This window comes from Catharus ustulatus (genome assembly GCF_009819885.2).
Source record: "Catharus ustulatus isolate bCatUst1 chromosome Z unlocalized genomic scaffold, bCatUst1.pri.v2 scaffold_26_arrow_ctg1, whole genome shotgun sequence".
NCBI classification, from domain to species: Eukaryota; Metazoa; Chordata; class Aves; order Passeriformes; family Turdidae; genus Catharus; species Catharus ustulatus.
This window is the reverse complement of record NW_024879445.1, coordinates 3,378,603-3,450,351: the sequence shown is the minus strand read 5'-3', so window position 1 is coordinate 3,450,351 and position 71,749 is coordinate 3,378,603. Positions and strand designations below refer to the sequence as shown.

The window sequence follows — 71,749 nt, the reverse complement described above, 5'->3', positions numbered from 1 at the left end:
GTAGGAGAATCCAAACACAGGCATAAGCTGCCAGTTTGTGAAGAGGCAGAAATTGGCTGCTTTGAAGCATTCAGCTGGTTTCCTAGTTCATTTCCATGCTGCAATAACCAGTTCCATGACTGAACTGCAGAATGTTTTTAACAAACCAAAGCCCTGGCTTTGTGAACACTTTCAAGTAGGTGCAGCCAGAAGCTTCTTTTCAGAAATCATGAACAAGCTGAAGTAATAATGGAGACAGTTCCACCAGCTCACAGCAAGTGCACCAGTGATCTAGAGACAGACTCCTCATCTGGAGCGTGGATTGCGTGACAGACTGTCCAGCATGAAAAACAAAGCATCCTTGCAGAAGCTAATACTTGAATTGACAGGGAGGCTTCATGCAGCACAGATGGAACACCACTCACTGCACCTACAACTTGCAGAATTCACATGGAATTTCAGTAAGGTGAGAAAAAGAAGCTGACAAAGCCCAGAGCCTGTGAGAACAATTAAACATGCTTCAGCAAAAATTCATCACCCAGGAGAGGTTTGACAGTGTAGGAGGATTAAATAATGCAGACGTTGGAAGCGTCAGGCACAATCACTTTTGAATGAACAGGAGCAACAGCTACAGGAGTGAAAGAAAAAACTGGAGTTGCATCCCAGTGAAGCAGCAGATCAAAGCCAAGTCTTCCATGAAACTCTAAAAGAAGACACACAGAGAACATCTGGCCATGGACTAGACCTGACAACTTCTCCTGACAGAAGGAAAGAGAAGGCAACTGTGGGAAGGGCTTCATTTTATAACTCAATCTTTATTTCACAAACCGAAACTTAAACCTCGCTTTGCTGTGATTTATCCATGGAGTTAGTTTGCTGTGTTACCCTCTACTTTATTATTTTATTTGTTCTAAAGTCACAACTTTGTGCATTAAAATCGCTCAGAAATAATAATGAACAAATAAAACAACACACACACCCCCTCCATCCCCCTTTATTTCTTTTGGCACAATAGATTTTAAATAACTACAAGACACAGAATTAGGAAAAACCACAGCTGAAAGCCATTTACAGAGATCAAGTCACAAATGAGAAATGAAGTTTTGAGACATGTCCCAGACAGTGTGAAATGTTATGGAGTTTTTATCTCTTGCAATTCAAACCTTCAGTCTTAAGGATATATCCCAGGTATCCTGATGGATGTGTGCTCTAAGACAAAACCTGAAAGAAGCTCAGGATACCGTGGCTGGTGCCAGCGAAGAGTTAAATCATCTGCATGCTAAGTGTGCAGACAGCAAGAATTTAACAGGAACTTTAAAAGGAGAGCTACAGAAAGTACAGCAGTGCTCAGAGAAGAAGAAAGTGCTTTTCCAGGATCCTGTAGGGTGGGGTTTATTCAGTTGTTGTTGGACATCCACGCTCCCATCGGGGGCTCGAAATCTCTCGGTCCAAGAGGTTTCAGGAGAACCTTTCCCTAAGCCTGACTCCCTCCTTATGGAGGGAAATGTGCTCCTTTGGTGCAGAGAGCGCCCTGCTTTGAATTCTGTCCGCAGACATTCCAAACTTTCTGGCTGTTTGTTCCTCTCTCTGGCCGAAGAGTGCGCTGTGCTGAGGATTCGCACATCCCGGTCTGGCTGTCAGGGGCTCCTTTCAGTGTCCTGCACTTTTATTTGACTGTCGGGAGCCCTCCAGCCTTAGGAGATGTCTGGGAGGCCGGAGAGAGCAGCGGGAGCCCCGGCAGAGCCCCGCGCTGGGTTCGGGCCATTGTGGCATCACCGTGCGCGTCCGTGGCAACCGTGGAATCGCCGCCTCCGGCTCCGCGTTTGTCCCGGCTGGTCCCGGCACTCCAGGTCCTGCCCCGCCGGGAGCCGCTGCCCTCCGACCGTCCCATCCGGTCCTGCTGGAGGAGGAGCAGCCTCACAACAGCTCCAGCCATGGGCGGCAGACAATCCAGTGAGTTCTGTGCTTTTACTGTACATTTGTTACTCGCTCTATCACCTTCCAATGTCGTGGGACCTTGCAATGTCTTATTGCAGCCCCTGCCATGGGCAGGGGCACCTTCTGCTATCCCCGGTTGCTGCTCCAAGCCCTGTCCAGCCTGATCTTGGGCACTTCCAGGGATGGGACAGCCAGAGCTGCTCTGAACAACCTGTGCCAGGGCCTCAGCACCCCCAATGAGGAGAATTTCTTCCTCATATCTAGTCTAAATCAGTGACCTGTTCTGAAGTATTCAGCATATATTCAGAAGTTTGCAAGAAGAAACTGTCACAAGTTTTTAATGACACATCAAATGTAATTCCCCAAGCAAAACCTTCCTCTGCTGTTTTATTTAATTATGGAACTCCCACAAGCTGCTCCATGGCACTGGAATATTTTTTCCTTGTGAAATACCATGCTTTTTTAATTTATCCCTTTGTGTCCTAGAAGGGTATTGATACCTGTTTTCACAGAGGAATATTGCCTATTCAAAATCTTTAGTATTCTTAGGTGACACTATTCAGATTTAGTTTTTTTCTTTTCCTCTATGTGACTTCAGAGTAATTTAAAGTAGTTTTAAAACTTCAGAATGATGTGGATGTGACAGAAAAACATTTTCATCATTTTGATTCTGTTATGAAACTACAGTTTTGTTGGGTTTTTTTTTGGTTTTTTTTTTTTGTGGTTTTTTTTTTTTGTTGTTCATTAGGAGCATTAGGAGACTTTGGTGTAAGCTGCAATATTAAGGAGACTAGTATTACAAAAAAACCCTAATTTCTTAGTTATCAGGGTTATAATGTAATGCAAAATTCTGTGCAATTTTTGCAAGACTTAGCAGCCCTTAACATAGCAAGTGTTCTATTAGACAGGCAACCTTGTGTATTTGATCTAATTTTAAAAATCATAGTACTACCATTTATCTCCCATAGAATTGTTTTGAAGAGAAGCAGAGTTTGCAATCTGCTAAGGCGAATGTAGCTCAATCTACACAAACATTTTTTTATTAGTGTTCTGAAAACTCTGAGAGTGGATATTCTGCTACATATATATTTATTTCTCCACAATATTCAGGCTGGGAGGACTAGCAGTACAATTCTATTTTCTAAAGCCAATGTCAAGTTGCAGTTGTGATAATCACTCAAGTGACATGGTGGTAACACTGTGTAACTGTTCATGAGTGGTTAAAAAAACCAAATATTTTAGTGAGTTGACAAATAAAGAGGCTCTTTGTTAGAGGCCTTAATGGTTTTATGATATAGAACAGACTAATATTTGATGCTCATCATGTAAAACCATATATGGTTAACTATGTTCTTAATTCCCCACAATTTATAGACTTAAAAAGTGGCGCTACCACCACGGATTCAGTCAAGAACTCTTCTGGAGAAGCTAAACGGTGAGGTCCAGTTTTGGGTTTTTAAGTCTAGCAGTTGATTTCCTGCTTTTGGGGCTTATTTAATTTCTAGATGCCTGAAATGATGCAATTCAGGCTGAGGAAGAGCCCAAATCTGGTGTGATACATGCAAGCTGTCACAGAGTCATCAGGAGGTGGAGAGAGTTTCTGGCAGTACGTAGGAATACTGCCCAGGAGGCACAGCAGGGTTTTTCACGTTAATTGAGGTGGCAGAGGTTGGCTTTAAGTCTTACCATGAGCCCTGTGTTTTATAACTCAATAAGAGTTTGATCTTTGGCACAAACTCCTTGTCTGTCTTTAGTCTATACAAAACTGCCAGTTACATAGGAACAGCAAAATTCCACAAATGCAGCTTTGGTTAGAAAATCAGACTGCAGTCTGCTCCTTCAGCTGCAGAAGTTTAGCAAAATTACAGCACTAGGGAGTAAGGGAAAGAACATTTCTCTCTGTTGCAAAATGACTCTGCATTTCCTGCCAGCTGTGGGATTGAAGCTAGTGAGAAGCTGTTTTCTGCCATGGTCCATGTTGACTGCAACCAGCAGACTTGTGAACACTGAGAATTGAGGTTTTGGACTACAAAATACCTTCTGCAGTGTAGGACTCAAGAGCTGTTTCACCTGCTCATGTGCTTTCTTGAAGATTCTTAATGTACTGCTATAAATGGTGTTTTAGATAAAAACAGTAGTTGGTAAACAACATGTTTTAGTTCAAAACCAAGTGTTGATGAACTAGTAATATATGAACACGGAAGTAGAAGACATTCTCTGAATTCTCTTAGACTGCAAATTGTGCATGCTTTGAAACTTTCCACACTTTTGTGTGGTTTTTTCTTTGACTCTTCTGAGAGCTTTATGGTTGTAGCGCTTCTAGTTGTTACATGAAGATGAAAGGAAAAATCTCCAAGTGATAGTGTCAAGCTTTCATAAAGTACTGCATTTCCTGGCTTAAGGCTAGTTTGGTCACTGATGGGCTGGGTGTTTTTTGGGGTTTTTTTGGGTTTTTTTTATTCTAGTTTGTTTTTGGCTTTTTTGTTTGTTTGTTTGTTTGAGCTTTTTTTTGTTGGTTTTTTTTTTTTTTTTGTTTCTTTTTTTTGGTAGGTTTATTTTTGTGAGTTTGGGGTTTTTTGGTTCTGTACTAAGAAAAAAAATTAGGGTTTTCTGAAATATTTTTCATTCCTCCAATTGCATTGTGAGTTCAGAAGCTGTTCATAAAATGCTATTTCAAAAAGGTGTCTAATGCTTTTTTTCCCAGTATGTAATATCATGTTCTCTGTTTTAATGCTCTAATACACATTTTTGATTTCCATAGCATCCTTAATTTGCTAATTCTTGTGGTCTCATATAATTTTTATATTTAAATATTTATAGTCTATAGCTAAAAACCTGAAATTTTATCCTTTAATAGTAATCATGTCTTTAAAGGCAAGATTTAATCTAAGTTACCAATCCCCTCCTTGATGGCATTTGTATCTTTTTTACCAGTCAAAAAAGCCAAAACAAAGTGAGAAAACATATGTCATTAGGTAAATTTTTGGTCATGAAAAATGTTTATTGTGTCTATACACAAATGTAGAGTAAAGTGGTCACTTTTTATTTAGGAAGATCTATTAATTCAATGTCAGTACAATTTCATTTCTGTAAAAAATACTTCATGTAGACAAAGGTATGGTACTTTAGTATTTCCATTTCTGTATTATATGATACCAATTTAGTGCTTAATTTAATCCTATTTCTTATACTGGTGTAATTCACATTTATCGCCCATAAACTCTTGCAGTTCTGTGTGGAGAAAACTGTTATTACAGTCTTTCCTATGTACTTAAAATAATGTGAAAACCAACATATATCAAATAATGTGAACACTGATTTTCAAGTACAGAAATAACTTCAAAGTTGTCCAGTTTGAAGTTATAATAATTTCACTTGAAGTTATTTAACTAGTTAATCAATTTGTTTTTATTATAAATACTTATATGTATATGTATATATGTGTATGTGTACATATTTATTTGTGTGTGTGTATATATAAATTTGTATATTCTATGTTTAAATTTTCCACTTACTAAACACAAACTTGGTTTTGATTCTTTTCTTACTGGTGTGATTGAGGCCCAATTCTGCTAATTTCCAAGTAGATTTTGTTAATAGCTGGAATAGAAGTGGAAATTAAGATAAAACAGGGTAGTTTGGAGGACTACACCTTTAATTTGCATAGTGTTTGTGATCAGTTGCATGTCTGTAGTTTGAGTGGGTGGGTCTCTGAAGATAAAGATGTAAAATGGAGGGTTTTTTTACATCTGTGCATTTCTTTCATGACAGAGATGGTTTTGAGAAGGTAACTCGTGTTAAAAAATGAGACTTACTGTGGAGACAAAAAGCTGGCCAGTTATTTTAACTTACATGGTTGGAATGATGTTTTCAAGCCTCCTGCAAGTTAATTATCAAAAATTATGGAAGTTCATTATTGAAAATAAAGATACTCAAAAATAATAATGAACACGTTATGCTTGAATCAACTTTGGTAATTCAAAGTTCATCTCTCTTTAAAGTTCCTGCTGCCACATCTCTCATATCTTGCAAAATAAGCAATTCTATAAAATCCTTTCTTTAAAGAGCAATAGTGCACGAAAACTAACAAGGTAATTTTACTTATGTGAATGTTTAACACTCTGGGCCCATGCTTGGGTAATTGAAGTAAAGAAACATTGGAACTTTTAAAGGAATGCTCATGTGTTTTGAAAACACATTTTTTAGATCAGGCAATGATGCAGAAGGAGCGCCTCAGGAAAAAAATCAATCAGAAATGGACACCATTGAAGATTTGAGAAGTAAACTCAATAAGCTTGAAGAAAAAAATTTGGAATTAACCAATCAACACCATCAAGATGTAAGGAGTTTGTTTGGTTTTTTGCTTGCTTGCTTTATTTTACCCTTAGAATAAATGTAGTTTGTTTCCTTAAATGCAATTTGTTTTCTTGAAATGATCCTCTCATTGGGTGAATCCAGATCACAGTCACTAGTTGGAAAATAACAAAGCAGCAGCACTGTACAGACCTCTCATGCCTGCCTGTAGGAACTGGGTTTATTTGCTGTATTTAATCTAAAAAGATGAATAAGCATTCACGCCCTAATAAACTGCTAAGAGCAGAATTGTTACCTGCAGAGTAACAATAATTCAAACTAAAGGAAATTTTAAGGAAGTATTTTCTCACTGCTGCTTCATTTAGGTACTAGTTTGCCGCAAGAGCATCAGGGAAAACCTTTGTCATGGCGAAAAATTATTTCCCATTCATAGAGCTCCTGTTAATAAGGATGCTGCTGCTTTGTAGATGTTCTGAAGAAATGAATGTTTTACTCTCCAATTTCTTGCATTCAGGTGGCTTGAATGTGGTAATTTCTGGCAGCAGTGACTAGATTATCTTTCTTATAGCAGATAAGAACCTTTTTTGAAGTGTTTGTTTTGTTTGTTGTGATGAATAGCATTCTGCTTGACTGCTGAGCATCACTGCACTGAAGTTTGTGTTTACATAATGAGTTACTAGGTGTCTGATAATCTAGTATCCCAACATGACTGTTTTCCCAGTTATCAGAAAATTGCTTGTGGAGTATAATTATAACTTTTATTGTCTTAAGGCAGAAATATCTTTGGAAATACAAAGGGGTACGTTTAAGGTACACGAAAATGATACAAGAACATGATCAGTTTGCATTTTTAAATAAGTATCTAAAATGTGAAGTTTCAAGACTTCATTGCAAATTCAGAAGTGATAAGTTGCCAGCTGTGAATCCAGTTTCCAAAATATTGATTTTCTAGATGTCTCGTTATGAAAAAGAAATAATGAAATTAAGGTTGGAACTTGAGAGAGGAGAGGCTCTTCTTCGAATTCTGGAGAGTGAGATGTCCTTTGCTCAAAAAGAGGCTGAGAAGCAGATGGATTCTGCAGAGGATGAGCTACATGATGCGAAAACCAAGCTTTTGGAACTGCATGGTAAGTTAAAAAAAAAAAAATTATGGACCAGAGGCTACATCAGTCCCAAGTTGCTAAAACAAGCAGAGATTGCACAAAGTTTTACAGCTACATTTGTTTGAATTCTCTTATTTTCCCATGTCTTACTCATCTGCTTTTATAACCTCATAAGAGTTTACAAAAGCCTTGCTCTCTCATATGAATGTAATATAACCTGCTAAACCTATCTTATGTTACTCCTTCCTTCAGTGTGCACAGAATTGTAATTAAGGTCTCCCTCTCTCCATCCTGCTTATCAGCATTTCCTGCTTTTTCATTTCAGGGGGGTAAAAAAATAAAATCTAGTCATACTTATTTATTTACACTCTTTCAAAAAAATTCCCCCCACCCCCCACCAGGAATTCTCATTGTACTGCTTTTTTCTTTTCTCCTTCACATATTTCTAGCTTTTCATTGTTGTTACCTGGCCTCTTCGTGTCATCTTTGGTTTTCTTTTCTTACAAATATTGTGTATTATGACAGTAGTACGTGGAAAGAAAGGAGTTTACTTAGACATTTTTCCCCGTACTAGTTCTGCATTCAGAAACTCAGATTTTCTTAATCCTTCTCAAACAGAGAGAGATTTCTTGCACTTAAATGCTGGGGAGATGCAATTTTTATTACCTATGTAAATATAATATTCTTTAAATGTAGTATAGGAGATGTATTTGTGAACCTTTGGTGTTCACTGAATAGGCTGCAGCACTCCTGGAGTTTGTAACCTTACAAGGATGGAAGGAGACTCTGAAACTTGCAAGTGCTCTTATACTGCCAGATTTCTTTTAAGATAATAAGAAATCTGTGCTTTCACTCATTTTGAGAACACACAAATTGTAGAAGTATTATTACCTGATTTTAATCGACTGGGCATCACTTGCCAACATTACTGCAGAGCCAAGGAATGCAGGTATCCTGGTACAAATGCTCTCCTGATCATGTGGCTTTGCTTACACAAGTAGTACTTGTAACCAAATAGTATAAATCACACAGTTTGAAGTAATAACAATATGAAACTTATAAATCACATGATGTGACTTAGGACAAGGTGTCCAGAAACACAGAAGTTCAAGCCCAAACTTGCTATTGAGTAAAGAAAGTGCTTCTCTATGCAAAAATTGTTTGGTACTCAGTATTCTAGGTATGCAAACCTTTAACTTGTCTGACTATTGTAACATATTTGAATATTACAGTAATTTAAGTGTTGCCTGTAACAATATGCCTGACTAGTATTTGAAGAGTATGAAGTATTGATTTCAATTGATGGTGAAATACATCCAAACGTAAAGGACTCCTTCTGTGGCTTACAGGGCATGTGTTCCCTAATAACAGTGAAAGGAAGACTGTAGAATAAATTTCTTAACTTGATTTTAAAAAACAGCCTTAGAATTAAAAATTATGAGGGGTAAAATACGTTGGTAAGTATTTGTAGCACCTCATAAAAAGCGCTGTTGTTTTCCAAGACTTCCTAGGGCAGGATACTTGTGCTAATGTCCTTCGTCCAGTAAAGATTAGTATCTATAATCAGGTGCCCTGTATTTCCAATAAGCACTTAAGACAAGAATCATACAGTCATGAGTACAGTAATTTCACAACTATAAGGCACACCAGATTATAAGGTGCACCTCCAGGAGTCAGCAATTTTCGCAACTTTGCACATTATATAAAGTGCACCAGAGTATAAGGCGCACTTTTTTTTGCTGCGAGGATTCGTGCCGCTTGCAACAAAGTAATGAATTAGTAACAGAATTGCCATCGCGGCGTTTACTGGCAGGTGCTCAATTTGCAAACATTTTTCACAGATTGGTGTAGCCTTTAAACGCAGCCCCAAGCGCCCTCCCCATACGCGGGCTCCGGCACTCCCGCCCGCCCCCAGCACCGGCTGGCATGGTGCGGCTCAGGGTGGCCGTGGCTTGCGGCTGCCGTGGTTTGGGATGGCTTGGGGCTCTAGACGGCTCGGGGCTGCCGTGGCACGGCTGTGGCTCGCATTTCCAGGCTGGCTCGGGGTGACCGCAGCTCGCGGCTTCTGCGGCCGCCCGGTCCCTCCCTCCCCACGCAGCCCCTGCACTCCGGGAGCCCCGTGCCACTCTGGGAGCCCTGTGCCGCCCTGGTGCTGTGGGAGCCTCGGCCACCCCGAGCCAATCTGGAAGTAGGAGCTGCGGCCACCCCGAGCTAACCCAGAAGTGGGAGCTGCGGCCGCCCCAGCGCTCCAGGAGTCCCGTGCCCCTCCAGGAGCCCCACGCGGCCCCCCCGCTCTGGTAGTCCGGTGCCACTCTGGGAACCCCGCGCTGCCCCCATGCTCCAGGAGCCCCGTGCCGCTCTGGGAGCCCCATGCCGCCCCCGCACTCCAGGAGCCTGGTGCTGCTCCGGGAGCCCTGCGCCGCCCCCATGCTCCGGGAACGCGGCACCACCCCGGCACTGTGGGAGCCCTGGCCACTCCAAGCCAACCGGGAAGCAGGAGCCGCGGCCGCCCCGAGCTGCGGCACTCCCGGTGCCGCAGGAGCCCTGGGCATGGGGCTCCCACGATGCCAGGGCTGCCGCAGCTCGGGGTGGTCACGGCTCCTACTTCCAGGTTGGCAAATTTCTGAACTTTGTCCATCTATAAGGCGCATCCAGACTATAAGGCCCACTTCCGGGTTCAGGCCAAAATTTTAGTCAAAAGGATGTGCCTTATAGTCGTGAAATTACTATACTTCAAATACATACCTTTTGTAGACGTATTTAACAGCAGATGTAGATTCTCTCTTGATTTGTTTTCTTATTCTTCTTTTTTATTCCAGTACAGAGAGGACCTAGACATCAACCTTTTAGCTACAGGTCAGAAAATCCGCTTGACCAGAGTTACAGTCAAGATGTCCAGCAACCGCTGGCTGGAACTGACCGACCCATCAAGGCAATATGCCACGGAACCAACACCGGGTCTGCAACCAGCTTAACCTCTGGTGTGTCATGCTAAAAAACCTATATTGTGTCTGGAACCAACATAGCCTTCCCTTCCAACCATAACTATTTCAGTTCTGTGCACTTCCATAGTTTTGAAAATTTACTTCATTTCAAGTAAATTTACTTTCTCTGGCAGAATCTTTTTGCCTTTCATTTGTGTCCGAAGGAACCACTACACCTCGTGGTCCTTCTCCTGATGGTAAGTCTACCTTGCAAGCAATTCTAGTCACTTGGGTGTGGGTTCCTAGCCAGGATATCACAGAATCACAAGGTTGGAAGTTTCCTTCAAGATCATAAAGTCCAACCCGTGCCCTAACACCTCATCTAAACCATGGCACTGAGTGCCATATCCATTCTTTTTTTAAACACATCCAGGGATGGTTACTGCACCATCTCCCTGGGCAGACCATTCCGGTACTTTATCACTCTTTCCATAAAATACTTCTTCCTAATATGCATTCTGTGTTTCTATTGGTGCAACTGTGTCCTCTTGTTCTGTCAATTGCAAAGCAAAGCAACCCCACCTGACCACAGCCACCTTTCAGGGAGCTGTAGAGAGTGATAAGGTCACCCCTGAGTCTCCTTTTCTCCAGGCTGAACAAGCCCAGCTCCCTCAGCCATTCCTCACAGGGTTTGTGTTCCCAGCCCCTCCCCAGCCTCATTGCCTCCTCTGGACGCGCTCAAGCATCTCCACGTCCTCCCTGAACTGAGGGGCCAGAACTGGACACAGCACTCAAGGTGTGGCCTCACCAGTGCTGAGTAGAGGGGAAGAATGACCTCCCTGCTCCTGCTGGCCACACCATTCCTGACACAGGCCAGGATGCCACTGGCCTTCTTGGCCACCAGGGCACACTGCTGGCTCATGTTCAGTAGGCTGTTGACCAGTATGCCAATTTCTTTCTTTTCTTTTATTTTCTTTTTTATTCATGAAGGTTTTTACTTTTCTTTCTGTCATAAATCATTAACATTTCTGTAATAGCCTTTACTTGGAATCATAATCACTTCAGTTCTGTGCATTTCCTTGCTTTTTAAAATTTACTTTCTCTGAACAGAATCTTTGTGCGTTCACTTTGGACCTCAAGCAGCTGGTTCACTTCCCCTACCTGCTCCTGCTTGTTCATGTGATGGTAAGTTTACTTTTCAAGCAATTCTAGTCATTTGGATGTGACTCAGAGCCAGTATCTTCCTTCATGCTGTACAGATTCTGTAGGCAAATATAGTCATACTTAATTAATGTCTTTGGGTTTTTTAAATTTGCTTTATCCAAAGTAAATTAACTTTCCTCTGAACAGAATCTTTTTGGCATCTCTTTGAACCCCAGCCAGCTGGTACCATGTACTATGTACTAGTTTGAAAACAAACCATTAGGAGTTTCCAAGTCAGAGCTACAGTTTAGTGGGAAAATTAGAATAAAGGCAGAAAACACTGGCTTAAACTGACAGAGTCAGGATAGCACTTCACACCCTGTTGGTCAGGGTGGTGGCAGCAGTCCAGTTAAATGGTGGCTGCAGTCCTGCTGAAGTGACAGCTGTGGTTCTGTTGAAGCAGCAATCCCATAGAAGGGTCTGGTCTTCCTCTGAAGTTCCAGGGTGGTTATGCAGCTCTTACCCTCTGGGAATCCAGTGAGTATAGCTGCTCTGGTGCTCCAAAACCTCAGATTGTATCCAGGTAGGAATGCCTGGTTGTCCCCCTTGGGCAGAGCATCTCACAACAGGATGATGTAATTTCATGAGGGATGCAGTGAAGCCATGATGGCCCATTAGCCAAGATCCTGGAGGGAGATACCAGGGATGAGTCATGGAGAGAATAAAGAGCACTGCCCCATTTATCTTAACAACTGACACAGAGGGTAATAGAATACATACTTTTTGGTTCTATCTTACATTATAACCTAAGACAATGAAGTAAATTCACTTTGTCTGAACAGACTCCTTTTGGGGTCACATTAAACCCCAAGCAGCTGGTACACATCCTGCTTCTGTTCCTCCTGATGTCTGATAAGTCTGCTTTTCAAGGAATTATAGTCACTTGGATGTGGTTCCTTGCCAGCATCTCCCTTCATGCTGGACAAATTCTGTACACAAACACAACAATATGTAATTACAAACATTATAAAGCTGTAAAGGTGGTGCTAACAGAAACATTTTGAGACTTTTTGGAAGAGGATGGTCAAAGCTAACACAGGGCTTTTTTTTCTATGGATTCTTAATTGCTTGGATATTTTAGGTTGGTTGAAGGGGCTGGTGGTGGTGGTGGGTGGGTGTGTGTTTGGTTCTTGGATTTTTTTTGTTTGTTTCTCTCTACTATTTAAATGTCTTTCTTTCTTTAATTTTTTTCCCCAAAGACTTTTCCCTTCCTTTCTGCTATAAACCAATAATATTTTGTAATGACCTCTCCTTGCAAACACAACTATTTCAGTGCTGCACATTTCCTTGTTTTATTTTATTTCCTTTCTAATTAAATTTTTTTAAATTTTTAAAATTATTTTCTGTGCATTGGACAACAACTAGCCAGAACACCACCTGCTCATGCTCGTGGCAGTAATGGTAAGTCTGCTCTTCAAGCAATTTTAATCAATTAGTTGTAGGTTCAGAGCCAGAATCTCCCTTTATGCTGCACAGTTTCTGCAGGCAAACACAACAGTATTTAATTGTAAGCTACTGATAAACTACTGCAAATGGAAACATTGAGACACTTTTTTCAAAAGAGAAAGGAAATGCTGAAATCTAACACAGGGATTCAAATTATTACCGATTTGCTTTTTCTTTCTATTGGTCCCAATCTGGTTGCATATTTTAGGTTTTAATTTGGGTTTAGTTGCTTGGTAGGTTGTGTTTTGCTGGTTTTGGACAGTGTTGATGGGTGGGTGAGTGGGTGGGTGTTTGGTTTTTGATTTTTTTATTACCATTTTTAATTCCCTCCCTCCCTCTCTCCCTCCCTCCCTTTTTCCTTTTCTTTCTTTTATAAATCATTAAGATTTTCATACTAGCCTATCCTTGCAAACACAGCCCTTTAAGTTCTGTGTAAATCTTTGGTTTTTATAATTTACTTTTTCGGAATTTTACTCTGAATTTTTTCTGAAGTAATTTTACTTTCCCTGAATAGAATGTTTTCAGCCTCAACTTGCGTGCAAAGGAGCTGCTGCACCTGTTGGTCCTGAAACTGATGGTAAGTCTGATTTTCAAGCAATTTTACCTCACTTGGATATGGGTTCCTAACCAGCATGTCCCCTCATGCTGCACAGATTCTATAGGCAAATACAAAAATACATAATTGTAAATATAATGCAGCATTAAAACTAGTTCTAACCAAAATGTACTGAGACATTTTTCAGAAGAGAAAGGGGATGCTGAAAGATAAGACAGAGATTCAAATTACCACTGTAAATTTTTTTACTGTTGGTCCTTTTTTTTCTTGGGTATTTTTGGTTTTAGTTTGGGTTGGGTTGTTTGGTTTGTAGGATTTTTTTGGTTTTGCAGAGTAGCAGTAGTGGGTGGGTGGGTGTTTGGGTTTTAGCTTTTCTATTACTTCCTTTAATTTCCTTTTTTTAAACCAAAGGCTTCTTTCTTTCTTTCTTTCTGTTATAAACAGCTAACATTTTGTAGCAGCCTTTTCTTGCAACCATAACCATTCTGGCTGTGTGCATTTCCTTGCTTTTTCACATTTCCCTCCTCTGAAGTGAATTTACTTTCTCTGAACAGATCGTGTTCGGGTTAACGTTGTACAACGAACAGTCCATACACCTCCTCCTGCTCCTGCTCCTTGTGGTAAGTCTGCTCTTCAAGTAAATTTAGTCACTTGAATGTGAGTTCTCAGACCCATCTCCATTCATACTGCAGAGATTATGTAGGCAAGTGCAACATAATCGTAAATACAATGCAGCGTTAAAATAGTGCAAACAGAAATGTTCTGAGACTTTTTTAGAAGAGAAAGAGGCTGGTGAAAGATAACACAAGGATTAAAATTACTACTGCAATGTTTTTTTCCCACTGGTCCCTATTTCCTTTTTTAGTTGCTTTTTTTTTTAGTTGGAGTTTGAATGTTTGGTTTCTTGCATTTGTTTGGTTTTGGGGAGTGGTTGTGGTGGGTGGGTGGATGTTTGATTTTTGTTATTTTTTCTTTTATTACTTCTTTTAATGTCTTTCTTTTTTTTTCTTTAACCCAAGGCTTTTTCCTTACTTTCTCTTATAAACCATTAACAATTTTGTAATAGGCTTTCCTCGCAACCATAATCACTTATGTTCAGTGCATTTCCTTGCTTTTTAAAACTTTCTTTTACTGAACAGATGTTTCTCAGCCTTGTGTTTCGCCCCCAGCAGCCATTGCACCTGCTGCTCCTTCTCCTGCTCCTGATGGTAAGTCTGATTTCAAGCAAATATGGTCCCTTGGATGTGGATGCAGAAGCAGCATCTCCTTTCATGCTGCACAGCTTCTCTAGGCAAATGGAATGATATTTAAATGTTAACCTAATGGAGCTATAGGACTAATGGTAATAGAAATGTTTTGAGATACTTTTCAGAAGAGAAAGGGGTGGTGAAAGCTAACACAGAGATTAAATTTTTTTGTAATTTAAAAAAAAATTTGTAATGAATTTTTTGTAGTTTCTATTTTCTAGTGATCCCCATTTCTTTGGATATTATTTTTGTTTATGCTTGGTTGCAAGGTTGGTTGGATTTTTTGGTGTGAGTGAGCTTTGGTGGCAGGTGGGTGGGTGTTTGGATTTTAATTTTTTTCTTTTATTACTGTTTTTAAATAATTTCCTTTTTTTTCTTTTTTTTTTTTTTTTTTTTTTTTTTTCCAAGGGCTTTTTCCTTTCTTTCTGTTTTAAACCATTAACAATTTTGTAGTAGTCATTCCTTGCAACCATAACCATATCAGTTATTTGGATTTCCTTGCTTTTTAACCTTTACTTTCTCTGATGATGTTGAAATTTGCCAGACTGGCTTTTTTCCCTTGGAAATAGTGTGGGACAGAATTAAGTAACTGTGGACCTCAAATAATTTTAATTTTTCTTAGTACTGTTAGTGCTGGATGCTTTATTTGCTTTGAAACATGTGAATATTCTTTCAGTGACAATAAGTCAAGTAAAATCCAATAGTGTTATGGATTTGACACAGGCTAAATACCAGTGCATCTATGAAAAAATAATTTACTTCTTCTCCTCTGCCATAGCTGAGCAGAAGAGGGGAAAGAACAATTTAACAGCTAATGGGGTGAGATAAGGATTAGGAGAAAATTACATCAGGGGCAAAACAGGAGCAAAATGTAAAAATTTATAAAATGTATAAAGAAAAAAACTATTAACAGAATTTTAAAAGGATAACAAGGACTAAAAACACCTCTCCCTTCTCCCAGTCCTTCTTTCCTTTCCACCGACAATGCAGGGAGACAGAAACATGGGGGTTTTAGTCAGTTTGTCACTTCTAAAATTATTTCTTCACTTAGGGGAAGTAGTCTTTGTGCCATGGCGTCTTTCCCACAAGAATCAGCTCTCTGTGAACTTTTTAAACATGGTTTTAACTTTTAGGTGCAGCAGTCCTGTCCAAATCTGCTGCAGTGTGAGTCCCTTGCACAAAACAAAGCAATCTTCCCACAACTGCTTTTTTTTTTTTTTTTTGCAAGCCATTTAGTTCATGGGGTTTTATTTTAAGGATCAGTTGTTCTAGTGTAAAAGCAAGGGTCTTTTTCTTGTATTTCTGGAAGCAAGGGTTCTCCCTATCTCTGTTCAAGTCTTTCACCGGATCACAGCTTCTCAGCATCCACGCATTCTAGCGTGAGCACCTTTTTCTCACAGGCTGTGGGTGAATTCTGCATTCCCCCATACACTTCATGAATTACATGGAAATAGATTGTTGTATTATAGTCCTCACCATGGCTTGCAGGAGAATTTCAGCTCCAAGGCCCAGAGCACCTCTTCCTCCCCCTCCCTCTTTTCTACCGACCTTGGTGTCACCATGTTGTTCTCCTCACGGGCCTTCACCTTTTTTTTGTGCTGACTTGAGAGAGGACTGGTGTCCATAGGTTCACTTGTTCTCAAGTTCTGTCAGTTGAAAAGCTTTTCTAGAGTTCTGCAGCATTAAAAGGTTGATTCTGTCTGGGCTCTGCACTGGGGAATTGCTCCTCATGCCTCTCACGTTGGTTCCCACCAGCACCATGCGGGCTGTGCCGGCTGCCGGCTGCACTCAGCACCTTTCTTCAAGCTGAATGCAGAAAAGGAACAGCAGAGCAGCTGCCACCACTTGGCCCTTCTGTTGGCAGCATGTCCGGCTAAAGGCGGCTGAACAAATCCAGTTCCTTGTGAGCCATCCCAGGATGGCCGCGGCCACCTGGCGCCGCCCTGGCCGTGCCAATCTTGGCCGTGTGGTCCTGGCCTCGTGGCCCGACCCAGACAGGAGGGTTCTGCTGCCTGCCAACCCCCCCAGGAAGAAAAAGAGAGTTCCCAAGGTTTTGTCTTTTGTAGATAAGATATCCTAGAAGCATGACCAGCTTTTCTAATGGGCTTAGCAGTGTGCCTGTTCTCAAAGGCAGAGACAGATTGGTTTTGCCAGGCACAAAGGAAGCTTTTAACTCCTCATAGAAATATCACTTCCATGGCTGGCTTCTTCCCTCCTCACCAAAATTAACCCATGCAAAACCAACACAGATAGGCCACAGAAGAGAATTTCCCAACTATTGAGATGATCACAGGCACAAAAGAATGTATCAGTTATTTGCCTGTAGCAGTAAAGGCAAAACCAGAAATGAGTATTAACAATGTTTACAAAGCTGGAAGTGTCTGTAATACCAGGCAGTGATGTCTCCCAGAAACTCCTTTTTTGCTGGAGAATTTGTAATTCTTACCCATTTTTGATCAACTGGGTGTCACTTGCCAACATTACTGCAGAGCCAAGGAAAGCAGGTATCCTGGTACAAATGCTCTCCTGATCATGTGGCTTTGCTTACACAAGTAGTACTTGTAACCAAATAGTATAAATCACACAGTTTGAAATATTAAGAATATGAAAGTTATAAATCACATGATGTGACTTAGGACAAGGTGTTCAGAAACACAGTAGTTCAACTACACACTTGCTATTTGGTAAAGAAAGTGCCTTTTCTATGCAAAAATTGTTTGGCACTCAGTATTCTAGGTATGTGAACTTTTAACTTGTCAGACTATTGTAACATATTTGAATATTACAGTAATTTAATTTAAATGTTGCCTGTAACAATATGCCAGACTAATATTTGAAGAGTATTCATTTCAATTGATGGTGAAATATATCCAAACGTAAAGGACTCCCTTCTGTGGCTAACAGGGCATGTGTTCCCTAATAAGAGTGAAAGGGAGACTGTAGAATAAATTTCTTTATGTGATTTAAAAACACAGCCTTGAAATTACAATGATGAGGGGTAAAAGATGTTGGTAAGTATTTGTAGTACTTCAAAAAACGTACTGTTGTTTTCCAAGACTTCCTAAGGTAGGACATTTTTTCTATTATCTTTTGTCAATTGTGTTTGTGTGTCCTTTGTGTGTTTCAAATAAACACTTAAGACACGAAGCAGCACTTTTAAGTTCTTTAAATGTAGATTTTGTCTTTGTTTGCTTTTATTCTTTTTTTTTTTATTTCAGCACGCTGGGGAGAGACTAGATACAGGTCTTGCACTTTCTCAGGAACTGACATGCCCTCTGGTGGGACATTCTCCACATCCTGCCCTATGTCTGGAACCAACACAACCTCTGGTATGTCACCTACAGAACCCTACACTGTTTTTGGAAACAACACAGCCTTTCCTTGCAACCATAACTATTTCAGTTCTGTGCATTTCCTTGGTTTCAGTATTTACATTCTCTAAAGCTACTTTACTTTCTCTGGCAGAATCTCTTTCAAGTGCCTTTAGACCCCGAGGAGTCAGTACACCTGTTGGTCCTGCTCCTCCTGGTAAGTCTGCTTTTCAAGCAGTTTTAGTCACTTAGATGTGGCTTCAGAGCCAGCATCTCCCTTCATGCTGCACAGCTTCTCTAGGCAAATAACAACAATGTTTATTTGTAAAGATAATGGAGTGATAAATTTCATGCTAACAGAAATGTTCTGAGACATTTTTCAGAAAAGAAAGAGGGTGGTGACAGCTAACACAGGGATGAAAATTTCTGTCAGGGAGACTACAAAATTAGTTTGTTTACTGGATTAAAAATACCCACGCTAGCAATTATAATGATGAGGACTAAAAGATGTCAGTATATATTTGCAGCACTTCAAATAAAGTGCTGTTATTTTCCCCAACTTCCTAGGGCAGGATAAATGTGCTAATATCCTCTGCCCAATAAAGATTAGTGTCTATAATCAGGTGCTGCGTATTTCAAATATCACTTAAGACAGGAAGCAAACAGTTATAAGTAGTTCACATACATACCTCTGTGAGAGGTATTTAATAGCAAATGTAGACACTCTCTTGATTAGTTTGTTTTTTAATTCCAGCAAGTTGGAGAGAGCCTAGAGATCTACATTTTAGCTCTGGGTCAGAAACTGATCTTAACCAGAGTTACAGCCAACATTTTGGGCCGCTGCGAGCTGCAGATCACCCAACCAACGATGTGATGCGCTACGCAAGCAACACAGACTCCTACGGCTACTGGAGACCCTGCCCTCCTCCTTTGCCTGCATTCCTCTTCCCTGGTTGTGGGAGAGGCATGAGTTACAATTCCCCAGGACCATCAGGCTCATACATCATCGTTATGCCACCCGTAATGAATACTAGCTCAGAGCTGGATTCTTCCTGTATTGGGCCATTAAGTACTTTTCCCTTTTCCATTCCCTCCTGTTGGAGTAGGACAGGAACTGATACCGGGTCTTCATTCAACTCATCCTCCAGTTTCGGATCACGCAGATCCTATTCTTTGCCTTCACTCACGTCTCTTCTGAACCAGAATATCTCAGCCAGAACAGGAAGAAATCCATCTTGGCTGTGACAGTTCTCTGATGGAATATCCTAGCCTCTCCTCACAAGCAAAAAGCTCTAGAAATCTAAAAAGAGCTAATTAAAGTACAGCTATACCAACCTATATACTACAGTCCAATGTATCTTTTTGTCTGTAATTTCATATTTTTATGAAAATGTGCATTCGTATCTTCACATTTCTTTGTTTCTAATTATTCATATGCCAAAACACTTTTTAAACTCTTATTTATTGCAGTTGTTAATTGTTAAAAAGTATATTTTAAAATGTTTAGAACAACACCTTTTGGGTGGTTTTCCTCGTTCTCAAAAAGCAAATCCACAAGTCATTTTAGTCTGTCTCTCTCTCAAAGTTGTTTCATGCCTGTCTATTTTAAACCAGGACTACAATACTTTAATAGGGTTGAGAGGTATCCATGAAATGTACACCAATGATTCCTCTTGGGGAATGTCACAGCCCTGACATGAGTCTCTTTTTTGTATTTTTTTTTCTCTCATCAGCTCAGCTGCAGACACACATTTAATTGCAAACCTAAGACAGATGAGCAAAATAAAAAGTATGTGGTGGGCCTTTGGGAGCACCCTTGCTAATCTTTCTGCTTTTCCAGTTACGGAAGACTCTCATCCAGGCAAACAAATTGCACTTAGGAATACATAAATGATTTGGCAGGAACTCTATTGATTTCTAGGAACAGCTGGAGGCCTTTATCTCCACAGGACGTTTTAGCTTTCACACACTTTCTTGGGTTTTGGCTGCAAATACCATTGTCCCAGCTTTCTTACCTAGAAGTCAGATGGCTGGGCAAAAACTGCCCAGTGGGCCATATTCCAAAGGCAGTTTGGTCTGGAGTTTGTCAATGAAGGAGACCCTTATCCCATTCCAAACCGGAGTAAAAAAAATCATAAAGGAGAACTTCTCATACCTAACAAACATCTGACAATTCAGAGGTGAATGTAGATCTTATTCACACAGTGAAAAGGAATAGAATCATCCAATGGAGTTGTGGTTAACAGAGTTTTTCTTCTGACTCCCACTCGTAGCTGGCACTGGAGAAAGCCACGTCCCTGGCAGTGTCAGTGTCTTCTGTTTGCCATAAATTGTTTTGCTGCAACAAGCAGAGGCATCAGGCTAGAGAGAGGCTCATCTGATGGTAGGAACAGGAGCTGCTCGAAGGAGAAAAGAAGAAATGAACTTTTACTTGCCAAACCCATCTCCCCACAGACTCAAGCAGGATTCCTCCGGTTCCCAGAAATATGCAGAAATAGGGCTGAGAAGACCAGCTGAACCTATGTGTTCATGCCCAGGACCTTGCTGATGCCATTTAGGTTTTTCCTTTATTTCTTTTCTATGCCCTCTGTATTGTTCACACATGTACAGTAATTTCACGATTACAAGCCACACCTGATTATAAGCCACATGCCCGGGTGTCGGCAACTTTTTGTTCTTTTCCCATATATAAACTGCACTGGATCACTAGCCGCACTTTCGTTTGCAGCGAGGATCCGCATGAACCTTCCACAAAGTTGCCAATTAGTAACAGAATCGCAGGATCACGGTGTTTACTGGCTCGGTCCTGCTCGGGGCAGCCGCCAGGGAGCGGCACAGGCCCCGCTCACTGCTGCCGCTGGGAAGTGGGAGAGCCGTGTGCCCAGCCGCCACCGCGCTTCCCTGGGCTGGCAGCTCCACTGTGCTTGCCGGGGGCGGGCGGCTCCGCTGCGCTTGCTGGTGCTGGGCAGCGCCGCTGCATTTGCTGGGGGGTACGCTGTGTGCCGCTGCACCGCCACTGCCCTGCCACCCGGGGCCGGGCAGGCTCTGGCTCGGCTTGGGGCTGCTGCGGGCTCCAACTTCCTGGCTGGGAAATTTCCGAAATTTATTCATATATAAGCCACTCCTATATGTAAGCCACACTTCGGGGTTGGGAGCTAAATTTTAGTCAAAATGGTGCAGCTTATAATCGTGAAATTACTGTATTTGTAGCTCTGTGGCTTACTGTATTAGTGCCTAGTTTTCCCAGTACTTTTCCAAGGCATTTCCCTAAGCAGAAAGACAAATTCCAGGGCTCCAAGCCCCAGTGCTATCTTGGTTCTTCCTGGGAGCCAAGGTTGAGAGCAATTCTTGAAAATACCTTTTCATGGACAAAGCCAGTGCCCAGGAAGGACTCCAGAGAAGGAACTCGACCTGGTAGGGAATTACATAACCACTTCTCCTCCTAACTGGTGCTTTTAATCAATTATGCTAATTTCCTAAAACCTAGAAATACGTACTCATCCCTGGAGGGAGTGGGGCTTTTGTGGACATCTTTAGGTAACTGCTTCTGAAAACCTTCAAATGAAGATCCACTTTTATATCACCTCCTTACTAGAAGTATCTCAACTTTCATTTTCAGATTGGGAAAATGGTGACATAGCCATTGTTATGAACAAGTTCGTAAGTTTTAGTTTTTCATGTATAATTATCAATGTTAAGCTTTGCTCTGTTCTGGTTGCTAATTGATGTTAGTTGTTAATGTTAAATTAGTGGCCCCATTCTGTCTCACCTGTGTACCTCCTTTTCCCTCCGCTGGGTGTTGCTGCTGCTGCTTCCCTGACAATGGCACCTGGGAGGAGGATGACATCAAGGACTCGCATGCAAATGAAGGGACTGCAAGGGACACTGGGACTTAAAACCCCTTAGGACAACAAGCCCAAATGATATCTGGAGCTGAGACCAGTGTCCCCAGGCTGGGAAAACAATGTAGAATATGAGCTAACACCCCGAGCTGCTTGGATTCCACCACCATGATGTAGACAGCGCCCCACCAACATGACGCCCCTAGACCACGAGCAAAAGTTGTCTTCCCAGGGATTCCCGTCAAGGAAAGAAGACCCAGCTCTGCCTGCGAGGACATAGCTGCACTCCTCCTCCTCCTGCGGGTCGTCATCGGGAGCAGTGGCAGCATGCGCAGTCCCTCATGTTCCCTAGCCAAGCTGATTTTCCAATAAAGGCCTTTCAAGATGAGCAAGTCTCCTGGCCCTTTTATTTCAGTTGTGGGCTCCTCTGGGATAGCCACACCCGAACAGAACCAGGGATGGACTGGCCACTTGCCCATTGGACTTTGAGGGACAGCTGGCTACGAGGACCAGGAGATCAGCGCGGGCCAACAGACCAGAGGAGCGCCGGGGTAAGTATAGTGGGTGGTAGGAATAGCAGGTGAGCAAGTGGCGTGTGAGTGAGACGGGGGCTGGCAGCTCGGACCCCCAAACTGATGGAGAACCCCTCAGCACCGCAGTTCCGGATCTTCCATGAGGGGGCCGGCTGGGAACAGGGGGAAGCGAGTGAGGCCTACCAAGGCCTAGTGAGTGTGTGAGGTGTCTCCTTGGGGATAGGTTCCCCGCTCCGGGCGTACGGAGGAAAGCCCCAAAGGTGTGTGTGGCACGCATTAAGTCCCTCCCTCCCAAGAAAGGCAGCCTAGGTGACTCCGGGCGTGCGGAGGCCTAAGTATTTGTGTGAGTGGTGCGCAGTTTTGGCAGGGTACCCCCAGGTACTGCTGGCGCCGAGCATCCCCATTCCCCAGGACCAGACCAGACGCGCCGTAGGTGTTGTGCTGTCGCGGCTCCAGGGGAGGGTGGAGTCTGTAAACCCACTGCCCAGAGCACAGGGGTGTGGAGTCAAGAGAATCGGGTGAGGACTGGCAAGGCAGACATCACACACACCCACACGCATCCCTCTTGCCGAGGCCATTTTTCTGGGGGAGGGTGGTCAAGCCGGGCCGGCGGACGGCAAAGGGTTCAGACCCTGCTTGGGTGACTCTCCGGTAACGGAGAGCTTGCCCCCAGGTAACCCCTGGGAGTATTTTGAGCTTTCCCAACTCTGACTAAAAGCTCAGGAAAGCGATGGCACGGGGTAGAGGATTATTTGTAGTCTGGGGTTGGACACTCCAGCCCAACGGGAGGCTAGGCAGAGGAGGTCCTCAGGGAGATCTCCTGATAGGCACCAGCGTCGAACAAGGGTGCTCAGAGTCCCGCTGGGGTGAGGCACAGGGGTATGTAGGGGGCTGATCACTAGGACCAGCCCCATAGGCTCAACAGGGAGGTGTGGGCCTTAAGCCTAGGTAGTCTTCTGGTTTTAGTTCTGCAGATTTAAGGTTTGCGTTAAGTTTACGGTAACTTGAAGGATTGCTGTTTTGGTTCTGCGGATTTAAGGTTTGCGTTAGAGTTCACGGTAGCTCAAGGTTTGCGGTAATTTAAGTGAGTTAAAAAGTGTTGTGTTTAATTGTTAGAGTTTAAGTTACAAAAAACTTTGGACAAGAGTTAATTTGAGAGGCCAGCATGAACAGTTTAAGTTGTTTAAGTGTTAGGTTGCCCGTCGTCTGTTTCGTTTTGGGTAGGGGCACAGTTAAAGTTTTCTTTCTGGCCTGAAAATTAACCCCAATGAATAGTCTTTTTAGTTGTGTTGCCCATTGATGAATTAAGTTTAGGTAAGACACTCCTCTGCCATACGAGACGGTCTTGTTCACCGATGGGTCCTCAAGAATAATAGAGGGGAAAAGGGTGTCAGGATGCGCAATTATAGAAGGGACAGATATGAAGGTTGCGGAAAGGGGGAAGTCACCATCGAACTGGTCTGCTCAGTGCTGTGAGATCTATGCACTGAAAAGAGGATTAGATTTGTTGGAATAGAATCAGGGAACTATTTACACTGATACACAATAAGCATTTGGGATTGCTCATACATTTGGTAAGATCTGGGAGGAACGGGGATACCTGAATTCAAAAGGAAAGAGCTTGGTACATAAGGAGTTAATAAAATTAATACTTGAATCCCTATATAAACCAGTAGAAATAGCGGTAGTGCACATTAAAGGACATCAGAAGGCAGACACTCATTTGAGATGAGGGGAAATCAATTAGCAGACCACACGGCTAAAGAAGCAGCTTTAGACCCAGAAGGGCCGATAAAAATCCTAAGACTGGAAGAAACATCAGGTCAAGGAGAGGGAGAAAGAAGACCAACATTTAGTGAAAAAGAAAAGAGAGAAATAAGAGAGTTAGGATTACATCAAGGGGAACACAGGGAACGGCTAACATCTGATGGGCGAAAATTTGTGAATAAAGCTTTGGCCCGGAGAGTACTAACAGAAATACATGAATTTACCCATTGGGGAATTCAAGGGCTTTGTGATCACTTCTTGAGAGAAAAAACTATGTATTGGGGTATATAATCTAGCAAAGGCAGTTACAAAAGGATGTGTCATCTGCCAGAAGGTAGACCAGAGGGTTATGAGAAGGGCAACACCAGGAGGAAGAGAGTTAGCTGTGAGACCATTTCAAAATATACAAGTGGACTTTACAGAAATGCCCCCTATACAAGGATATACAGTAATTTCACGACCATAAGGTGCACCTGGACTATAAGGCGCACCCCCCAGGAGGTGGCACATTTCGCAACTTCGTAGATCAGATAAGGTGCACCGGACTATAAGGCGCACTTTTTTTTTGCAACAAGGAGCCGTGCGACGCGCAACAAAGTAACAAATTAGTAACAGAATCGCACCATCGTAGGTTTACTGGCATGTGCTCAATTTGCAAACATTTTAACAGATTGGTGTAGCCTTTAAATGCAGCCCCAGGCTCCCTCCCCATGCGCGGGCGGGCCCAGGCACTCCTGCACGCCGCTGTCCCCAGCTGGTGCGGCTCGGGGCTGCCCGCGGTTCGGGGCAGCTGGGGACTGCCCACGGCCACCAGGCAGGAGCTGGGAGAGAGCTGGGACAGAGTGAGGACACAGCTGGGACAGAGCGAGGACACAACACCTGCAGAAAGCCTGCAGAGAGCGTGGACACAGCGCCGGCAGAGAGCCGGCAGAGAGCGTGGACACAGCGCTGGCAGAGAGCTGGCAGAGAGCGTGAACCCAGCGCCGGCAGAGAGCCGGCAGAGAGCATGGACACAGCACCGGCAGAAAACTGGCAGAGAGCGTGGACACAGCGCTGGCAGAGAACCGGCAGAGAGCATGGACACAGCGCCGGCAGAGAGTGTGGATACAGCGGGACCAACCGGGAGCTTGCAGCCACGGGGAGTGACTGCTCGCCAATGGCTGGGATCTGGTTCGGGCCATGTCGAAACTCACTCTCGCCGTTAACAACCACCCTCAGTAACGCCTTCACCCACGGGTAGGCAAGAAACTTTTCTCTGATTGGTTTATTGTGGTCAGAAACACGGGTCTTGGCTTCCCCCTGGGGTTGTTTGGGCGTGCAGATTTAGACAAATCCCGCGTTTCTGACCATGATAAACCAATCAGAGAAAAGCTTCTTGCCTACGCAGCGAAGGCGTTACTGAGGGTGCACGTGAACGGCGAGCGTGAGTTCGGCATGGCTCCACAGAGGAGACTAGCTTACGAGGCAGATTTTAAATTAAAAGCAATCAACCATGCAAAACAGCATGGAAATAGAGATGCAGCTAGGGAATTCAACATCAATGAATCCAGGGTGCACAAGTGGAGACAGCAAAAGGATGACTTGCAAAGAAGACGAAGAAAAGTTTTTGCGGGCATAAAGCAAGATGGCCGCGACTAGAAGACAGACTGGAGCGATGGATTTCCGAACAAAGAGCAGCTGGCAGAAGCTTCTCCACTGTTGCCGTTCAGATACAAGTAAAAGCGATTGTGAATGAAATGGGTATGCAGGACTTTAAACCAGGGCCATCTTGGTGCTTTCGTTTCATGAAGAGACAGCAGCTTTCCATCCGTACCAGAACGACGGTTTGTCAGAGGCTGCCGGCGGATTACGAGGAAAAGGTAGCGACGTTCAGGAGTTATTGCAAAAGCAAGATTGCTGAAAACAATATACAAGCCAAACACACCATCAATATGGATGAAGTCCCCCTCACTTTTGATATGCCACTGACCCAAACTGTCGAGAGAACCAGAACATGCACGGCACTGATTCGCACCACAGGGAATGAAAAGTCATCGTTTACTGTAGTTCTCGGTGTTTCGTCGGATGGGCAGAAATTATCCCTAATGGTAATTTTTAAAAGAAAAACGTTCCCTAAAGAAAAATTTCCAGATGGAATAGTTGTTGCCGTGAACCCAAAAAGAGTGGATGGATGAAGAGGTGACGAAGACTTGGCTAACAACAGTTTATGCTCATACACCGCAGAGGTTCTTTAATCTTAAAGTACCAGGATTGCTGATTTTCGATTCCATGTGTGCCCACAAAATCGATAGTGTGAAAGCCCTAGTAAAAAAGATGAACTAGGAGCTGGCTGTAATACCGGGTGGTTTAACTAAAGAAGTGCAACCACTGGACGTAAGCGTTATTCATTCTTTTAAGGCTAAACTGCGACTTCTGTGGGAAAACTGGATGGTAGAAGGCGCGCATTCCTACACGACCACCGGGAGGCTGCGCTGGGCAAGTTATGCCACTGTGTGCCAGTGGATACTGGATGCCTGGAGTAAAGTAACACCCGCTACTATCATCCGAGGGTTTGCGAGGGCTGACATCATTCCAGGATTTAATACCAGCGACGGTATCGAGGGTACCGAAGCTGACAATTCTGAGAATGAAGGTATGGGCAATACGGGTTCTGGTTTGCTGGATGCCACCATCGCCCAAATGATGATTTCCGATGCGGAGGACGAAGACTTTGAAGGTTTCGAAGATTTGGCTGAAGATGAATAGAGGCGACTAAAAAGTGACTCTGTTTAAAGATGACCCTGTTTAAAGATTAATTTGTTTAAAAATAAAGCTGTTTGAAAGTTTCATAGAAGTTAGTGGTTTTTCTCTGTATTTTGTTAGTGTTTTGATTCTTTTAGGCTGCATTTAAAGGCTACTCCGATATGTTGCAAAGGTTCACAAATTCAGCACCTTTCCTGTAAACCCGCGTGTTGGGGGTTGGGGGCATTTATTTACTCTTTCCCTTGGTGTAGAAATTTTTTCATATTACCCAGGACGGACTACTCCATCACCCTTTTAATTGCTCAAGACAAAAGGAAGGGGTGGAGGGTGGATGGTTGTGGGTTGTTTTGTCATTCCGGGGGATTCTTTCACTGACTCCAACGCGGAGGAGAGAGGTTTCTTCTCCGCGGAGGGATCTGGCCTCGCACTATGACACTGGTGAAGCTTCCTAGTTCTGAGATCAGCGCTGACACCTGGGATACAAGCGCTGAGGGCAGTTTTTTGGGGAGATTTTTTTCCCTTCGCACTTCTCAAACCTGGGATAACAGCCCTGGCAGTACCATCTCGCTTCACTGCTCCAGTGGCTGCAACGCCTGAGGGGACAACCGGGTCCCTTCGTCCTTTGTTATGTAATCCTGGTAATTAGGTGCTTACAGATGCTGAGTGCAATACTCGTTAGCATGTCCTCCTGTTGAGTAAATGAAGAGCAGTTCCCAGGAGACTACAGAGACAGAACAATACCAGAGGACATGCTGAGAAGAGCAACCACACCAGATCCCAGCCGTGGGCGAGCAGCCCCGAACCACGGCAATCCCAAACCACGGGCAGTCCAGGTCCCTCCCCGTGGCTGCAGCTCCCGGCTTTGTCCCGGCTGTGTCCCGGCTCTCTGCTGGCTGTGTCTCCCGGTTCCCTCCATACACGTCCCAGCTCTCTTCCCGTGTGGTGGCCGTGGTTCCTGCGGCTCATGGCACGGCTTGCAGCTCGCACTTCCGGGGTGGCAAATGTCACAGCTTTGTACATCATATTAAGGTGCACTGGACTATGAGGCGCAGTTCCGGGTTTGGGGGAAAATTTTAGTCAAAAGTGTGCGCCTTATAGTCGTGAAATTACTGTAATGGTAATTTTATCCATATGCAGCACTTTAGGAACTGAAGAGGATGCTTGTACTAAATGCTATCATCCCCTTTATGACGGAGAAAATCTCAAGTTCCTCTTACGGTGCATACCAACCTGAATCCCAAGTGCTTCAATAACTCCCAGTTAAACACCTGTCGAGAAGATGGAAAGGTACATTGGCTAGTAAGAAATACAGCCTCTTAAAAGCAATGCCTGTTTGGGGAATGTCCTGTAGGAGATCCCTGGCTTTGCTTCGAGTATGAAGCAAACCAAAATGGATTGGAAGACCTGGTAAAGGAAAAACCAATAAAAACACAGGAAAGGGACGACTTAAGACACTCCTTTAAGAAAGAACTTATTCATAGACCTGGTAAAGAGGATCAGAAAAGAGCTAAATTTGACAGATTGTTGGGCTTGTGGGAACACCAAAATGACTGAGATCTGGCCTTGGGAGGGAATAAGTCTAAGCCCATTGGAAATACTAATGTGGAAACAAATCAGACAGGAGCCACAGACTGGGATAGAGAAAGGAAAAGAACAATGGTGTGACCGGCAGCGACCTCTTCTATGGTCAGAGATCACTCACTGGCACATAAAAGGTGGTCTCAGAGTTCTTGTGTCGCAGCCAGGGCACAGCAAGGCATGAAAGAAGACTCAAAATCTGGTGTTCTGAGGTTTCCAAGGTTGTTTATTCTTTCTTATCTAAGGAATTTTCTCCCTAGTTTACAGTGATCCACTCTGTAACTCATTCAAGGCTCTTTTCTTCCACCCTCCAGGGCTGGAGTTATCTTTTATACTCTAAATTACGCATACTTTATTTACAATTAATTCCCAATACATGACACCTACATTATACTGTCCAGTTTTCCCTTAACCAATCCTGGATTGGCATCCTAACCCAGAAGATGGATGCCATGAAGAAGATGAAAGAAATTCATACTAAGCCACAAATCCTCCATCTTGTGTTCAGACCCCTAATATAAACAATCTTTAAAACTTTTCCACCTATTAATACACCAATTTACACTCTTACTTATTTTTGTGACTCTGTAATTCTGTATATAAAGACGATAATTTCTCTTAAGGACTTAGATCGAACTCACAGGGGTTTTGGGCACCTTGCCAAGGCTTCTGAGCCCCCTGTCCAGACTCCAAGGAAGCCAGGAAGATATCCTGGGTTCCCACACAATGGGGCTTGTAGTCCAAGGTAATTGGAGAGGAATGTATTATGAGAACAGGAAAAAGATATAACACTCCCATGGGAAAAATGCCTGCAAAAAACATCTAGTAACAAAAAATCTCAGCACCAGGTGGTTCCCCAGAGAGCCCAACAGATATTGGTCAACTGGGAAAAAGGAAAGAGGGTGTAATCTACCACGCAGGTTATGAATTACATGAATGTGCAGAAAAATGAATAAATCCCTTTTGGGGCGTGAGAGAGCTATCAAAATTTTGGGAATCCTCGACTGAAATCAAAGACACATTCTGGGAAGCTCTGCCTCCTTTATTTCAGATCTGTGGAAGGCATTATCAAACCAGCCTTCTTCTTACTACCTAAAGAGTCAGGAGCACATCTAGGAGTCCCCAGTCTATGATGGGAGGCAGCCAAAAGTGGAAAGGGACAGTCTCGACACCAGAGAAAATTATTAAAACCTATGGACCAGCCACCTGGGCACAGGATGGGTCATGGGGATACTGTACCCCAATTTATATGCTGAACCGGATCATCAGGCTCCAGGCAGTGCTCGAGGTAGTTTCTAATTGGACAGCCCTTGCACTCGATCACATCAGTGACCAGCTGACCCAAACAAGATCAGTGATATACCAGATAAGATTAGCCATGGACTATCTATTGGCCGATGAAGGGGGAATACGTGGGAAGTTTAATTCGTCTGAGTGCTGCCTGGAGATTGATGATAAGAGTTCAGTTATCAAAAATATTTCCAAAGAAATCCGGAAATTGGCATATGTAGGCAACCAAGAATGGACTCCTCTAATCAATTCCAACTGGTGGGACAACTTCTGGTCATTTAAAATGACACGGTGGAAGAAGGTTGCGTTTGTTATAGTATGTGCAATCACAGTAATGTTATCCTTGCCATGCCTACTTCCCTGCCTAATCCGAATGGTAACTTCTTCTATCCAAGACAGCATACAACTCCCGGAGCTAACTAACCAAAGACATACCAAAATCATGTTAATGGAAAGCCAGGAACAAGAAAGTCAAAAAAAAGTGCAAAAGGGGGCCAGAGAAATATATGAACAATATCAAAAACTAAGAAAATTTTATATCCAGGAATCAGAAGTCAGTGGTTCTTGCAGGCTAAGGCCTGATCAAAGAAATAGAGGGGGGAATTGTTATGAACAAGTTCATAAGCTTTAGTTTTTTATGTGTGTAATTATTAATGTTAAGCTTTGCTCTGTTCTGGTTGCTAATTGATGTTTGTTGTTAATATTAAATTAGTGGCCCCATTCTGTCTCACCTGTGTACCTCCTTTTCCCTCCGCTGGGTGTTGCTGCTGCTGCTTCCCTGACAATGGCGCCTGGGAGGAGGATGACATCAAGGACTCGCATACAAATGAAAGGACTGCAAGGGACACTGGGGCATTATTTGGACTTAAAAAACCTTAGGACAATGAGCCCAAATGACATCTGGAGCTGAGGAGAGTATCCCCAGGCTGGGAAAACAATGTAGAATATGAGCTACCACCCCAAGCTGCTTTGATTCCACCACCATGGTGTAGACAGCGCCCCACCAACGGGATGCCCCTAGACCATGAGCAAAAGTTGTCTTCCCAGGGATTCCCGTTGAGGAAAGAAGACCCAGCTCTGCCTGCGAGGACACAGCTGCACTCCTCCTCCTCCTGCAGGTCGTCATCAGGAGCAGCAGTCGTGTGCGCAGCCCCTTGGGTTCCCCACCCAAGCCGATTTCACTAAAAAAGGCCTTCCAAGGGAACAAGTCTCCGGGCCCCTTTATTTCAGCCATCAGAGGAAAACGTGGCCCATAATGCCACTAATCCATTCATCAAGGTGTCTTCAGTTTGCTGGGAGTTTTATCCTGCTGCTTCTGTGGGAATGCTGCTTGCTGTCCAGGAGATTTGTTCTTTTCAGGAAACTCATGATACTTGTTTGGGTTCCTCCTTCCTACAGACACGGCCTATTGTAGCTGTTGAAAAAGATGAGGGGCACAAACGATTCCACAGGAAACTTCAAATCAGAGAAATGTTGATTCCAGTGGGCCTTAGCCCCTTGTTCTGCCAATTGACAGGGGCGTTTAAAGGACACAGACATCAATAGAAAGAAAGGTTGTATTTTACTAAGAATATCAAGGTAACTGAAACGTAAAATGATCTTACATGCTTGGCTTTAGCAGCAATAATTTTTGGTGCCCAACAGTAAATGTCACGGTCAGACAAGCTATTCAGAGTACAGTAATTTCACGAATACAAGCCGCACCAATTTGACCAAAATTTTGGTGGAAACCCGGAAGTGCGGCCAATATTCCGGGGCGGCTAATACATTAACAAAATTCTAAAAGCTGCCAACACGGAAGTGAGAGCCCGCGGCAGCCCCAAGCCAAGCTGGAGCCCGGCCGGCCCCGGCAGAGGTGGGAAAGCCTGGCAGAGGCGGGGCCAGCAGTGCGGGGGGCGGGCGGCAGAGCCTGAGCCAGCAGGGCGGGGCAGGGGGGGCGGCAGAGCCCGGGTCAGCAGGGCGGGGGACTCGGCAGAAGCGGGGCTGGCAGTGCAGGGGAGCCCGACTGCATAGGGGAAGATAGCAGACGCAGGAAGCCCGGCGGCGGAGAAAAGCCCCGTAGAAGCAGGGCTGGCAGTGCACGGGAGCCACATTGCATAGGATAGGATAGTAGAAGCAGGAAGCCCAGCGGCGCGGGGCTGCCCGGCGGCGGGGAAAAGCCCCGTAGAAGCAGGGCTGGCAGTGCACGGGAGCCACACTGCATAGGAGAGGACAGTTGAAGCAGGAAGCCCGGTGGCGCGGGGCTGCCCGGCGGCGGAGAAAAGCCCCGTAGAAGCAGGGCTGGCAGTGCACGGGAGCCACATTGCATAGGGGAAGATAGCAGAAGCAGGAAGCCCGGCGGCGCGGGGCTGCCCGGCGGCGGAGAAAAGCCCCGTAGAAGCAGGGCTGGCAGTGCACGGGAGCCACATCGCATAGGGGAAGATAGCAGAAGCAGGAAGCCCGGCGGCGCGGGGCTGCCCGGCGGCGGGGAAAAGCCCCGTAGAAGCAGGGCTGGCAGTGCACGGGAGCCCAGGGGAACCGGGGCTAGCAGCGTGGGGGAGCCCGGCGGTGCGGCGGCCAGCAGTGCCGGCCAGGGCGAGCCAACATGGCAGCCGCGGTGCAGACGGGAGCGGGGAGCCAGGGAGTCTGGCAGTGGCGGCGGCAGCAGCACCGCCCGCAGGGCAAGCAAACGCAGCAGTGGCAGTGCAGACGGGAGCAGGGAGCCTGGCGGCGGCGGCGGCAGCAACACCGCCCGGCCGGCCCAGCCAAGCCGTAGCGCCGAGCCGGGCCATCCACCCCTATCGGCAACCATGAGCGGGCCGAGCCTGCCTGGCCCCGCCCCGAGCCAGTAAACCCCGCTATGCCGCGATCCTGTTACTAATTGGCCAATTTGTGAAAGCTGCGCACGGATTCTCGCTACGAACGAAAGTGCGGCTAATATTCGGGGTGCGGCTTATCTATTGACAAAGACAGCAACATTGTCGAGGCACCGGGGGTGCGGCTTATAATCCGTGCGGCTTGTATTCGTGAAACTACTGTAATGTGACACAGAGCATTCTGTGAAGCTTCTACCATTTCTGCCGGTGTTTATCTCCAAAGGGACTAGATGCCTGTTAGAAATGCTGCCACCAGTAGATTCCCTTCAGAAAGATGCTGGAAAGCAAGAAAAAGTAAACAAAAGAAGAGAGTTCCTTCCTTCTTCTCTCATGCTTCACTTCCTTAGTCACCATTTTTACTTGAGCTTGAATTTATCTCAACAAAATATCCACTGTAACCCTCCAATGTATTTTCTCTCTCTACTGGATAGCTTTATTTATTATCAGATGGTTCTCTGCAATAAATCCAGATTTTCTGCTGGCTCTTTGTTGCCTCAGGTGCATCCTCATTGTCTCTCAAACCCTTAATTTTTTTTTGCTCTATTTTGTTCTTCTCTAGTGGGAATCAGAGCAGTGATTTTTCTTGCCAAGTTATTGGTGTTGAATGGAAAGTGTGGAAATCCTGTAAGTAGCTTGGTATAAGTTAAAGCCTTTTTTGGAAGGTGGGGTGTGGTTAGCCAGAAAAGACCAATCGGAAGACATCGCATTGTACGAGGAGATAGGGCTCCACCCTCTCCATGACGTCAGCCAATCATATAGCTTAAGGAAGTTACGTCAGTATTCCGCAGTTACTTACGCCGGTGCTCACCAGCAAATAAATGCATTTCACCATCCACCCCATGGGTGTGTCAGTGAGTGATTTGGCCCGTCAGGCCTGTAAGGTTTTAGCCGACGTGTCCTGTCCTAGGAACTGGGTCGCTACACCTCCATCCGTGAGGCAACAAAGTGGTGCCGAAACCCAGGATTGCCCCCGCCGTGTGCGGGTGAGGGAAGGTCGCTTCTTGACGTTCGGGTGAGGGAGGGTCACCTCCCGATCCTCGGGTGAGGGAAGGTCGTCCCCCGTTCCACGGGCATAGACAGCCCCCCGATACACGGGCGGGGGCGATAGGGTGGCAGGAGTCATGCTGGTTCAGGAGGGACGGTCAAAGCGGCAGGACCGACTTCAGTGGGGAGGACACTCCCAGAGCTGTCGAGATGGAGGCGCTCGGCGAGGTAATAGGGGAACTATATAATCAATGGGGGATAAATATTAAAAGAAAAGATTTTGAGTGCACGATTACAAGGTTAATGGAGTTGAGTGGAATAGATCGTCCTGTGGACGTGCTGCACTTGGGATGCTGAGATAGATGCCTGAAAGCACTCGCGAAAGACGTAATACTTTCAGGATCAGGCAAATGTTTGAAGAGCTGGGGAAAGGCTATGCAGGCTCTTGAAAGGGCTTTATTAGAACAGGAGATTTGGAAAGCAGCTCGAAACTGTTTAAAGATTACACCAAAAGTGGGGGCGGCCGCTTCCACCCAGACCGCGTTTGGTGATCGCGTGGGGTCGAACACTAACAACCGCTCACGGCCCCAGTCCCCTATCTCAACCCCTAATCTAACCACTAATCGGTCGCCAGACAGCGAGAAAGTTTGAGAGTCTCAGGGCATTCTTAACGAGGCGAGCCCTGAAGAAGCTTTAAAAAAGCCACTGCCCTATGCGTCACAAGATCGCAGGCATGCGCAGCCGCGAACACCAGGGGGAGGGCATGGCCGGCAAGAGGGAGAAGACCCCAAGGCCCAATCAGGGAGCTCGCCCCAAAACATTCCCCTTGAAGGAGGAGAACTCCCCCAAAGAAGGGCAGAGAAGGGGACAGGGAGAGAGAGGGCGGAGTCCGAGCAAAAGCCGCTGTTGGCCGGAAGCTCCTTACCATTCAACTTCCTCCGACTCGGACAGCGAGTACGGATGGGCCGGGCGGATACCGCGGAATCAGTGGTGGGGAAAACAAAAGGATAGGGAGCGATACTTATCCAATACAGAGTTCAATTCCGATTTGGATAAGAATTACTGCACTCGCCTTACAGTCACCGTTTTACAGCCCCAACACCCGAGCTGGACCTTAGGCAGAACATGGTGTTTGAATATCCAGACTCGTCCTATACCGACCCAGCCACAGTCATACAAATTATCAGAGCCCCTCTGCCAGTAAAGCACACAATCATAGGACCCAATAAGGCCACAGCTCTAAGAACAAAAGTGGCAGCTACCACAGTAACATCTAGCCCCATAGCAACCATTCCCACACCTAACTATAACTTACCACCATTTAACGTGACACCTGAAGCGCCTCCTCACAATGTATTTACCCGAATGCTACAAGCCGCATCTGTGTCTCTAAACACCTCATGTCCAAACCTTACCAAGTCCTGTTGGCTCTGCTACGACACCAAACCGCCCTTTTACGAAGGTGTAGGTCTTTCCACCCAGTTCACCTATTCAAAAGAAAGTAGTCCCAAACAATGCAAATGGGACACGCGTCATAAAGGGATCACCTTGGAAATGGTGTCCGGTCAAGGGACTTGCATATGTAACCCACAATTAATAAGCCAAGGCAAACAACTCTGTAACACCATGGTCACCGTCAACAGACAGTATTTATGGGCTATTCCAACAGTCCCGGGCATATGGGCTTGTCATACCACAGGCATCACTCCGTGTGTTTCTATCAGCCATTTTGACACAACTAACGACTTTTGTGTCGAAGTTATTATCATTCCCAGAATTCTGTACCACTCCAATGACGAGGTGCTCCTCAGCTTCAGAGAACAACCCTACCAGCAGAAGCGAGAAGTAATAACCTCCATCAGCCTCGCAGTGCTCCTAAGCCTAGGAGCAACGGGAACAGCGACAGGTGTTTTGGCGCTAGCGTCACAAAAGCAAAACCTGATGCAGTTGCAAAGGGCTATAGATGAAGATCTGCTCAAAATCACAGAGAATATTCAGAGGTTTGAAGAGTCCTTGTTTTCCCTATCAGAAATGGTGATGCAGAAGAGGCGAGGTCTAGATCTTTTGCTAATGCAGCAAGGACGCCTGTGCGTTGCTTTAAATGAGGAATGCTGCACTTATGTGAACCACTCAGGGGTAATCAGAAAATCTATGGCGGAACTTAAAGACAGGCTCCGGTGTCGCAGCCAAGAGCTCCAACAACAAAATTGGTTTGATTCCCTTTATAGCCAACATCCCTGGATTTCCACCCTTATATCCACCCTAATGGGACCAGTTGTAGTTGTTATACTTGTGTTCGTGCTTGGTCCCTGCCTCCTAAATAAAATAGCCCAGTTCGTTAAATCCCGTTTAAGCAGAATTGACGTTATAATTTTAGAACAAAAACAGTTAGCCTGAAAGAATTCCGGGTGTTCGCTTATCTTAACTTAGTAAGTTGCATAGCCGAGTTGTAACCGCATTTAAACGTTTAAAACGTTCAGTGCGTTATTACTAACATGTTTTACAAGTTGCCACTAACAAGAATTTAGCACAGCCACGAAGGCTTGACCGTTCATGGAGAGGGGGGAAATGTGGTTAGCCAGAAAAGACCGATCAGAACACATCGTGTTGTACGAGGAGGTAGGGCCCCACCCTCTCCATGATGTCAGCCAATCATGTCCAGTATTGTGGGCGTAAGAAAGTCATGTGAGATTCCGCAGTTACTTAAGCTGGTGCTCACCGGCAAATAAACGCATTTCACCATCCACCCCACGGGTGTCAGTGAGTGATCTGGCCCGTTAGGCCTGTAAGGTTTTAGCCGACGTGTCCCGTCCTAGGAACTGGGCCGCTACGCCTCCATCCATGAGGCAACACCCTCATCTTTCATCTATTCAGATGTGTAGCATCCCACCAAACATCTCACTAAAGTGGGACTCATGGAGAGACAGAACACCGGGGAACATCCCATCGAAGTCGGAGTCACGGCACACACAGGACACCGGGGAACATCCCACCAAGGCAGGGTTCAGGGACAGTCAGGACCGCAGCAATCTCCACCCCAGCGCAGCCACGAGGGCCTTGGGGAAGCTGCACCAGCAGCCCCGAGGCCGGGGGTTCAAACCCTGCCTCCGCCTCAGTGCCCACATGCACAGCACGGCTACGGTAGCTCCCCCGTGTGCAGCATCGCTTTGGGGACCGCTTCGCCTCGGCAGAGTCAGCGGAAGATCCGTGTGGATCAGGGAATTCCCTCTGGCGCACTCAGGGCAGGCAAAACCCTCAGGGTTCAAACTTTGGGGTTCAGTGCTCTAGCACAAGTATGAGTGTATCAAAGGACAAGGTTTTCTCTACAGTAATTGATGAACGTACACTCATTTGTTTTCAGTAATTTCAAACACTATATATACAATCTTTCATAGAAAGCATTTTTGTCAGAACTAGCTCTGTGTCCTTCAGTCTGGACTTTAGAGCTTCGGTGCAGGATTTACTATTTGGACACAAATAATGGATGAAAAACCGTTGTGTACTTGGAAATCCAATCTATTTAGAGTAACATGTTCTTTACTTCTAATTTTACCCTAAATTCACTTCAATATGAACTTGCAGATTGTCAAAGTGGGAGTGCAATGAAACCTTCCTTCCAGGAATCTGCATATGCATCTCCAATTCAAGTTAATGGAAGTTCTCTCGTGGATCAAGATGACAAATTTGATGTGCAACAGCATGTTGTGATTAAAATCTTTGATATAGTAGGAAAGCCATGACGTTTGTTATGCTTCTGAGTGGCCTCAAATAACCAGCCTAAAGCTGACTACTTTGAAGTCATTAAAATGGTGACACATTGCTAGGGGAGAGCTGCCCAGCACGGCTGAGGCCACATCTCGAGGGCTGTGTCACTTCTGGGCCCCTCATGACAGGAACTGAGGGGCTGGAGCGTGTCCAGAAAAGGGAACAGAGCTGGGCAAGACTCTCAAGCACCAGGGGTAGCTGAGGGAGCTGGGCACAGGCTGGACTCCATAGGCTGAGAGGCCTTTCCCAACCTGATTCACCCTGTGAACAGAAATCACTTCAACCGAGACGTGCTTCAGATCGCCACAAATAGAGATCTACACAGCGTGCCCGAAGGCTCCTTAAGGCTGTCATCCAAAGGCTGAGATTTAAAGGCACAACGTAATTCAGCCCCTCAAACCAGACATTCTCCCGCCCTCCGCCAACGTGGCACTGCAGGAATCCCGCCCGCGCCGCCGCCTTTATAGAAATGCGGAGCGAACCAAGCTGAGGGCACAGGACGGGGGTGCGACCCCCCCGCGAGGGGCCGTTGGACTCGGCTGCGAGAGACGTGGCATGGAACAGCGGCGGCTCCGCCGAGGATGCTGGGAGTTGTAGTCCGGGGCAGCCTGACCACCGCCTGCTTTCGTGTATCCCTGGGACGGCAAAGGCCGGGAAGAGACAGCACGGGACGGGGGGATCGGGCTCGGTGAGGGCGCTTTTGGCGGCGGAAGGAGGCGCCGCGTTGTGACCCGTGGTGCCCGGCGGCGGGGAGGAGCGGCCGGAGGGCTGGGCCGGGTGGTGCCGGGCCCGGGCGGCTGCGGGACGTGCACGGCTCGCTCCTCGCGTTCGGACCCGGCGCGGCCTCGCGGGGCTGCGGCGGCTCCTGCGCTCCGAGCGCTGCCAGCGCCGGGCTCCGAGGCTCGCTGTGAGGTGAGGGTCAGGGAGCAGCACTGCGCGGAATTCCCGCTGCGATTTATCCCGGTGCTTCGCTTGGTGCCGTCCTGCCCCTGCCTCCGGCCGGGTTTCCTCCTGCGGGGAGAGCCCGGGTTGTTCGGAGCCTCGGGCACCGAATTCCAGCCCTACCGCGACGAATTCGAGTGCTGGTCCTGGTAAAATGCCTGAGGTTTCGTCCTCACCCTCGGGAATCTGTTAATGCCGGATGGAAATGGTGCTTCAGGAGTTTGATTGCTTTATTGTAGTGTTTGGGGAGGCGTAATTTGGGTTTTGTGCGATTTATTTGGTTTTATTATCACATGAAAAAAAGCACATTACTTCTTTTGGGAGAAAACCTCTGAAAGCGCTGGAGCTGCTGCATCACATCCTGTGCTATCCATACCCTGGAAAAACGATGGGAGCAGATTGTTGGGATGGGCCGGGTCTGGCTGTTTCCTTGGTGGGGTTATTTCATGGCATTGCTGGATGGTGTTCCGCAGTTCAGGATCAGCAGTTCTCCCCCTGCGGCATCACCGGTGTGTGGGGTTTCGGGAGGGTTTTGTGACACTGAAATATTTGATAGCAATGAGGTGGGGGGGTGGCCTGCTGCAGATCCTGAGCGTTGGCATCAGTATGAAAATGTGTGGAATGAAATAATTGGAATTCTAATGGTTCTGATAAGGTCAGGCAACCTTTGGAAAAATGGAGCTTGCAGGGTTGATGGTGTCCATGGGCTCTGTCTGCCCTGGTGACAAGGGAAGGCCACCAGCCCTTGCTGTCATGCCTGGAGTTTCAGCTGTCCTGATCTGTGTTAGTTCTTCTGCACAGTGGTGAAAAGGCTTGTTTTGTTTTGTTTTGTTTTGTTTTGTTTTAAGGTAGAAAGGTTATGCAGGTGTTGTGCAATGGATCACAGAACGGTTTGGGTCGGAAGGGGCCTTAAAGATTATTTTGTTCTTCCTCGTGCCATGGACAGAGATACTTCACACTGTCCCAGGCTGCTCCAAGCCCCAGTGTCCAACCTGGCTTGGGACACTTCAGGGATCCAGGGGCAGCCACAGCTTCTTTGTGCCAGGGCCTCACAGTCAGGGACTTCTTCCTAATACCTGCCCTGAATCTATTCTGTTTTAGTTTGAATATTTTTCACTATCTGCTTATAGGTCAGTACATCAGATTTTGCATTAAGCTATACCACAAAAACTAGGCACATTGCAGTTACTTCATTTGTGGATTTTCCAGCTCATGTCTGAAGTGCCCACGTTACCTTGGAGGAAGCACAACTTAAATGGAGCCACAAAATAATGGGTGCACAGTACTGTTTACCTGTGCAATCAGCTTCATTACAAGTGGGAGGAAAGTTGACTTAGCTTCAGTTTCCTACTCTAAAGCCTTAATCATGGAAAGTTGCCTGCCAGCTCAGCTTCTAGTCAAAGGATGGCCTCACACACAGGTGCATTGTCGGAGGTAATGACATCACTAAAGAGCCCAAAGTCTTAGAAAATGGTATAGGAGAGTTCTGGGGGGTTGGTTTGTTGGGGTTTTTTGTGGTTTTTTCCCCCTCCTGTTGTTTTTTACCTCTCTTTAAGACTTTGGACTTTGGAACAAGTCGTTCAACACCAGGAGATAAAACTGAAGATCTCTCTGTGCACTTTATTTGGCCTCATTGAGACTTTGTGTGTCCTTTGGGACCTGCCTGCGTTTTCCAGACCAGAGGCTGAAGACAGTTTTATCCCTTAGTGCTCTCCCTTTCTAAAATGGAAACGAAAAAACAGCATGAGGGACTTTTCAGATCGAAGTTCTAAATCACCTCAGTGTCCAGTTCTGGTTTGGTTTAATTTTTTGAAGAGTGTTGACATTTGCTTGGTGTTAACAGCCCCTTATTCTGGACAGTTGTCAGCGTGTGCTTAGCCACGAGCAGTGTCTGCAGCATGTCAAAACTTAATTAAAAGTTATGCCTACTGTGATTAAAGTCAAAAAGTTTACTGGCATTTCAACTTAGTGTTCCAGCTTAGTGGTTATGTTTCATTTTAGGCTCTAAATACAGATCAGTTTCCCTTCTTGGTGTGCTTAAATATATTGTGGTTTCTTTTTGTGGGTTTCTGGGGTTTTGTTTTGTTTTTTGGGGGTTTTTGTTTGTTTGTTTGTTTGGGGTTTTTGTTTTTTTTTTTATCAGCAGGAGCACCTACTGAAATAGAAGAAGGGATCAATTAAAGATGACTGAAAATACACCTCATTATGAACTCTGAAGTATAGCTGATTATAGTTAATGTTTTTTTATCCGCATGAAATTTGCTAATCTCCATTTGTAGGTAATCTTATCATTAGCTGTGAATTTCTGCATTTTAGAGTAATAACCTGAGGAATGCTTTTGAAGTGTGGCTAAGTCCTTAAGATTATTGCAAAATACTAGCACAAATGTAATTACTTTCTATTAAAATGAAGTGAAAAGATGAATAATTTGCCAGGTAAGCCTTCTAGTCTCTAAATCAAATTATTTACTTCCTACTTTTAGTTTGTGCTTTTAAGCACAAGCCCTTTAAAAATTTCAGTCAAGAGTTTTAGACTGGTTTTCTGTTTAGTGTACACAGCCTAATTCCCTAGTTTGGGAATAATGTTAATGGCTGAGATATGGTGGTAGGTTGATGGATGAGGTTCAGCTGCTGAGAATCAATATAAATAGTTCTAGAGTCAGATTCTGTGGGTGTCCTGTGTTTCTTCGTGTTATATGAGGGTTTAGCATTATCTCTTTATTGTCTTCACGGAACTGAAAATCAGTTTTTGTTAACAAAGTAATTGATCAAACAACATTCATGCTTCTTCTTTCTAAAGGGTTTGTTTTAAGTGTGACTGATTACTGGAAATACGTTTGTTCTGAGTTTCTCTTTTCCATATCCCTTCTTTTTTATTTCCATGTAAAAACCAACCAGGGTTTTCTTCCAGCAAGACGTGGCACTATCAAATTTATCCATTTCTGGTCACAAATCACTAGATGGCAGTACTGAAACTGTTTTCACCTAATTCCACGTGCTTCACTTTCCCTGTCTCTGGGTTTCTCCTTTCAGTTTGGTAAACCAAAATGTTCCAGTTTGCAAGAAGGCACAGAAGTCACTTCCTCAAGAAGTTAGGCTGAGCTTCCAGGTGTTCACTTTTGCAAATTATGATTTTGTGGCTTGGATTATGAAGAGTCTTTACTGTAACTTTCAGTTTGTTTCTCAAATCACTGAAAAGCCAGCCCAGTTCTGCACCCAGCAGTCATGATCCTACTGGAAAACTTTTTCCCTGCATCTCCTCTCAGGAAAGCTGGGAACCCCCACTGGAGTCTTTGTTGAGGACTGAACACTGCTAATGGGTTTCTTGGGTCCTTTTTTCCATGGATTTCTGCTTCCACCCATTCCTCACACACAGCTGGTTTTGGGTAGGCAACTTATGCTCATAAATACCCTGTAGGATCGTTTGGATAATCTGGATTATTTCGACACTCTGAGCTATTAGCTTCAAGTTACCCATTGTACTTTGTGCTTTCCTTTTGCCTATTCCCATCCCTGATCTTTAAATTTTTTTTCTTTAAATTATTTACTTCTTTCATAATGCAGTACCCTGCAAAGCACAACTGGATCATGTTGAAAAATCAGTGTGCAGAAAGCTGTTGTTTGTGGAGGCTCCATGTTAGTCAAGACATCATTTAAGTCAGTTCTGTATGGGATTTTTGTTGTATTTCAGCAACTGACATGATTTTTTTCACATTTGGGATTACTCTTTCTGGTTTTAATATTTTTTATTACCAAGTTAACAGTAAAAAGTAGCTACAGAGTTATTTCCATTTCTACTAATTCCTGACTTTTCATATATCAGGTGGTTTTCTGGGGGGTTGCCCCTTCTTCCTCCCCCCAGTGCCACCACTGTAACATGTTTCTGAAACTTTGAAAAATCCTTGCACAGAATTTTGGAAAAGCTGCTCTGTGGAACTTTACCACTCATTCTGCGTGGCCACAGAATTTATTTTAAGTAGTAAGCACCTCTCAGCAGCTTTTAATTATGGCATTAAGGTGAAATCAAGCAGCAGATTGGAAGAACCTTGAAAAAATGTTTCTGGGTTTTGGTCAGTGATCACTTTAATTGCACAATGGAAAATTCTTCCATGCTTTGCAGTGTGTAAGTGGAAGAAGAATAACTTGAGAAATATCTCTGTGCAGAGGAATGTAAACTCCTGTAGATTGATTATAAGGCAAAAATCCTAAATTGCAAATTCCTGTCCTCAGCGAAGTCTAATGGAAGTGTCTGCATTACTTTTTTATGGGATGATGAGATGTTCTTTGCAAGGACAGTTTGTTCCCCACCAGGCAGTTAGTGACCCTTTCATCCCATCTGAACAGAAGCCTTTAAGTAAATTAGTGATAGTCAGAACCCAAAATCCACCTGTCATAAGAATTTTTGAAGAGTGCTGAACATAAGCCACATTTGCTTGCTTTCCATGGCTGGGCTGAAGCATTTAATCTTGAATCACTGTAATGCAAATCATACTAATTTGTCAGAGGGTCTGTGGCTTGTCCTGTGTGATTTTGATGCTTTCATTTGTTTTTGAAACTCTTAGTGCATTTGTTCAAGACTGACACTGATGTCCTGCTGTCTGGATTTTTCAGTTTGGTACTAATAGTAATTTTTCTTTCACATTAAACTGAGAGTTTAATATATATGTATATACTTTCGAAACAATGATGAGAGAATGAGGAATTTTTAGTTGTTTTTTTTAAGCAGGGAAAAGCCCCCATATTTTTGTAAGTGGGGCTGTTTTTTATATGTATGTTTGTATTTTTATTCAACATACTGACTAAGTCTTTTCCTTTGTGAATTCTGAAAGGGGATAAGCTGGCAGTCCTTAGTACCCACTGATGTAATGGATATGGTGGAAAATGTTTTGAGCCTATCTGTTTTATACATATATATATATATATATAAAATTATTTTCTACAAGAATTTTATTTAAATAAGAGTTCCTTAAGGATTGCTACCTCAGAGAGTGGTACAGGTAGTTTACCAGACTTGTGAGGTAGCAGGACTTTTTAAGCTGCTGCTGCACTGAAGCATGAAAATCTGGTGTTCATGAAAATCATCATTTTTCCACTTTTCTTTTTCTCAGACCTTTTACATTAATTCAACATTGTTAAATAAGGATAAAGGTTAATTTTTTGGAAGTAGTAAATTTTAAAAGTTTATTCAAATATGTTGAAGTAATTTTCTGGCCTTCAAAATAAAAACCAAAGCCTTCAATTACTTCCACTTCCAGTAGCAAGACCAGAGAAATGTTGTGTATGGATTTTACAGGAATTGGCTATACTGGAAAACTTGGTGTAAATTAATTACGGTATAATTTTGATCATGCTGAAAGTAACAGATCCTGGTTTGCATTACTACAACTCAACAATACAGCAGAATTGTACCCTATATTTATGTTTTTCTTGCAATGGGATGTGGGCTTTGTGATGTGTAATTCCTTCTCTATTATTACTTTTCTAAGTACCACCAGTATGTTTTGTAAGCAGTAACTGGGCAAGCACAGTAAGGTTTTTAGAAAGGGTCTTGGAGTTTGAGGTGTTACCACAGTACTGAAAATAAAAGGAAGGTACAGGAAAAGGGGGACACACTGGATAATTTTGTACTTGAGATAAGTCAGTGGTTTTCTTTTTTTTTTTTTTTTTTATCCCTAGAGTTGGCATTTGAATTATCTGCTCTGTTCAGGAATGTAAATTACTGTGTTGTGGCCTTTGCATTCTAATTTAAAAATCTTTTCCCTTGTTTCTCAAGATGCACTTTACATATATATATTTTTTTTTTTCTTCACAGTTTTCTGTGTCTGAAGGAAGATGATGGAAGAGAGTGGCGTAGAGACAACTCCACCTGGCACACCCCCTCCAAGCACAGCAGGGGAGGCTGCTGCTGCTGCTGCACCTGTCACATTAGGTACAGAAACCTTTTTTTATTCATGTCTTTTGAGGCACTACAAAACCAGTTGCAATCAGCATAATTGCAGTTGGAAGGATTTAAATTGTTTCTTAATCATGAAAGTGAGCTCCTTATCTGTGATACCTCTGATATCACACAGAATATTTTTAACACTTATTTTATTCTTGAAACTATTTTAGGAAGTGATGTGGATGCACTTGTATTTTTTAAGGATGCAGGGCCATGGAAATAATACCTTCCACTACAGTCCACAGTTAGATGAGCAGCATAGAAGGGAGTTAAAACAGATTTACAGCCCTCTAGGGGATAGTGGTAAACCTGAATAATCACTTGTGTTTTTGATGCTGGTAGAATCCCAGAGTTCTATCATTATTTTATTATTATACTGTGTTATTGGAAATGTAACCTGCTATGATTGACCAATTGCTTTAACCTGCAGCAGGCTTGCAGGGATGTTACCACACATGAAGTGTACTCACTGCCTCATTCATACACCAGCAAAGAAAGCAGAGCTAGGAGTGCATGAAGTGCTACAGGATGTCTTCAACAAACTTAATTTTATGAGAATGGTCTTTAAAAAGCACATTTTCTGGCAGTATTTTCTGTTTAGATAGGGAGTGACTGAAAGATTTTTATTTTTTTTTATGGGACAGAGGTCTGCTGTCTACCAGTAGCCAGGTCTGTTAAAAGAGTTGTTGAAATTAATGTGGACATGAACTTTTTTTAACAAAAAGTCTCAGATTTGCTGATGTTTTCTGTGGTGACAAGCGGCTGTCAGCAGTGTACTACCTAGCTGATATTTTCAAAAAAATACACACTCATAATTTGTCCCATCCAGGTAAAGATTGCATTTCATCAAGGAATGATACAGGAAGAATTTTTGTAAGGAAGTCATGTTTTTGAGAAACCATTTCCAAAACTGATATTTGGAAGTAACTTCCATCATTTTTCATTCCTGAACCAAAACCAATGCAAGTGTTGCATAAAAACTGTCAGATCTATGGGTATCCACCTGCAAAGAGAAATTCCTGGCCTGTGTAAACATCTTCCAAACAGTTTCCTTGGGATTTGAACACACTCACTAAAAACACAAAAATGCAGCATATTTCTCTTGCAAGGGCAGTTGATGGACAGCAGGGGAGATGAAAAATTGCCAGCTAAATTTCAAGGAAAACTTTTGCATTCTTTATGGGTGGGAGTGGCAAATGAATAGGATGGTACAGCAAGCACAGCCAGCCAGGCAATTCCTCCATGTATATCTCTGTGAGTTGTTTTATTCAGCCCTTAAACCCAAGCATCAGAATAGTCTGAATGTAGAACCAGACCTTTAAATTCCTTCATCATGAGGTGTTAAACCAAGTTGTATAAATTACTTAGGTTTCCTCAGTTGCACGCTCACCTTAAAAAGTTATTATTAATTGTTGTATTATACAGTATGTTAACCATTATTAATGAACTATATTATTATATTAATAGTTTGTTATCAAAACAATTTCCAGTGAAAACAGAAAATGTTCTGTACTCTAAAGAAATTCTTTTTTGTGTGTCTTTATCTCATAATTTTAAAATTTTTGTTGTGTAAGTTTTGCGATACACATAACATACTGGTACAGTGGTGCATATAAACAATATATAAATAAATCTTACATGGGGGAATGGATGCTTAATTTCTTTTTTACTGATGGGTGTGTGTGACCAAGTTTGGGGACCATGGCATTAGTGCTTGACTGTGGTGTTTAGGCTGAGGCCAGTGAGATGCTTAAGTTGGTTTAGCATGTTACTGCCATCCAAAATGGCAATTTCTGTTCTTCTGAACTAATTTCCCAGCTAAATTTGGTTATAGACAGGAAAATTGGCTTATCCAAGGATCAGCTGAAACAGGGAAAGCAGAGGGGTCAGGGAGATGAATGGCAAAGCAAGGGCTGCCTTAGGTTCAGTCCATTTTATGGTGCCACACCTCTGAAACAGCTCCCACCATCCCAGGTACTGGGAGTGTGTGTTTTATTCCTCAAGTGTGTTTTATTCCTTATTTTATAAGATGAGCACTTCCTGCAGCATCAGCTGATGTAGCAGTCACTCAGAGCTAGGTGGAAAATTTCTGAGGCAGGTTTTAGCTGCTGCAAACTCAAGAGTCAAATGCTGACTTGTATTCTTGAGCTAATGACAAGTAGCTTAAAAGGAAGAGATGTGTCTTATGAGATACTGTCACCAAGGACTAAGTGCCATTGGTGCTGTATGAAAACTCAAACAAAAAGTTTCAAATTCACTTTGAATAAAAAAAACTCCTGACTGCTTCAAAAATTACTTGTGAAATGTCTAAACAATTATATACCTGAATCTCTGAGATTAAGGCTTTTAAAATTATTTTTTCTCTCTTTTTTTTTTCCCCTCCCTTCTTCTTGTAGCTTTGTCCAGCCCCCTTGCCACACCAAGCATGCCATCTTCTCCTGCCTACTCACCACCCTTGCCAGCTGGAGTGTCCCCAGTTCCTCCCCCCATGATGACCTCAGCCTCTCTTCCACTCGTGCCTTCTGCAACCATTTCTACAATTGCACCACCCCAAAGCCCTGTCCCACCTCCTGCTGCCCCTGCAGCTTTCAGCACCCCCATGTCCCAGTTTTCTGCTCCTCCTCCTCCAATGAGCTCTGCTGCTGGCCCTGGTCTTCCTGCACCTCCCACTGGTCCCCCCATTTCAGGGTTTTCCATCTCTTCCACCTATGATATCACCAGAGGTCATGCTGGCCGAGCACCTCAGAGCCCACTGATGCCTTCATTTTCTGCACCTCCAGTCACAGGTAACTCTTTGTTTATTTGCTTTTCTGTTCGTGGGACTGGATGGGGGCTCTCCTGGGTGGCTTATTATTCTTCTGTATAATTGAGATATACTTTATTAATATTAATAAATAATACTAATGTATATGAGGTAATTAGTTCTACTCAGAAGAAGGGATAATATCCTTTAAAATACACTCATGGTCCAGGACTTTAAGTTCTGGTGGCATTCAGGTTCGCAGGAAAATCTTTGTTTCAGAATTTTTATTTTTGTTACCTTACACACCAAAGCCCAGCTGAACAGCTTTCCTTCAGCTCAGAGAACCACCTTCAACCATTATGTTACCCCAGAATGACAATCACAGGCTGTAAACTCATAATTTTCAGGGTTTTGTTCTGAAAATCTCTTAACAAACTGTCACATGACACCACCTTCTATTTTCTTCTTTCCAGCCAGAAAATTGCATTGGGGTAGCTAAAAATGCATACCTTCCATGTAGGCAGTTGCTGTGGTTGCTGAACTGATGTAATTTTCAGCTTGTGGATTGGAAACTTGGCTCTTCAGCTGCAGTTGGGCCTAGCTTTTTTTATTACTGGTGATATCTCTTATAAGTAGTCTGTGTTAGGAAAATGTCTAAAAAGAGCTATCAGTTCTCCAGCATAAAATAAAAATAACCCTCAATTAAGGCTAGTGTTGGAAAATCTGTTAAAGTAAGCTTGAGTAATGCGACAAAGGGGTCTGACTTTATATTTCTACTGGTTTCATTTCTTTTGTTTTCCTTTAAAATATGTAAAATACTTATTTCCAGCACTTGGTGTTAGAAAATTTACTTTTGGTATTGTATGAGAACATTCCTGTATATTTGTTCAGTCTTATTCCTCCCTTTTTTATTATGAAACTTTGAGTACAATAAAAAGAACAGCTTTTGAATTAGCATGATAAGAAAAAGAATAATTGTTTAATTTTGTACATAATGTGCAGGCAGTCTTAATTCTGTTAGCAGGTATGGTTGCATTCATTAGATCTGCTAGCTTTTAACAAACAGAATTGTTCCTGGGCCTTCAAGAAGTGAAGTGAATTAGCCTGGAATTGTTCTATTCTTCCTGCTGTTTTCTTGTAAAACAATTGCATGTTCTTTTAATAGAACAAATTAAACACTTGTGTTTTATCTTTCCCTTTTACAGGTGTTTTGGCAGATCCCATTACTCAACAGGCAACTTTCTCATCATCTTTGTCCCCTGGAACTGGTTCTGCAATCACTTTTCCTGAGGAGCATGAAGATCCCAGAGTATCTACAGCCCAGAGTGGAACACCTGCTGGAGGACTCTGGAGCTTTATAAAGGTGTGGGGTTTGCGTGCAGCCTTCAAGAGGAATTACCAATTGGTAGTGACTGTAGGAAGATATGTTGCACTCTTTAAGTGCATGCTGCTATAAATAATTTATTTTTTACAGTCTCACATGCAAAGTGGCTGTTTTTAATAGTTTTGTTTGCTGAAACTATGCTTCTAGTTTTTCTCTGCATAGAAGAGAATAGACTGTACAAGTAATGTAGGAGTTCTAGGTTAACTTTTATTCCTGTGTTAGGAACTTGTGGTAGAACCTGTAGTATATAAATATGTTCTTAAGCCAGGTTAAATTCTAGAACCCTTTAAGACCTGAAAGGAATTTTTTACATCACAAAGACTGTATGCAGAAGCAGTTTTACCTTTTCTGAACACTTTGTCTATCCCATTTATAACTTCCTAAATAACTGAGTTTGATTCCTGTGGGATGCAAGTAATGCTTGTTCTATAACAATCAAGTTATAGTTTGTCTTTTTTTCAGGGACAGACAAACAACATGTTTTTTAATCACAAAGAAGTATTTCTATCTAAGGTATATCTAGGGTGTTTTGTCAAGGTTAGTCTGCTAGAAGGCATGGAATGTATAGTGCAAAACAGATCCTCCTTGTGATGCCATCTCATCAGACAGAGGAAAACAGCAGCAACATCAGCAAGTAGAATTTCATTAGCCTGCAACCTTTCTGTAAGAGATGTTACATTTAAGTAGCACCATGAAAAAGATCTGAGGGCTGTGCATCAATGCTGAGCTGTCTTCAAGAGCAGCAACACATTCTCTCCCATCTCACACTGAATGTGAAGGAAGAATTAAGAAGATTATTATGCCAGTGTGCTTGAAGAATTTTGGTTTTCAATCCCTTTTAAGCCTGAAAACCTGGCAGAAAAAATGTGTGTGGCATGGCAGACTGAGCTCTCCATTACTGCAGTGATACAGTCTTAAAAGAGGAAGATTATTTCTCCATCAGTACAGTGAGAGCAGAGCAGTCATGCTGCCATTTTCAGGGAGAAATGCCTTCTCATGATCATAAAAACTCATTTTCCTTCTTCCTTTAAGGAACAATGTTTTCCTTTCAGTCCTTATGTTCCTCCTATTTGCAGTAGGTGGCAGTGTTCTAGAAGGAATATTTTACTTGTAATACGATTCTGTAGCCCTTCTTGGAGTACCAGAGCTTTCAATTGCAAATTAATTGAAAAACCAATCTCATCCACATTTCAGTGCTGCCACTAGGATCCAGAAGGTGTCCTGTTTCTGTTTATGGAGCAGGTCTGTATTACTGACTCCAGGAATAAAGATTTTGGTTGAAGTGTCAAGCATTCCACATGCTTTGTGTATTCAGTAACCACTTTTTGAGAATTTCTCAAGTGAAAGAATGAGTAATCATTAATTATACTGAAACTACCAAGTTTGGGATGTATGTAAGCCCAAATCAGAGCGTGTGCTTGTTAAAGATGAGCCAGGATCTGGGACATGCTATGGTAATTTTTACAGAAATGCATCCTGAATTTCCTGTTGAAGAGCTCACACAGTATTTGCCATAGTTATCTTTATCTCTTTTGTTGAAGTAATTTGATATACCCATTTTCCTCTGGTGTCATTAAGAAATCATACACCTTCCTTTCAGATTTCCTTCAAACTCAATAAGATTGGAAACTACAACAATCCAAAATTGACAAATTAGTGGTCTGGAATCTAATTGAACCTGTTTCAGTTTCCTCAGTCATTCAGAGATGCCTGAGCAGTCCCGTTGCAGTTCCAAGACTGACTTCCACATAATTGTTGCAGTTACTTCATGGTTTGGATTGGTATAAAAATACAGATTATTTCACCGTGTTTGTGCTAGACAGATGAACACATAAAGGCATCTTCCACAGGTAGAAGCAGTCTCAGTGTTCAGGAACCATCTGTATAATGACTTTATGTTAGTTAGGCAGCCAGGATGCTAACTGGAGAAGCACTGCCTGGCTTTGCAAGATGATGGGGCTGTTTCTGCGTTAATGAGGAAGGTAATATTTAAACTTGAGGTTGTACCAGTAAAGCCATGCACTGATAGTGATATCCTGCAGTGTTTGTGCTGAGTAATGCACAGCAGGTGTTACACAGCAGCTTAATTTTTATGTTACTTTTTAAACATTTTTAATTTCTTGAGGAGGAAAAAGTAAAACAACCCAGAAGATAATATGGAAATGTGTTTGTTTACATTTAGGGTGTAGCTGAGAATCCCACAGTGAAGTCTGTTCTTGATAAAACCAGGCATTCAGTGGAGACCATGATCACGACGCTGGATCCTGGCATGGTTCCATATATCAGTAAGTGCTTGTGATAAACCCTCAGGAGCTGCTTGTAAATCTGGAGGAGCTGTTGCAATAGCACACTACTACACTTGAAGTGTAAAAGCATTTCAGTTACAGCTTGAAAATTAATAAGAAAGAAAAGCTTTATGTTGTTCACCATTTTTATTTTACTGGAGGACACTGCATGTCACATGTTAGACAGCTGACCTGAGAGTAAAACAAGGAAGCAAAAGGCACCATTTGTCCAGGGTGGTGGTTTGGTTTTGATTTTTTTGGCTTTTTTTTTTTTTCCCTAGCAGCCTGATAATCAGCCCTCCCTCCTAGGGAGTGCCAGTACTGACCTTATTCTGCCTGTGAAAAAAGCTGGTCAGGAAACAGCTAAGACTGAGAACCCATTAAAATGATATTTTTTATTATTTTGTTTTCCTGACTTGGTGGTTTTTTTCAGCTGAACCTGAAATAGGTGACCCAGCTAACTACTGCTGCACTTTTGTACTAGTGCAGAGGACAGGGGAAGATGACCTAATTATTGAGCAGCACTCAATTGTCTTACATTTAAGGGAACATTTCCCAGCAGTTGTCTAGTGAGGAGATACTGGGAATAAAACCAGTGAGGCCAGCCAGCAATGCATTCTAAAGGTATTTGAGAAGAGTAACAGGATGCAGTGCAAAGCCACAGCAAATGTTGATTTATGCACAGTTTGGCAAAGTGTACTTAAGGTTCCTATTGCAGTCATGTCTGAATAGTAATTCCCTCTTTAGAAACAGGATCTGTTGTATCCTGGATAGTTTGACCCAGTGTTTATTGACAGAACAACTTTATCTGGAGGAGGAAGTAATTCTAATAAAATGCTTTGTTTGCGGGATTTAGGTTAAGTAAACTAAGTCAATGGTTACCTCAAAGCTCTCTTAAGTCCTGTTGGAAGGGGAAGCATCTGTATACATCTTGGCCATTTATGTAGTGCAGTGGTTTTGTAGTTGCAGGTTGTGAAAATGGGGCAGAGGTTTGTAAACTTAGCCTGTACTTCCTTATAGAAATGTGTTCTACAAAAACCGTGTCCTCAACAACAACCCCAGTTCTCTCTGCTTTCCCTCCACTCCTGCAATGCCAAAGGAATTTCATGTTCCTCATGCCAAAACCTGAAATTACCAAAGCTTCTGGGTGAGGTGGTTGAAATCTTTTTTTTCCCCCCACTTATCTGAGCACACAGTATTTGTGTAATCTCTTTCTTGAAAAGAGCTGAACTGTTTTCATTGGCACATTGTGAAAATGTCATGTGAGCTGCACTCCTAAAAGAGACAATTTCTATCTAGACAGGAAACATAATCATAAACAGCAGCACTTTTACAACAAAAGACAACAGGGCATCTTAAATTAAATATGGAACTGCTACTCCAGTTTGTAATACGCAAGGTACAACGAAATTTCACATTCAGGTGTTAGAGCTTGACTTGATGTTCTGCCCCTGAATTTACCAGGGTGTATCTAGCTTTTATATTTTAGGTTTCCATTTGACTAGATTTTGTCACAAATGGTTTCTTTTAACCCATGTAATATCTTGGTTTCAGTTCTGTAGTATCTCTGATGAAAAAAGATATGCATTTGATATTTAATGATCTGTAATAAAAAAGAATATACTCTGTATTCTGCAACCAAATGGGAGGCACAGTTGCCATTCTTAAAATTGTTAGGCAGTAATTTACTAGATATGTTATGGATTAGTTTTTAGCTTCATTAAAAGCTCTTCAACAGTATTTCTGTTCCTGAGCATTCAGGCAAGGCTTTAGTAAAAGCCTGCAGTCAATTTTAAGCACTTGTTTCAATCTGTTTAATTGATTTATGTCAAGAAGGAATCAATGAAAAAAGATACTCTCAATTATTTTTAGTCCAGTAGTTGCACAGCATTTAAAACAATTGCTCCAAGTTTAGTGATCTGTACACCTGATTCCATTCAGCAAAGCAATTGATAAATAAAACGATTAAAAATTACCCTAAACACCCAAAATAGTAAGTTTTACTACTGTTCTAACCTGTCTGGTGATTATTCATAAAAATGAGGTCTGCTGAGTGATACGAACCAAAAAGTCTTTCATTAAAATTTAAACTTTGGGTTTACCCTCACCAGTGGGGGAACTTTTCTTGAATCAGGATAAATACTGCAAACTCTGTAAGCTTGTGTGGTTGATGCAGTTTACTTAGGCAGCTTTCTCTGTTGTCATATTCCACTTTTGAAGAAAGATTCAGCTGCTCTTGATAAAGCTTCTCTCAGCAGGGATGGTTTTTATGATGTGTTTCTGCACAATAAAAGTGATCCAGCTGTGACAGACAGAGGTGTGATTCAGTCTTCTCTAGTAATTTTACATTTCTTTTAATTAATGAATTGTTTTGTTTCATTTTGAAAAAGTTTAGTGAGAGCTCCTGCTTCTTCATTGAGATATAACCCTATGGAAAATGTTTATAACAGTGTACAAATTTTTTTGGTTCCATGGATATTTAATACCTAAAAAGAGCAGCAAAATTACACTGGAGTTCACTTTCCAAGGATGACTAAAAAGTCATTAGAGCCTTTCTTCTAAATCTTGTGTAAGACAGGCAGCTGTTCACTGGGTTTTATGACCTGCATTAGTGTTCTTGATACCATTCATAAGAATTTACAATATTCCTTGCTGCTTCACAGGGCACAAAACATCCTTGGAAATGGATGTCTTGAGTTATTTTCCTAAATCTCTGTGATTTACATTTTAAATTTAAATTTCTGTGTTGAATGAGTGGTATGATTTTTTTCAGGTGCTGAACCTGAAAAGACAGGTGCTGCCTGTCTTTTATTCTTGTATACCTTAGTTTTTCATCTAAATTTCGATTCCTAACTTAAATGACTTCTGCTTCATGGAAGAACTATTGCCCAGTGCATGAGAAAGAAAAAAAAAACCAGCTGGAGAAGGCAGAACTGTGTTTGAACTACCCAGCAGTGGGAAGGAGGAGTATTCCATGTGTGCACGTATGTTTTTTACAGATCACTTCACAAAATTATTTTGCAGGAACTGGGGGAGAGCTGGACATAGTGGTTACTTCTAACAAAGAGGTGAAAGTTGCAGCAATTCGTGATGCCTTTCAGGAAGTGTTTGGGATGGCTGTTGTGACTGGAGAGGCTGCACAGTCCAACATTGCACCACAGCCTGTGGGCTATGCTGCAGGCTTAAAAGTAAGTTGATACCTAAAGCAAAGAGAAGTTCAACCAGAAAGATGTAGTTTTCTGTAAGGTGAAGTTTCTGGGATAGGTAAATGTTTTATTTGGGGGTTTTTTTTGGTGTTTTGTTTTTTTTTTTCTTTTGTTGTTTTTATGTTTGTTGGGGGATTTTTGGTTGCTTTTTTTTGTTGTTGGTTGCTTGGTTGGTTGGTTTTGTTATTTTGGAAGTTAAGGGGTTTGGGTTTTTTTTGTCTTTTTTAACTCAGTTTGGATCATTAGATCAGTTTAAAGCCCTCTATTTGAAATATTTTTCAGGTTTTCTGCAAACACATTCTCAGTGAGTGAAGAGTATTCAGTGTATGATGCCATTTATGTCAATTTCCTTGTTACTGTCATTTATTGCCATCACATCTTGTGCTCTTACTGTGGTTTCAAAGTATATTAGGTATATTTTGGAATAGTCTGTCACCAGCACATCATGTTGGAAATGAGAAGAGATTCTCCAAGATTGATTTTTCTCCCCACTGATTCTGTAGATCAAAGACAGTTTGATCAGCACTTGATCTTCCTGAACAGATCTGTGTTCTCTTTGAAAAATAACAGTTCACTGTGCAGCCTTGCAAACTGCTGTGACACCCAAGAGGAAGGGTTAGCAAAGGTTGTTTCACCAGTTCTGGCCAATAACTGAAAATCCTGACAACAGCTGTTTCATATTCTGTTTACTACAAGCAAGATTCATGAAAAAGGAAACCTTTCCCCCAGCTGTTGTGGCTGTATTTGCAGAGGAGGAAAGCCTGTCCTCACAGCAGTGTATTATCTGATGCAATTTTATATTGAGATAAAGCACAATAATGTGCATGATCCTTTGCTTGTTTAACTCCTGCAGTGTATTGTGTATTTCTGTTACAACTTCAGAGTGATAACACTTTTCAGGGGAATAATTCCTGTGTGTTAGCTGGATATGTACCTCGACAATTGGATTATTTTCCTTGCTCTCACAAAGTTGGTCCAAAGCTCTTAAAGACTCTAAACACAAAAAGTCTCAAGCTGTAAAAATGTCAAAGTAACACGAATATACACTGATGCTCAGGTTAGGAATTCTTGTCACAGGTTAGGAATTCTTTGAATGCTACCCTGGGTTTCTTTCTTGGCATGTAAAAAACCTAAAAATATTTAATTAGCTTTATCATAGGTGGTGTTATTGTTTGGGATTCCTGGCCATTCATTGTTTGAGATTCCTGGCCATTAATTATTTGGGTTGTTGGGTATTTTTCCCTTTTGAGCCATTTTGAAAAGTGTGTTCTAGGGTTCTTTTGGGACTGATGTGCAAGCACTGCACTAAGCTGAGGTTCAGAGTTTTGTCTGACAGCTTGTGTTGCCCCTCAGGGAGCCCAGGAGAGGATAGACAGCCTGCGCCGGACAGGAGTCATCCACGAGAAGCAGCCTGCTGTGTCCGTGGAAAACTTCATTGAGGAGCTGCTTCCTGACAAGTGAGAACCTTGAATTTATTCCAGGGGATGTTGGGAATATTCCTTGTTGACTCAGAGCCTGTAAGGAGAGCCTGGAGAGGAGAGGATTTACCTGAAATATTTTGGCAGGCTTGGTTTTGGTGATGGTGTTCAGCTTTTTGTCCAGGCATCTTGAGACCTGAGTACCAAAGCATTCTTATCAGGTTTTTGTAGATTCACAATGTAAAAACACAGTGAAGTGATGTGAACTGAAAAAATTGAGGAGCTGTAAAATTTAGAATTTGGCTAATAGTTTGTGTGCCTCCTCCCTTCTCTCTCTGAAATTGTATCAGAAAAGATATTGGGAGATACTCTGGTAGTTAGCATAATATGATGTTATCAAATAATGTATTTTCTTTTTTCCTTTTACTGAGAATGTATTTACTGCATCTAACTTGCACTGCAGAATGTTTCAGAATGTATTGCAACTTGATTTTGTAGCATGCTGTTTGACAGGCAGTTCTTGAAGCAGCTTTATAATTAAATTCCAGGCTTTTAGGGACAATGCTGTGTTTTTCTAAATGCAAACTTAAATAGTTTTTTTCTACTGTTTACCATGCCTGTGCCTGTCCAAAGGAGAGGAGTTTCAAGTAATCAGCCAGCACAACCAATAATGTATGTCATAGTTACTCCTCTCTGAAAAGACAATGAAACATCTAAATCAGACTAGATGAAATAAAGAGTAAGCAAAAGTTAAAACTCTCCCTACTTCTGTTTACTTCAGAAAATTCCTCATTCGTATTGCACTGAAAATACTAAATGTAAAAATAGAGCAAAAGGAGAGTCAAAAAATAAATAAAAGTCCATCACATGCATAAATAATGCAAACATTAGAAGACAAGAAAATACCAGTAACTTCATTATTAATTGGAAGCAAGTTGTATTTAACCATGAGGCATTCTCAGCAGTCTTTAGTTGCCAGTCAAAGCATTCCAGAGTTCTATTCCCTGCTACAAAGATGATGGAAGTGCTTCTTCCTGTCTGGCTCCACTAAACTCTTAACCATGAAGCTTATGTGGCCCAGACAGGCAGAAATGTTTATCTGAATAAATAATTTAGATGATTGCTACAGCATTCCCAAAAGAATCTTCTGAATGTAGAACATGGATGATAAATAGACAGTTTTCTTAGAAATTGTTAGGGAAGGTTATTTTAATGAGAAATGTCCTTTGAAAGTTTGGGTAAAAATTGTAGCAGAATAACTGTGGCCAAGGGACTTGACTGCCCACACACCCACCCCTCCAGCTTTCTTTTTTTTTTTTTTGATTTGTAAGCTTCATATAATTTGTATTTCTGTGTATTTTATGTATTTTACATGCATACACATGCATTGTTATGAGAGATAGTAGATAGAAGAAAAGTGACACATGCAAATTTCATTTGCAAAATACCACAAGGCTTTGATGAGTTTCAATATTACATTATTACTACAGCTGTAATAGAGTTTGTAAAATGTTCATCATTCAACTTTTAGCGTGTTGGTCAACAGAGAGATACTCAGTACTCAGAAATAAAACAATTTGCACATCACTGCAGGTGGTTTGACATTGGATGTCTGATTATTGAGGATCCAATTCATGGAATTCACCTGGAAGCATTCACCCAAGCAACACCAGTGCCTTTACAATATGTTCAGCAGGTGAGTTTCCACTTTTCTTGCCAATTAACAGCTGAGACAAAAGACTGAAGTTTTAATTTTAGTTATGATGTCAGTTCTTAAAGGAAGTTATTACTCCTAAATGTTTTCATTTATGAAATGAGGATACAAATATTTTTGCATCATGTTTATGAATTAATCTTTAGACATTTATAGTAAAGCTTTTGTTAGTCAAGAGTCACATTCTGCAATATCTGCAACTTTGGAGCACAAGTTTTACTCTCCTATTTAAGGAGAAGAAATTCTAACCAAGCAGGCAGCATGCTGCACTCTCTGAAAACTCATTCCTAAAAACAAAAGATTCCCATTTTCCAGATTAATGCTTGGACTTAAGTCCCGTCTGAACACACAAAATCCCGCTTAAGAGACAATGCTGATTTCAAATGTGCTATTCTGACAAGGATGTAAAATTCTGAAATTCAAAGATTTAAATCTTGGAAATACCATGGTTCATTTGGTTGGAAATAATGGGATGAACTGCACTAGTGTGCATTTCTGAAATACCACCAAAAGAAGTTTTTCATGAGGTGGTTTATTTTTGTTTGAGCACAGACTGGTCACTGCGTGTTGCCTGACAGCAGATATGAGTCATACTTTAGTTAACTCTGGCCTGAAAATTAAAATGAATGTTTCCCAGACTAAACAGTGTGAGGTTTGATCCTCGTTATTTTGGAGGAGCAAATAGTAACTTTGGGGCTTTTTTCGGAAGCACCAATTTCAATAAAGTGAACAACTGTGGGATTGATTCTTATGTTCCTGAGTTCTTACAGCTTTGAAAAGTTGTTGAGTGGCAAAAGGAGTAATACAGCCTCTCTCTCTCTGGTTTTACAAAATGCATTCCAAAATCAGAGGAGAAAGACAGGAAAAAATGCTTCAAGACCTCTTGCCAACCCAAACTATTCTGCTTATTCTAATAAACAAGACAGTAGTTTTAGGAAGGCTGGAACACACTGATACTTGATCTGCTGTCCGTGCACTGGAGAGAGAATAACCCAGATTAAAATCTGTATGAAGAAGGATGCCCAGGATGAGCATCAGACCAGAGAAATGCTATGATACTTCCCCCAGTGTTCCCCTTCTGGCTTCAGTTGCAGGGGAAGAACTACAGAAGTCATTTATCTGGACTTCAGTGTCCTGATGGACATCAGTGACCAGTGGTGTCCCTCAGGGGGACCGTGTTTGTGATTTAATATCTTCATTAATGACGCAGACAGAGGGATCAAGGCACCCTCAGCAGGTTTGCAGGTGACACCAAGCTGAGGGTGCAGTGACACCCCGAGGGGTGGGGTCATCCAGGGGGACATGGACAGGATTGAGGAATGGACCCATGGGAATCTCATGAGGTTTAACAAGGCAAGTGCTGGTGCTGCCCCTGGATGAGGATCAATCAGCCACAGGATCAATGCAGGCTGGGGATGAATGGGTATTGTAAAAATACGTACAGTAATTTCACGAATACAAGCCGCACCAATTTGACCAAAATTTTGGTGGAAACCCGGAAGTGCGGCTAATATTCCGGGGCGGCTAATCTATTAACAAAATTCTAAAAGCTGCCAACACGGAAGTGAGAGCCCGCGGCAGCCCCAAGCCAAGCTGGAGCCCGGCCGGCCCCGGCAGAGGTGGGAAAGCCTGGCAGAGGCGGGGCCAGCAGTGTTGGGGGCGGGCGGCAGAGCCTGAGCCAGCAGGGCGGGGGAGCCCGGGAGAACTGGGGCTAGCAGCGCAGGGGAGCATGGCAGAAGCAGGAAGGCCGGCGGGTGGGGCTGCCTGGCAGCGGGGGAAGCCCAGCATAATCGGGGCCAGCAGCGTGGGGGAGCCCGGCGGTGCGGGGGCCTGCAGTGCCGGCCAGGGCGAGGAAACGCGGCGGCGGTGCAGACGGGAGGGGGCGGCCGGCGAGCCTGGTGGCGGCGGCGGCAGCCCTGCCGGCGGGGCGAGCGAAAGCGGCGCTCGCGAAAGCGCCGCCGCGAACCGCGAACCGCGAACCGCGAACCGCGAGCCGCGAGCCGCGAACCGCGAGCCGTGAACCGCGAGCCGCGAGCGCGCCGCCGCGAGCGCGCCGCCGCGAGCCGCGAACCGCGAACCGCGAACCGCGAGCCGCGAAAGCGCCGCCGCGAGCCGCGAAAGCGCCGCGGGGCGGGCGCGGCGCTCGCGAGGCGCGGCGCGGGGCGAGCGAAAGCGGCAGGGGGGCGGACGGCGAGCCCGGCGGCGGCAACCCTGCCAGCCGGGCGAGCGAACGCGGCAGCGGGGCGGTGCTGATGGGAGAGGGGGGCCAGCGAGCCCGGCGGCGGCGGCAGCACCACCCGGCCAGCCCCGCCGAGCCGTGGCGCTGAGCTGGGCCACCCGGCCCCGTCGGCAACCATGAGCGGGCCGAGCCTGCCTGGCCCCGCCCCGAGCCAGTAAAGCCCGCTATGCCGCGATCCTGTTACTAATTGGCCAATTTGTGAAAGCTGCGCACGGATTCTCGCGACGAACGAAAGTGCGGCTAATATTCGGGGTGCGGCTTATCTATTGACAAAGACAGCAACATTGTCGAGGCACCGGGGGTGCGGCTTATAATCCGTGCGGCTTGTATTCGTGAAACTACTGTATTTTTATTGATTCCATTTGTTGGCTGCTTTAGAAAACAAAACTGCTTCCTGGTATGCCAGTATGTCTTCACTCTCTCTTAATTTATGCTCTTCAGATGTTGCTTGGATCCTGAGACATAGAAATCAAAAAAATTGGCTAGGCAAATTTTAGGGCAGGCTGAAATTTGTTTCTCACACCCTTTAGTTTGCCACATAGGTCTGTTGATACAAGAATGATTCCCTGCAAAAATTGGTTAAAGCTGAAGACAGAAGCAAATCTACTAATTGCAAACCGTTTCAGTAATCACCTGTCAAACTTTTACCCGCAGGCCAAGAGTCTCACCCCTCAGGACTACAGCCTGAGGTGGTCAGGCCTGCTGGTGACAGTGGGCGAGGTGCTGGAGAAGAGCATGCTGAACGTGAGCAGGACGGACTGGCACGCGGTGTTCACGGGCATGTCCCGCCGGCAGATGATCTACAGCGCGGCCAAGGCCCTGGCAGGGATGTACAAACAGCAGCTGCCGCCCAGGACCGTGTGACAGCCGTGGCCCCCTCCCTCCAGGAGTGCTGGCTTTCATTCCAGGATCCAAGTGAAAGCCCTGTGTTCCCATTCTCAGCAGCACAGATTTGTAATTTCAACTCTAAACCGCTTCTACTTCTTGAGAAGTGGAGGTGATTTCCAGGAGTGGAAGTGAGCAATTGCAGTTATTAGTTAATGTGTGATTTCCAGTAGGATTCATAAAACAAACATGTTTATGACTGGTGCAGGCAGTTTTTTAACAGGAATGTGCTGTGGTGTGACACCTTACCAGGCATTTGCTGAGTTAGTATTCTTTCTAAAGGGGATATTTGTGTAGCTATTTCTATTATATTAGTAATATAAACATATTGACAGCATAACATGTATGTTCTTTATGCATTTCAATCAGAGAGACTACCTTCTGTATTACATGTGTTTTTTGGGGCATGTGTTTAGGGGATACTTAACACCTCCTTGGGTTGGTGTCTGTATGAGTTCTCAGGAGTGATGCCAAGTAGTCTCTACAGCACATAACAGTGAGCTGCTTAAGAAGAGCACAAATCCATGCCCTATTAGTTGAAGTCCTTGCTAAATAATTCTGAATTCTTATTTTCTATGCTGCATCTTTCTGCTTTTTATGGAACAGTAATTGAACAGTAATTGAATTCGTGGCCAGCTGAAGAACCACAGAAAAAAAAATCTCAAGTTGCTTCAGTGGGGTTTAGATCAGGTACTGCACTTCCCACATGAAATCATCTCAGCAGTTTCAATAACATGATTTTACTCCAGTGCTTCCAGACTTCATCTATTATATGTAATGATGTAACTTTTCTCTATGTAGTTGCAGTTGTTAGTATCTTGATTATGGAAAATGGTGATGTGTGTATCACTTGCTTTGTATCCTGGGTTTTCTAAATACTTGTAAGTCCAAAAGCTGTCATGATGTCATGAGCTCACTGTTTCTCCTACAAGTTTTCAGTGGTGTCTGATTTTTTTATTTATCCCCCATCTATGCTCACACAATCTTAAATCTCTACTTAGAAATACGGAAGTAATTGTGAAGAAAATATTTTGGTAATAATACTTTTCTAAGAAACAAAGAATAAACCAATACTTTTTGTTTGCCTTAAAGAAGCCGTTTTTCAGCTTATATCTTAGACGCTTTCAAAAAACATTTTGTATACAATATACTGTTAAGCCAGCTCATATTTGTACCCAGTGAAAGCCTGTCTATTTCCAAGTAATATATTTGGCCTTAATTGGCTTACTCTGTAAAGCAGTTGAATAAATGTTTTCCCTAGAGAACTGCATTTATTTTAAAGGCTTGTTTTTTATTACAGATGGTGGACATCTTTATTGAAGCTGTATTTGCATGGTTAGTTTACAGATTTGTCACATCCTAAACAAGCAAACAGAATCCAGCTTCCAGATTTGAGGTCCCTCATTGAGACTGCTTCTTTCTATGTTAAACCAAAAGGGTGACACAGGGAGTTCTCTTTGTCATTATGCAGTAAAGGTATCTCTGCATTTACTGTAATTTCAGTTTGCAGTGTATAATAAGTTGAGTGCTGCTGTTTCATCCCCTGCTTGCAGCATCCTTGATGTAAAGGAAGAGGGTGTGAAGACATCAGTAGGTTTAGGTGCCCTGGCAAGACTTAAAATTAAATTGAAGAGGAACAACCCTTTTCTTTCTCCCTTTCCTGTCCTGACCTTCACTTGTTAAGAGGTGAGAGGGTAGAGGAAGATGATGTGGTGTCAAGTAAAAGGTTTTTCTCTGCTCAGTGAAGATCTCGTGATTTATTTTTGACAGCTCCCAGAAAAATTAAAATGGAGTAACTTTGCAACTACCAATTAGTTATTTCCCTCTGGGGAGCATTATTTGCTTGTATTGAAAAATAACATTCTCACATGAACACCACAACCTCAGCTTCTTCCCTGAAAGGCCAAGGGAAGGGAAAATGTCTGTGATATGGGAGGCTAAAAAGTCAGAAATTGCTTCCTTGAAAGGAGGTCTTGCTCAGGGTGTGAATTACATGAATGGATTCTGAACTTTGTTATGATGACAGTTCAGCTTTTCACACCCCCAGGGTTGTTCTGGGGCAATAATAAGAGAGGAGGCTCAGCAAGGGTGCTAAATTTATGTGCAGATCAGTTTAGAAAAGCAGAGATACTTTGGACATGTAACTTCTGTTACAACTCAGCTGCCACATCATGCAGGGGGTGATTTGTAGGTGCAGCTGCAGATATTTTTTAAAATGCTGGAAAAAGCTCTGCACTTGTTGCTGCTTTTGTTAAGAAGTTACTGCTCTGTTCCTGGCCTCAGGTTTTCATCACAGCACTGCTCAGAACAGCATGGCTCCGTTAGAAAAACCATGGATATAAAATTGAAATTAGTCTGATAGCTTTCACCCAGCTGCCCCTCTCAAGATTGGACGGGGTGTGTGGGGTCTGATGGAACAGCAATTACAGCTTGGTGGAACATCTTGGTCCAAAATCAGGAACAAAACAGCCTCAATAACTGCTCATACACTTTCCAGAGTGTTCTCCTTTAACAAAAGGCTTTTAGAAATAATACCAGTCCCCTTTTTCAGACCTCTGCTCAATTTGAGCAAGACAGTGAGGAGTGGCAGAAGAGGGCAAAGGAAGGAGTAGAGTGTGGAAGGATGTGAAAGCAATCAGGAGAGTGCCAGAAAAATAGGAATGTGTGGTGAGTCCTGAACGCATGAGGTGGTAGAGGGAAGTTGGGAAACCAGGAATACGGAATAACTCGTGTATGATACTCATGTCAATTTTGGCCAGTTTCAGAAAAACACAAATACAAATAAGGAAATCTTGCAGCAGGTGTGATTCTGTATCTCCATCTGATGAAGTTTACAAGTTGCTTTTGATGTTTACCCCTCCGTGCAGCATAGGGGAGATTTTTCAGGGGGTGTTTGTCAAGTGGGAGATTTCTGAAGGACTTGTTTAAGTATAAACCTGTGAAAATGAGAATTTTTGGAACAATTCTTAGGCTTATTTGTAAAAGTATCCTTTTTTTTCACAACAGCAAACTTTGCAGGTAAAGTAAGGCATTAGCACTCAATAGTGTTCACTCTGCAACACAGAACTCTGTATGTTTAGTTTGCAATTACATTTAATAATTTTGACAGAGCAAATTTCTAAAAAGAAAAAAATTTGCTTTTATTTCCTACTGTTAGCAGACACAGAAAAAAGTAGTAGATTAGAACATTCTGTATCCCATGAAAAACTGTCAACAGACTTAAAATCAAAAGTAAAATAGCTTCAAACTTGATTCCTTTTCCAATGTAGATTTTAATTTCAATGCTTCTGTCTGTAACCTACCAAGAACTCATATTTTGACATCCTGAATCTTGGAGCCATTTGGCTTTGACTTTGTGGCTTTGTTCCATCCATTGATACGTAATTCAGGAAAATCTACTCCTATAAAACCAATGGTGAATGGATCTAGAGTTTCTAAAAGAAAAAGGGGCCAATTGGTTTGATTTATCATTTCATTGTGCAGAATTTTTCAAAGCTTTTGATACTCCAGCCAGCTGATTCTGCAAAGTGGCCAGACTGTGGCCTGTCAATTAAATTGGGAATACACAGTACTACAGAGGAGTAATCTAAAACCACTCAACAGCTACTTCTGAGCTAACATTGGGATTTCTCATGTACTGGAACAAAAGCTTTAAGGTTACAGGAATAAATAAAATATTTCACGTTGAGAAAGTGATTTCCAAATATCTTTGCATTCTGCATGTGTGAGCAAATGCAGCTGTGGCCTCCTCTGTAAAACAGGAAAGTACCTCACAGAAGTAAAGGAGAAAGCAGGTAAGTTGATTTTCCAAGATTAAATTGGTTGTTTTCATAGAAAGTTACATGGAATTCTGTGTTATGCCTGAGGTTTTTTGGTGTTGACAAAAACATGCTTCCTGTTACAGGATGCTCCATGACACAAGCGATTTAATTTTTTTGAAATAAAAAATCTGGTGTTGGAAATTACACATCAAAACTTTCAAGCTTGTTTTAATATTTGTTGTCAGATCAGTCCAAACAGACTGTCTTTGATAAAGATCAAACTAAAAATTAGCTGCTGCTGTAGTTTTGTTGTGAATAATGCATTGAACCACTCAGTCGAGTACCTCTCAGACTAGTTTTGTATTCCATCAAGAGTTCTCTGAGTTCTGAAAGTTTTCACTTGCCTTAGTTTGAATATTTGTGTATTCATGCCTTGCAGTTGAGTTCACTGCTGTGAGAAGGACTCTAATTTATTTTTTCCCTCAAGTATCATCTGTTTTCTCTGCTTTTACAATAGCACATTGAATGCACAATACCCAGGGGTCCTTTTTATTACATAATCCTTATATTTGCAGGAGAAACCCTTTCAAAGTGAGTGCTGAATGTTCTGCAGGTTCTTGGAAAAGTGCAGTTTTCTGTAAGTGTTTTTGACCAGTTGTGGGGTTCTGAATAGCTCTGCCATCCAACAGGAGGTGACAAACAATACCTAGAACAGCAACAGGCTTAGAAAGAATTCCAAGGCAGACCAGATATATCACAGCAATAATAATATAATTGTTATTAATATTATTATTACCGTTATTAATTATCCTGTTAATAGTGGTGGACTTGAGATGTTACTTTTGGATAACATGTGAGGCAGATACTGAAATTAGTTATTTTAATAAAACTCATTAAAACTAAAAATCAACAAACCTGTGTCTGAAAAGGAAAGGACAGGAGAATGTTTTTAACATAATGAGAGTTGCTGTAAAAATACTTGCACTGTTACCTGGTTCTTTTTGCCCATGGTTCTCAGAGTATTTGCAAAAGCGAACATCCCAATATTTAGAAGGTTGTAATTGTGATAAAATAAACATCGTAAGATTTGTCTTATTTATCAAATGCACATGAAGCAGTATGGGCAAAGTCCACAAATTAATTGCATAAAGTCATGGGTTTGAATGCACACTTTTAGCCAAAGGGAGCAGAAGGAGTGCTGCCTTTTCTTAGATCCATTTCCAGTAGTGAAGTTTCTCCTGCTGTGAAAGAGAAAGTTTTCTCTTTTTGCCCACAAAAGACTTCTGTTGCATTTTTAAATTACCTGTTTACTTTATTTTGCTAATCTTAGTTTCCTCTCACTGCAGGCTGTTTATATTTCCTACACACAATCTGCTCTCTTTCTTCATAGGGAAACCCACCTCTCACTTTTTTGTTGAATGAAGCATAACTGGTTTTAGTCAAAGTCTCAGTCCTTTGCTAGTTTAAATCAGTGTTGTTTTATTAACATACGTGGAAGTAGAAATTCATGTGGGATGATAAGGTAGCTGCATGTTTTCATGATTTTATTTCATTTAAAGACATGAGGTCATGAGAATTTTTTTTCCTGAGATCTGCAGAACTGTCTAACACCAAAGCATTGCTCCTGTACTCTTAATTGAATAGAACAAAAAAGTAGTTTCATCAGTTTGTTCTGAATTTTGAGTCATGGCAAAACAAACTGGGTTTGAATCCACATCTAAAAAACAGTTAATAAAGTCTGCAGAAACCTAAGATTGCAGATTTCTCTTAGTTTTGAGAACTGAGAGTTCAGATGCTGCCCAAAATTTACCCAGATAATAATCTGTCTTCTCACTGGCTGTGATCAAACCCCCTCCCCTTCTTCTTGGTGCTGGATGAGCTCATCTGGAAGTGAAAGAAGAACTGAATAAACACTATTCTGTGAGAGCAGATCCTTCCAGTCAGTGTTGACACATTTTGAGGATGGACTTGAGCAGAATGTCCTGCTGCATCCTTCCAACTGTGGAGTTGCCTAATAACCTTTAAATTCAGTTTTTTAATGAAAGGCGTGCTGTTGCTGAGAGTATTTTGAAACCATTCAGTGCACCTACTTTAAAAAATTCTGCTTGTACAGGGAAATTATAACAAATTTTAATGATCTGGTGTGAATAAAACAGACAAAATAATGATGTTTCAGTACATATCTTTTTTTGTATAGTAGGAGGGAAATGTTTCTTGGTAAAGGATGTAATTGTGTCTTCTACACATCTTCTGTGCTTGCACTTAGCACTGTTCATAATCAGCTTTAGTGCTGTAAATCTGTATTAATTTTATGGGTTGCATATGCCATGTACTGGCCTGAAAGCATTTTGGCATTTTACATTCTGGATGTGTAATCCTTGAGCATGCATTTTCTTCTGTGTGCTTCTCTGAAAGGGAGATGAGCTACCCTGAAAGCCATCCTGTAATTTTTCACTTGAGAGGCCAAAAATCAAAAAAGGGAAATCACAAAAGGTGCCAGACCCCTGTGTGAGCTGGATGTCTGGTGTGTCCTTCTCTGGGTCAATTCTTTTGGTGTGGCACAAGCAGAACTGCTGGAAATTTAAAAATAAAAAAGCACAAGGTATGTAGTATGTGTAGGTATTAGGTGAATAAAGTGGTGACTGTAAACTTCCTGGCAGTGGGGGTGGTGGATCCAATACTTCCCTGGGCGGCATGTTCAAATTCCTGACAACACTTTGGGTGAGGAAATTTTCTTTAATATCCAATCTAACCCTGGCCCAGCCCGAGGGTACCCCTCCTCAGCCTTTTCCTACTCCTGTGTCTCTGTGTTCTTCCCCCCTCTAATTGAGATTCTCCTGGCCATCCTTTGGATGCTGAGGTATTTATAAAAATATTTTTGTTGTCTGTTACAGCAGTAATTTCTGGTTTTGGCCTTGGCCCGTCAGAATCATGAGGCAGAGTTGAGGACAGCATAAACCACCGAAACCTCTGAGTGTGCTGTGCTTGAGCCTCTTGCTCAGTTCTGTTTGTTTACTGATTTAAGTGCTGCCCAGAGACTTGTTTACTGATGCTTCTTTGACAAAGAATCCTCCTGGTTTATTCACCATGGACACAATCCTGAGGACCTGGTAATTACAGTAATTTTATGATTATAAGCCGCACCATTTTCACTAAAATTTTGATCCAAACCCAAAGTGTGGCTTATAATCAGGTGCGGCTTATATATGGACAAAGAACGAAAAGTTGCTGTTTTAGTTTGGAGGACAGGTGTCTGCTGAGAAAGGCAGGAACTTCTCTTTGAAATGGAGAATGCAAACCCCCTCCCTCCAAATTATTATAATTTTGAAATCAAGGGGCTCTCAGGCAAAGATATGGGAATTAGGAATAACAGTTCTTTTCTAGGGAAATTAAAATAGAAATACAGCACTACAAAGAACAAACCCCAAACCCTGACACAGTCTGAGTACAACCTGACACCCGTCAGGCAGGGTGTTGGCAGCAGTCCCATTCCATGGTGGCTGCATCCTCCTGCAGTGACAGATGTGGCTCAGTTGGAGCAGTGCTCCTGTACAAGGTGCAGTTTCCCTCCGGAGCTCCAGTGGTGATGTGGAGAAATCCGGTTTTCCTCTGGAGTCCAGTGGAGAAAGGGGCTCCCTTAGTGTCCCAAAACCTCTGTTTTTATCTTGGTAAGAAATGTTGGGCTCTTCCCCCTGGCTGGAGCAGCTCCCAATGGGATGCAGTAATTTTATCAGTCCCACAGTGGCACTCAATGGCCATGAGCAGAAAATGACTGGCTGGAGGAAGGATGGGTTGTGAAAAGATGAAGAACAATGCCCTGCCTGGTTTCAATGGATGGCCCATTAGCAGAATATCTCCCATGGAGATCAGGATCACTGCCCCACCCTCAAGAGATGCTGATAGAACAGATACCTTTTATCACACTCTGTATGGTAACGTGCGGCTTATAATCAGGTGTGGCTTATAATTGTGAAATTTGTAATGTGTTTTCTATAGCGTATTAGAAACTGTGTGTATAAGGAAGGCAAATCAGTCTCCTCATTCAGATCCCTTGCCTTTTTTTTTTTTTTGTCTCCCAAACTTTAAGAGCTGTGTATAAGAACCTGAAAAGATGACATGAGAGATGCTGTCAGTGCTTCCATGTCTGAGGCAGAGTAGGAGAAATGCAGAATTCCTGCATCCTATGCATTTGGGGGAGCATTTCAGAATTTCATTTCAGATTTCATTTCTCCCAACATACAGACCTGATCCTAGTTAATTGCTGTTTAATTAGAAGATCTCCTGCCAAAGTCATACAACAAATTGTGGTTATTTCCTGGGCTCTTACATGACCACTTGTTTCCTTTGGTTTATATCTCCGTGTTGGATGTTTGGGCTGTGGCAGTGAGACAGTCCACAGGGTACAATTTTCAATAAAGATAATGTGCTGTTGCTATCTTCACTAATGGTTTCTGATAAGCATTGTGGAGCTGCTTTAAAGAAACACTGATGCCCTGCTTGTTTGAAGGTTATTTTGACCTCCCTAGAAAACTTGCTGTGCCAAAGCTAAATGTGTTTGTTCTCTGGCAGGGTAAGAGGAGTCGGTGCATTGCAGCACCTGATGGTTGCTAATAGAACATTCACCTGCCACCTGCATTTTCTGTCCAGACGTACAGCAACTAACAGTTTGAAAGTGAGTATAAGCTGTTTTACTCTTTTATTTTTGCTTCTTCACATGGATTTGCCTTCAGGCCACCATTCAGTCTGAAACCTACCAGGGCGGAGCTCCCATCTCAGGGCAGTCAAAATGTCTGGTGACCACAAGAAAATCATCATCTCCCCTATATTTTATCTCAAGGTTAAATATTTTTGGGTTTTTTCTAGATGTGTGCATATGAATGTGTGTGTGTTTGTATATGAATGAAAGATTAAACTGATTTCCTTTTTTCTTCTCAAGGAAGGAATCTGCTGCTTGAGGAAAGATGGTGAAAATTTTAGTCCCAAATAAACTCCAGTGGATGATGCTTTCACACCGTTTTAGAAGTTTAGAGCAAAAGAGATTCTGTCTGTGTTTTGGAAAAGGTTTCTTTTTTTTTTAACACAGGGAGAAGTTATGGCAGCGAGCAGTACAGATCTGAGGCATTAAGGAGGTTTTCAATAGCCAAGGAAATTTTAACTGCCAATCACCTTATTAATGTGATTTTTTCCCCCAATGGTTTCACTGTTGCAAATACAAGATTTTAAGTGAATGCAGTTGTTTGTCCCAGGAAAAAGCTCCTCTCAGTCATCCAGAGAGTAACAATTTGTGTCTCCACAGGGTGGCAGTGGATATCAGGGGACTACAGAGTCCAGGAAAAAATGACTTTAATTAGCCAGCAGTAGGGGGATAATCTGCCTGCCATGTGACACATAAATGTTAGGCATGGTTTGAAAACCTGAGCTCTCCTGATCAGTCATGAATCTGCTCAAAAAGTAAATTTTGGACCACAGAGACATGAAAATACTGAAAGTATTTGGACAGATAATTTAAATCTGACTATGGAGATATCATAAGTAAAATTGGCTCAGTCAGTTTTTCTTTATATCTAAACAAACCAAAAAACTCTGATTAAAAAAAAATCAAAAGAATCATTACCCTGAGATGATGCACCTTCCCATCTGCAGGAAATCTCTCAATGTCTTATCCTTCCCCCTGTTTCTGAAATATTTTTTTAATTGAAACATTCCTTTCTTTTCAAGGACTCAGAAATATCTGGGTCCGTTTTTTGGCTTTTTTTTTTTTTTCCTTGGATTTTTTTCCTTCTTGTGTGGATTTTTTAGCATGTAGTTCCAGAGAAAGGAAAACTGGATCAACAGTGGTAGACAGGTATTTTTAAACTGAAGAAATTAATTACAACCAGCTATTTTTAACAGTCCTCTGTGTTTCACATTTAACCCACTCCTTGGAGATCCTTAGAGAGTTCAGATGCATATAAAAATTGGGGAAGCATAATTAATTCCAGCAGTACTTAGCCAATTGTTTCAGGCTTCTGGAGAAAATGCTGGAAATAATGCTTGTTTAATAAAAGGCCTTCAGTAGAAGCTGTGGCAGATAAAATTCATGCCCATAATTTCCACTAGCCATATTTATCAGTATCATTTCTCTCTGTTCCAACTGTGACTCCAAACCATGTCAATGTCAGCCTTGCTACATTGATAGTGCTTCTTCTAATAATTTGCAGAATTCTTCTCCCTCTTATGCAGCAGAGACCTCCTTTTCTTGGATTTTCAGCTAGATGGAAATTACCATTTTTCAGCATTTTTAAATGAGAAATAGACAAGGCTGTTAAATATCTCGATGTTGTGGATCTTTGCAAAGATCTTTATATAATAGTATGCATTTGGCCTGAATGTTTCACTTGATTAGATGTAGGTGGTGATATCAGAGCTCAGTCATCAGCCCTGGTTAGCACTTCTCTGCTAATGAAAAAGCAAAAGTCAGGTTTCTTTTCGTCCCTTTTAACCCCATGTGTGTGTCTGGATACAAAAACCTCTACTCCCCCCAGAGTGGGCAGGAACTCTTGGGAAACAACACCAGAAGGAAAAAACCCAAACAAACAAAAGCAGCATTTCAGACACTCTCTACACCATTTACTCCCATCCTGTCACTGCTGGAAATACAAATTACAGCTCACAAACAGCCAGAGTGCAGCCACTCAAACGAGAGGAAGCACCTGGGTCCCAGCACAGCCAGCAAGGAAACTGTGCCTCATGTCCACTCCAGTGAGTGCTGAGAGGCTGCCTGACCCCAGGGTGAGGAAACCCTGCTCCTATCACCATCCTTATGGGAAAAATGTCAGTGGTCACCCATGTGGGAACAAATTTCCCCCAAGGGAACAACCATGCCCACCAATCCAGCATGTTCACAGTGCCAAATTTTCATCTCTACTCCACTGACTGCTGTAAGGAGTTATAAAATTAGAATAACGCACTATCCTGCATCCTAAATTTTATGTTGCCTTAATTGTTGCTGTAAGCAATATGAATTTCAACCAATTTCATAGGTAAAAGCTGGGAAAACCAGACTAAGCAGTTTATTAAACATAGGCACCTAGGATAGACTGTGGGAGCTGGAGAGGATGGTTCTCTCCTAATGCTAAAGTTGTGCTTGCACTTCTTTATTGAATTAGAGCCATGTTTACACTTGGTCATCCTGTGTTTTCCCATGCATGGACATTCTGCAGAAGCAGCAAATAATAAAAAATCAGTGTAACATCTGACAAGATTTAGTAGTTCCCAGCTTTTTCTGGTTGCTTGTTTAACATCTTTTCCCCCACAGAAATGAGTAAGGAGTTAATTGGTTAATGTTATTGTTCACATAAATATCTGAACTGTCTCTTAATGCTTGGCCCACCCATGACCAACAAGGGTTTATGAGACTCAGAGTTTTCCTCTGTGGTCTCTAGAGATGTATAGCCATGTGAAGGCACATCTAATTAATCTAATTTAAGTGCTCCAAGTCATTATCTGGAGTACTTTAACTCATCTCATGGTCAGATGCATATTTTCAGGTCTTTCCCTTCACTTTTTAGTCAATTGTCAGCTTGAAACAGAAGTTTTCCATTTGACCCTATGTGCATAGTGGGGCTCTCTATTCTAAAATTAAATCAAGTTTCAGTTATTTGTGTTCTCAAGTTTACTTACTTATTGTAATAACAAGGTGCTCTCTCTCCACAAATATCTTTGTGCTTTACCTCTCCTATTTTATTTTGTAAATTTATTCAGAATTTGTGTTTCTCTTCTGCAGAAAAAAGCATCAGCATGCTAAAGTTATTCCTAGGGCTGATGTCCAGATTTATTCTTTACCAAACACTATGACAGCAAAAGGCCACTGTAC

General features: G+C 42.7%; 1 protein-coding gene across 2 annotated transcripts; it reads left to right on the top strand.

The window, feature by feature from the left end:
• Window positions 1-37,976: 37,976 nt before the first annotated feature.
• PRRC1 (proline rich coiled-coil 1) lies at window positions 37,977-61,403 on the top strand. 2 transcript variants are annotated; one of them, XM_033086497.1, is made up of 9 exons: window positions 37,977-38,065; window positions 44,131-44,247; window positions 46,656-47,045; window positions 48,208-48,365; window positions 50,569-50,671; window positions 53,696-53,859; window positions 55,231-55,334; window positions 56,889-56,991; window positions 59,903-61,403. In XM_033086497.1, the coding sequence occupies exons 2-9, from the start codon at window positions 44,151-44,153 to the stop codon at window positions 60,110-60,112; spliced, it is 1,329 nt and encodes a 442-aa protein (XP_032942388.1). In that variant the 5' UTR covers window positions 37,977-38,065; window positions 44,131-44,150; the 3' UTR covers window positions 60,113-61,403. The 2 variants fall into 2 exon arrangements, with proteins under 2 accessions (XP_032942388.1, XP_032942389.1); XM_033086498.1 differs by lacking the exon at window positions 37,977-38,065 and adding an exon at window positions 38,212-38,289.
• Window positions 61,404-71,749: the final 10,346 nt, after the last annotated feature.

Excerpts from the sequence above, each read along its gene's own strand:
- PRRC1 (XM_033086497.1), top strand. The coding sequence starts at position 44,151 with ATGATGGAAGAGAGTGGCGTAGAGACAACTCCACCTGGCACACCCCCT. Across the intron at positions 47,046-48,207 it reads TTCTGCACCTCCAGTCACAG|GTGTTTTGGCAGATCCCATT; the intron begins GTAACTCTTTGT and ends TCCCTTTTACAG. Across the intron at positions 53,860-55,230 it reads GCTATGCTGCAGGCTTAAAA|GGAGCCCAGGAGAGGATAGA; the intron begins GTAAGTTGATAC and ends GTTGCCCCTCAG.